This window comes from Vipera berus (assembly GCF_964194415.1).
Source record: "Vipera berus genome assembly, chromosome: W".
Taxonomy (NCBI): domain Eukaryota; kingdom Metazoa; phylum Chordata; class Lepidosauria; order Squamata; family Viperidae; genus Vipera; species Vipera berus.
In genome coordinates this window covers 60,512,396-60,584,484 of record NC_138210.1, presented here as the reverse complement: position 1 = coordinate 60,584,484, position 72,089 = coordinate 60,512,396, and the positions used below count along the sequence as shown (strand labels likewise).

The 72,089-nt window shown below is 40.7% G+C and overlaps 2 protein-coding genes across 4 annotated transcripts; one reads left to right on the top strand and one right to left on the bottom strand.

Annotated features, from left to right (window-relative positions):
- The first annotated feature begins 20,491 nt into the window (after window positions 1-20,491).
- Window positions 20,492-53,676, top strand: LOC308676520 (DNA ligase 1-like). 3 transcript variants are annotated; one of them, XM_081342359.1, is made up of 27 exons: window positions 20,492-20,543; window positions 33,062-33,152; window positions 34,609-34,695; window positions 34,932-35,076; window positions 35,385-35,496; window positions 36,883-36,987; window positions 37,517-37,672; window positions 39,107-39,227; window positions 43,252-43,350; window positions 43,984-44,040; window positions 44,128-44,300; window positions 44,568-44,734; window positions 45,180-45,256; window positions 45,553-45,644; window positions 46,550-46,649; window positions 47,458-47,543; window positions 47,900-48,015; window positions 48,099-48,194; window positions 48,375-48,485; window positions 48,796-48,867; window positions 49,047-49,191; window positions 49,514-49,596; window positions 49,937-50,089; window positions 50,793-50,846; window positions 51,041-51,184; window positions 52,863-52,955; window positions 53,418-53,676. In XM_081342359.1, the coding sequence occupies exons 2-27, from the start codon at window positions 33,136-33,138 to the stop codon at window positions 53,490-53,492; spliced, it is 2,736 nt and encodes a 911-aa protein (XP_081198485.1). In that variant the 5' UTR covers window positions 20,492-20,543; window positions 33,062-33,135; the 3' UTR covers window positions 53,493-53,676. The 3 variants fall into 3 exon arrangements, with proteins under 3 accessions (XP_081198485.1, XP_081198486.1, XP_081198487.1); XM_081342360.1 differs by lacking the exon at window positions 37,517-37,672; XM_081342361.1 differs by lacking the exons at window positions 49,937-50,089; window positions 50,793-50,846; window positions 51,041-51,184; window positions 52,863-52,955; window positions 53,418-53,676 and adding an exon at window positions 49,855-49,885.
- A 147-nt stretch (window positions 53,677-53,823) lies between these two features.
- On the bottom strand, window positions 53,824-57,514 carry LOC308676521 (cyclic AMP-dependent transcription factor ATF-5-like). Its single transcript, XM_081342362.1, has 3 exons — window positions 57,391-57,514; window positions 55,484-55,771; window positions 53,824-54,848 (listed from the first exon to the last, which is right to left on the bottom strand). Exons 2-3 carry the CDS (start codon window positions 55,659-55,661, stop codon window positions 54,193-54,195), a joined length of 834 nt encoding a protein of 277 aa, XP_081198488.1. The 5' UTR covers window positions 55,662-55,771; window positions 57,391-57,514; the 3' UTR covers window positions 53,824-54,192.
- Window positions 57,515-72,089: the final 14,575 nt, after the last annotated feature.

The following is a 72,089-nucleotide window of genomic DNA, read 5'->3' as shown; positions in this document are numbered from 1 at the left end:
TGCAATATCTTTATGGATAGGTGTCCCCAATTGACATATTAAAATAGGTAGTTCAATTGTAACTTGTTTTTTTTTTTAAAAAAAAACCTGTGTTCATATTCCTCTTTGTTGTATCATTGTCTCTCCCTCTAGCTTGAGACCCAAACCACTCAAGGAATTTCTCCACTTGATAGTGTCTCCAGCTGGCAGACCAGTTATTGGAAGCTTCAGCAGAAGCCTACATAAACTCCAAATCCAAAGAATGAGGAGGAAAATAGCAGCAAAGCGGAATATGGTAGCCCAGTACTTCCAGTGTCAGACACCATTCGAACAACGAATGCAACCATTGGTGAAAATGGAAAAAGAACCAGACCCAGCAGGCTCTGATTCATTAGGAATGTCAGAAGCCTCCGTAAGAACATATCGTATTGTACCGGTAGGAACAGGAGGAGGAGGAAGTCTCCGGCTAGTAACACCACAGCAAACCAGGAATGAACGACTAGAGGCACCCCAAAGCTGGGAAATCCAAGGGCAAGAATTGCCAACTCCAGAACTTACCCCAGTCCAATCACCTGCATGGCGGAATCTGCAAGTACCAGAACTCACCTTAACAGAAGACATTGAGACCTACTTGACTACTTTTGAGGATGTGGCTGAGGCCTGCAAATGGCCAAGGGAACAGTGGGTGACTCGGCTAGTGCCAGCCCTCAACGGAGCTGCTCTTCAGGCCTACAACAGCTTGGATCCCAGAGAAAGTGGGGATTATGGGAAAGTAAAAGCTGCAATCTTACGAGAAGATGCTGTCAGTCTGGAAAGACAGAGGCAGCATTTCAGGCATTTCCGTTACCAGGAGGCGGAAGGGCCCCGTGAAGTCTGTTCTCGTCTGCGGGGGCTCTGCCATCGTTGGTTGGAACCAGAGAGCCGCACCAAGGAACAGATTGTAGAGTTGTTGATCCTAGAACAATTTCTGACTGTCTTGCCTGAGGAAATGCAGGAATGGGTTCAGGAATATCGTCCAAAGACCTGCATTCAGGCAGTAACCTTGGCAGAACATTTTCTTCTGAAGCAGCAAGACAGTGAGAGATGGGATCAACAGGTGAGCACTTTCCAGGATGAAACCTGGGAGCTTATGTCCTAACATGCAATTAGAGTTTTAAATCACTTTTAACAGCACCAGCTTCTGCCTACACTCATGGTAGTATCCAGGAATGGGGGGGGGGGGAAACCTACCTACCTTTAGGGAGCTGGTTGTTGCTGAAGCTCTCTCTCTCTTTTTTTTTTTTAGTTTTTACTATTTTATTTAGTAGTGCCCAGTTCCCATGAGGAGAAACTTCCTCTTTTGGGTATTTTTTTAAAATAGTCTCTACAAGCAGCTCAAAGTGTGGGTCAGTTCTGATGTACATAATAGAAATGGTCACATTCCACAAAGGCCATTTGACCACCTATTTCACAGGCAAGTGTTTATTTGATAACATCTCTGTCAAAATAATGTCCTGTGCCAAAAGATTAATACTATGTTCATTTTAATTGCTTAAAAAGGTGCTTACCTTGTTTATATAGTATTCTTTAAAGTATAATGAAAGTGATTTCTGAAACCATCCATGAAAAGTCATTGCACTGAGCTGAAATTGAGTCCTTATTGCTTTTTAGATTTTCTGTTTGCTCACAAAGAGAAAACAACTTGAAAGTGAGGAAGCGACACCGGGGAGCATTTGTTCTTTTACATTGTTTAACCACACAAATGTTGACACCCCTCTCCTTCACCAAAAAAATTGTTTCCCATCTTTAGAGCAGAGCAGCATTCTGAGAGAACCTGAATGATTTCAATGAATATCAGCTGATGCAGGCAGCTGTATATACTATTAAAATTCACAGAAACAGTACCAGAAGACTCTTGGAGAGATCCAAGTTTATCTCAAGCAAGTGTGAATTTTGAACTACCAGAAATAAAAGATCTATACATTTTGCAAGGTGCAGCAGTTGGGAACATCCAGCATCTAGCCGAGAATTGACTTTGTCTGGTTAGGATTTAGTGAGTTCCAGATTAAAGTTAAAGACAACACATGTAAAGTGCTTTTTCCTGGATTGACAGCTATTACAGTCACATTTGAATCTATCTTACACCACTGGCTTCCCTAGACACTAAACATGATTGAAAATGTTTCTCATGTGTTGCTGTTTTCCTACTTGCATTCTATCTTTCCCTGACAATATTGTATCCCTCTGCTTGGTGTATTCCTTTGCCTTGAATGGTGTCTAACTGCTGTTTCAGGTGCTAGGGCCATATATGCTTGAGGAGTCTGTGAATTTGCCAGAAAGTGAGCAAGTTGTCTCAGATACCCGGCAGACGGTGCTTTGCAGAGAAAATAAGGACGAGCTGAATGAGAATGCCTCCTTAGCAGGTAAGGATTTTTGAGACTCCAAGTATCTTGGGTCAACTCTGATAATATAGTCATTTAGTTAGGGATTATGGGATTGAAACAGAGTATCTGAAGGGACCAAATTGGGCCAGAGAATCACTCTGAACTAACAAGATCCAAGTTCAAATAACTCTTCAGCCATAAACCTCTGGTCTTCTACTCCATTTTATCATATCTTATTTTGCAAAGTTGTTATGGAATTACAATGGCTGCCAATATATATATTGTAACTATATATACTGTAACTAAATAATGTGTTTGTCTTCTTGCAAAAGTGAAGATTATGAAACTGTAATGTATAGTTACATAAATAGTAATAACTTTTTTCTTTTTTAATCTAGCAGGTGATGAAATGCAGACTAAAAATGAGGGAGAGTATCTGTTACAGGAAAGTTCAAAAAGACAGAGAAATCGCCTTGCTCCCAATTTGCAAGCAACTCCCTTTGCTCACCAGACACCCAACAGTCAGCTAGCTTTGAAAAAACAGCCCTTGCACAAACAAGAAGCGCTTTTCCCTTGCCCCGAATGTGGGAAGAACTTCTCACGTAAATCCACCCTCACCAGACACCGGAGAGTACACACAGGAGTCAAGCCCCATCAGTGCACCGAATGTGGGAAAAGATTCTTGCACAAATTCAACCTGGTGAACCACATGAGGACCCATGTGCGAGAAGAATCAAGCCGTTGTTCACTTTGTGGGAAAAATACAAAGCGGAATTCAGTGCAAGGGAGCCAAGAGCGAAAAGCTGGGTGTTGTGAATGCACAGGCAGTTTGGAAGTACAGTACAGTGTGGAGCAGACAGTGCAGGACACGGGTGAATCCTTTAATTGACTTGAATCCTAGGGAGAAACAGTATAGCTGACTTGAACGTGCAAAGAAGTTTTTAGGAAATAACTCTAAATCAGGGAAATGTTCTGTGCCCGGGAGTATTCTAGAAGCCAGAACCATTTTCTGAGGACAGGCCAGTTACCCTGAATATTGGTCAAAGCGAAAATGCCTTCGGTAGCTCAGTTCACATATTGAATGTTTTGTTATTTGTTAATTTCTAAAATCATCCAGGGGAAGGGAAGAGGGAAAAGCAACAAAGTTCTAACCTTCTAATGATAATGGAAATATTTTCTTCTTGACACAACAGTCAGAAAGAGAAAGCTAGACAATCACACAGCCAAAGCTAGTGGAAATTCACCCCTACCCCCTCCCCAGAAATCAAAATGTGATTGACCATAGAAATGTGCAAAATGCTTCCAGGTCAGTACACTTTGATATCTGAATATACTGAAAGCTGTCTGATCTTTCAATGAGTTTCAAGAGTGGGCCATCCCTTGTATTCTCAGAAGAGATGTTCTCATATCAGAATGGAACATTTCAAGGATGGAATGGTTTAATTTCAAAATGTTTTGCACACTCAGTTAAAGAGCTTCTATTTAATTAAACTGCTCAGATACTGAAATTGGATACAGAATTTATTTCATAAATATCAATTTCGCAAATGTCCCAAACAATAAAAATCTTGCTTTCAAGTTGATCAGTCATGTTCTTAAGTGCAAAAATGTCTTTATTTGCTCATGCATAAAAATCATATGGACAGATGCTTATCCAGTCATATACTAACTAATTAATTATGTATCAGATTTTTACAAATTTGGGTAAACTTCTAGATAATGTATAATGGAATGTCACCTTGAAGGCCTTCAATCCTGTGCCTCTTTCATGGAGATCTTGAAAATCCTGTATTTGAAACTGTGATAGAGATGTGGACTGTTCTGTTGATTTGTCAATTTTTTCTGTGTTCCCTTTTTTTAACAGTGCCTCAATGAGGGATGGTAAAATTCACAATAATATTTGGGTTCATTGGAACTTTTCTATTAGGACTTTTTCTCCTAGAATTTTTGTTTTCCTAAACGTAAAATTGTTTTCCCAAAATAATTACAGAGTCAAGATAAAAGCTAAAGAATTACCTGGTTTAGCAGACATCCTGGTCAGAGTTACAAGGGATTTGATTTAACTCATCTGAATTACATCTCTTGGAGAAGCTGGCCACATTTCCAGGGAAATTTGCAGTTTGTGTTTGTCAGACTATAGTTCTCAGTAGCACATGGCAAACTTTTGAAATGGTGACTTTAAAAAGTGATTTGGGTAAGAACTGAGGAATCTTGTGTTTTTCAAGATGGGACAAAAATCCAATTGAGTGTGTTGTAAGTAGAGGTTTTCTAATTTCATCATCTGGCTGTTTGTAAATTCCTCTCAAGCACATCATAAGTATTTCAGGGTCTTCTAACACTACCAATTTTAATCCCTCTAACACTGTTGATATACCAAAACTGCATGTTTGGAATTTTGCAATGGTTATAGCTGCACATGTAAATGTTAGGTTTTTTTAAGAGAAAAAACGTTTTTGTAATTTTTTATTAAAGCTTTATTTTTTTCTAGTTTGCACATTAAAAGGAGTTTAATGTTGTAATCAGAATTTATAGTTCTTCATTTCTCACTTAGCTGGGAGTTGATAATTTTATTAATTTGTAGTATAGCTATAAACCCATAGTTTTGATTTTTAAAATGTGCTTCAGAGCAAGCGAGTCTATGAATATATTAGCCATATGAAATACTTTGGGCACTGAATCACCTGCAAGCTCTGGCTTGTAACCCAAATGAAGCCACTGGCAGTGGATCTAAACATTTCATAAGACACTTCACCATTCCCAAAATGACTTGCAAAATTTGTCATATACACAATGAACCTTATACGTACCTAGGAATCAATCTAAATATAATAGGGTTTATCTTTTAGTAATACATAGAATACAGATGCACCAATTATTTTAAACCTTTTTCATTTTAAAAATCCCATTAAAGTGAAATTTACTATATATCTTTAAGATATTGTATGTCCCAAAGTCCAGATGTATGAGACTGCCATGCTGATTAGAAATTAGAGAATGGTAATTCCAACACATCTGATTAGAAAAGAGATGGATTTTTGCTAGTTTTTTTTTTTAAAAAAATGGTTCTTCGTTGGTATATTCTTGGAGTAGAAAAGACCGCTTGCATCCAATCTGGTGCCAGAAATCAGCAGACCACATTCATAATGCCCCCTGACAATCCAAATTCCATATTGAGACCACTGCCCTCATAATTCTATCATTGCCTCTTAAACTAAATAAACAATTGCAGTTATGTTACTCTCCGGGGAAGACAATGCAAATTCGTACAACAAAAAATGCATGCTTTAACATTCTCAGAACTGAAAAGCACATTCTACAAAATTCAAAATCCATACATTCTTTTGTAAAACTTTGGTTGTTTATAAAAGTGATCTTACTCAGTTCTGTATTCTGACTCTTTATCATAGATCTGAGGATCACATATGATTCCCTGAATATGCAAGAAGTTCTATAATAACATTAATGTGGTATATATATTTTCTTCCAATCAGTTATGTCCATTTCTTGGAGACTGCCTAGACAAGTCACTGTAGTTGGCAAGGTTTTTCAGAAGTGGTTTACCATTGGTTCCTTCATAGAATTCACGATCTTCTAGTTTCTAGAAGAGTCTAGTAAATAAAACATTAAGTATAACATCATTTAATCTAAAAACATTATAGCCAGAATGGTATGATATTTGGGGTCTTGGATTGAGTCAAAGAAGACCCAGGTTTAAATTCCTACTGAGGTTTGCAAGAAGCTGTGTAACATCATGTCAATCCATAGCAGTTCTCGTAAATACTGCATGTTGCCATGGTTTGCTTCATGATAATTCATTAAATTATCAAAACTAAACAAAATAAGTTAGCTTATTCTATGAACCCAGCCATTACTTTGCAACAAGACACAGCAGTTAATATACCAAATCCAGACTGCAAACATCTGGATGATTAATAGCAAAAAAAAATTAACTTTTGCTGCATCTGGATTTTTGCTCCAGACCTGGTAGTCCTAATTTAGGTTAAAATTATTAGAATCTCTTGGCCTCCATTAGGCAATAGGGAATGGCTAAGAAAGAAAAAAATATGAAAGCTGCTTGCCATGTATTGGCATGCTCTCTAATTCTTATCAGGCTGATGGCTATTATTGCATCCAGTTAAATGACAGTAATATTGTTAAAGATAAAATGTATGTTAAAACTTTTCAATAAAAAAAAATGACAGTAATATTTTTCTCCACTACAAGATTCAGCTTAATTAGATTGCACGATATTCACTGTCAAAGGTCACCAGACAAAAATGATGTAATGACCAATTAAGTATTTAAATAGATAGGTCTACCACCATTTCCTCCCTGAATTTGGAACTTAAAATATTTTCTCTACCCTAGGCACTTTTTCAATTTTCCAAATAATCCTTGACAAGTTGGTCATGAATGATAATACCACAATCTTCTTTTGTCCTTAAAAGCTCTATTGGCTTGTTAAGGATTCTCCAAAGAAGATACTTGCTAACGAGATAAGCCTAAAGTAACAGCACCAAGCACTTTTTTAACATGTTATGTATTCTTCCCCTTTTTAAAAAAGAATAGATTTAAGATTCTAAACTATTTGAACATGCCCTAGAGGTTAGTACTACTTAAGAGCAGCCAAAGGGGGGAAATTCCATGCAGAGATCTGTGAATGAGACAGCCAGAACTCAAAATCACAACTATCATAATTCAGTTATTTAAGAATGCCACAATTTAATTTCCTAATTAACTGTCAGGGAATTTCATCTTCTTTCTAAACACAAACATTTCTAGAACCTTTGTAGATTCAAAGTATGTAGGAAACTACTGATAAAATGTTGGACACCAGAGACTTTGCTAGGTAAACATTTCAGTGGTCCAAAGCAGAGCTACAGTGCTCTTCACCAAGAATAAGCTAAACTAAGTAAAGCAAAATAAAATAATTTGTGCAGGTATGCTTATCTGTATAATTTATACAGCTTTCTGCTTTATTCCTTGCAGAATAAAATGCAATTCTCATCATAGCAGTTTGATTTGATAGAGGTAATAATACTAATACTGTAGCTTTCTTCCATTTCTTCTTGTACTAATTGATTTTCAGTTTTGCCCAGAAACACAAAATAGCCTGTCCCTATAGGTTCCATTGGTTTAATTTAGCAGAATATATTCCTTTTTGTTACAATTTGTAAACAGAGTTTTCTCCTTAGTGCTACACAAATCAGTTTTGTCCTTGCATGCTTCCTTCACTTTATCTTTCCATTTTTTAGCTAAAAATGGCACGCCAATGCTTTGCAAACCACAATCTTAATGTTTCATCCCAGTTTCCAAACCTGTTTTGTGAGGTTTATGCAAGACCTAGTCTGGGTCTATGATGGGGCTATTCACAGCTCAAAAGTTTGGGGGAAGGAGCTTCCTAACTTAGATGTGCTTCCCAGGCCTTGGCTTTTGAGTTGCCTATCATGGAACTATTCTTTCTATTCTTATCACATGTTTCTGAATGATATTCCCCTAGCTATCTCTGCATTTCCTCTGGCAAGACAGTCAAGAGCTGCTCCTTAATTAGAAATTCCAAGATATCTTCCTTGGTATGGTACTGATTTCAATTAGAACGACTAAGTTCCTCAGTTTTATGGTAGTAATGGAATTGCCAAGTGTCAACTGTGCCCCCTCTCAAGATGGCTTTATTTTTTATTCATATTAGCTTTTGTATCTAGGCTCATTATGAGCCTACTTGGCATGTTTGCCAAACAATGGCACAGCTGAGTCACCTACTTCACTTGTGGGCTATCTGCAAATTGTGATCATTTACTAAAAGATAGACAGGAAGATATCAATGTTGGCCTCAAGTCCTCACAAGTGTTTTCTACTCAAGAATTTAGAATGAAAAATCTTCAGCTCTTTCAAATATGTCCTGAGGGGTAATGTTGATATAAAGATCATACCACTAAAGATGTGATTTGGATGGGTAATAAAACATCTACCACTGATAAACCAAGTTAAGAGATCTCAACAATCCAACACTTCAGTCCTGAGTTATGTAAATTCTCTGCAGTTACCTTTATATCCTGAAGACATTGAATTGCCTAATTTAATTTCTTTTTCATTATAGTCCAGGTACATGTTGGAACTGTAATGTATTGGGCCTTTTACTTGAACTGTTTCCACATGTCTTGAATGCTGCTTAAGACTGCTTAATTAGGGTATCTGTGTAATGGTCGCTGATTGTCCAGACATGCAATCTTCAGGACGATCATTAGTTGGCTCTGGGGCAGGAATAGGTTCCTTTAAACCTATTGGCTGCCACCTAGTGGCCAACTGTATAAGTAGCTGTGCAGAAGCCTCTGATTCAGTTCTGTTCCTGTTACTTCAATAAAGCAATGTTCCTGCTTGAACCCTCTTGTCTCGCCTCCTGCTTCCAAAGAACCCACTACACAACACTGGCGAGGAAGGTGGGATCCTGCTTCTTCGGAAGACCTGAAAGTCATTAGAGGGTGAGGCCAGCAAAGCTCCTGGCAGAGAACGCGTTCCCCCCCAGTCGGCCTAGCAAGCCACACTAGTGACCACCCCGCTCTGTGGACCAGTCCCAGGGCCTACAGAAGGAGCAGGACAAGACAACGAGAGACCCAAGCCGCAAAGACTTCCTGAAGATAGCAAAAGTCGGAAAGCTTGAGAAGTTTGATGTTACTCACCCAGAGAGATGGGCATCCTACATCTCGAGGGTTGAAAACTACCTCCGTACCAACCAAGTCGCCGAAGACAGCCTGAAGGCCGCAACACTCCTCTGTGTCTGCGGGCCTGCAACCTTCAATATTGTGGAGAACTTGGTCGCACTGGCGCAGCTGGAGTCAGTTACTTACGTGGACCTGAAGAAATGGCTTGGCAACCATTTCCAGCCCAAATTGTTGGTGATAGCATGGAGGCACGCCTTTGAACAACGAGTTCAACAACCCGGAGAGACGGCAACGGAATTCATCACAGCATTGAGACAAGCTTCGCGCCTTTGCCAATTTTCGGACTTAGAAGAAAGGCTTTGAGACCGACTGGTCTGTGGACTTCGGAGCAGAGAGCTACAACAGAAACTTTTTGCAAAAGAGACTCTCTCACTCCAGGAAGCCTTAAAAGAAATCATGGCGGACAAAGCCGCTGCTGGAGCTGTGAAAGCCATGCGGCCCACCAAAAGCACTCAGTATAAGGAAGCCATCCACCATAAGGACGCCAAACTTCCAGAAGACATCGATTTCAACCATGAAGTTGACAAGATCCAATGGCACCATGACAAAGAACCGAAGACTCCTTACAAGGCAGTTCCTTTCCCTCGGTGTCTGGGCTGCGGTGGCCACCACCAACGAGCAGACTGCAGGTTCCGGACAGCCACATCTTGGGCCTGCAGGAAGACCGGTGTTAAGGAAAGTTGAAAAGTTGCCTTCATGTAGTTTAAATGGGTCAGCATATCTCCATTCTTCTGCAGACGAGCCCTAAACAGCTTACCTGTAAGGTGTATATGTGCACCCACACTGTCTCGAACATAAAGCCTTCGCAAAATGTGCCAACACCTAGCAGCAGACTCCTCACCACGAATATGGACAAGCTGCTGATCATTCAGTGTTAGTCCAATAATGCAAAGTGCTTTCTCATTGCTATGTTTAAAGTCGTCTATCTTCTTTGTATCCTCTTTGTTATTTGCATCCCAAGCAGTAATATCTGGTGAGTTATTTACAACAGTCCATACTCCTTCCTTGTGCAAAAGCAAGCAGCATTTCGTGGACCAGGAAACATAGTTTGTCCCATCCAACCGGGTTATCCAAGAGATGCCTGACAACAGTTCTTGTGCCATTTTACACCAAATAGCTAACACAAACTCAGCTAGGAATACTGTGTGTACTTACTCTCAGTACAGGCCTGGGCCCATAACCAGTGTTAAGGAATTTGTTGTGCAGAGGTCTCCTTGTGCTACCAAAGAGTTGCACAGACAAGGAAGGGTACTGAGAGCAGCAAGAGTCACACAGTAAACACAAGAGTACACTGAGTTGTAAAAGCAAAAAGTAGTTTACTTTTGAGGTGGTGTAAAAACAAAAATGCACAGTCAAAAATAAATAGTCCAAGTAGCAATCCAAAATACAAAGTCTTCTTACCGGTCCAGAGGTCAATACACAGTTCAGGTAACAGAGCAAAAACAGTAACAGTAGAAAGCAGTGAATTCAGAGAGAGAAAGAAGCTACGTTCCTAGCTTCCTCTTATGGCCATGAGAACACTTACACACCCATTGGCCAATTAACATCTTAAAGACATAACATCTTGGTTAATATATTTTCAACCCAACATTGTAGGCTAACACCATATGCCTAACAACCGGCACATCACATCTGCAGAGGTCACCAGAAGGACTGCCATTTGGACGTTCCAATCAGGATAGGTACCGGAGCCCCGGCACAGCTTAGTATAGGGTTTTGCTCCAGCCATCGGAGCATTTGCCACACGGGAGCTTGCCATCCCCTTAAGCCCAAACTGCGACTTCAGGTCGCATATGGTGTTAGCCTACAATGTTGGGTTGAAAATATATTAACCAAGATGTTATGTCTTTAAGATGTTAATTGGCCAATGGGTGTGTAAGTGTTCTCATGGCCATAAGTGGAAGCTAGGAACGTAGCTTCTTTCTCTCTCTGAATTCATTGCTTTCTACTGTTACTGTTTTTGCTCTGTTACCTGAACTGTGTATTGACCTCTGGACCGGTAAGAAGACTTTGTATTTTGGATTGCTACTTGGACTATTTATTTTTGACTGTGCATTTTTGTTTTTACACCACCTCAAAAGTAAACTACTTTTTGCTTTTACAACTCAGTATACTCTTGTGTTTACTGTGTGACTCTTGCGTTCCTTGCAGGATGGAACTGGACACTGGCTCAGCTGTGTCCATCATTTCCCTGGAGACCTTCTGTTTCATCTGCAACTGCAGCAAGAGATGGGCCAAGCTTAGGCCATCCAACATCATCCTGACTGACTTCCAAAACTCCTGAGTTGCCGTCAAAGGCGAGGCCACCTTGGCCGTCAAGTTCAAGGGGTTTTCAGGGGCCCTGGATGTGATTGTGGTGGAGGGCCAGAGAACGAGCTTAATAGGGCTTGATTGTTTGACGCTCTGGGCATCCAAGTCACCGGAATCCACCGGACACAAGCAGTGAACTTGGCGTCAGTATGCGAGGAGTTCGCGGACATTTTTGATACAAGCCTGGGAGTGTACAAGGGCCGTCTGATAGCCTTTAAACTTTATCCTGCCGTAATGCCTATTAGGATCAAACTTAATAGAGTGCCATTTGCGCTTAAACATAAAATTGATGCAGAGCTAGACAAGCTAGTGAGTCGGGATACTACAGCCCGTAGATGGAGGTGAATGGGAAACCCCAATTGTCACGCCACTTAAGGCCAATGGGGAGGTCAGGATTTGCACTGATTACAAGTGCACCATAAATAGGGCATTTAAGCAGCACGCGTCCCTGGTGCCAGTCGTTAGCTACATTTTGGCATCGCTGCAAGGGGGGACCATGTTCACTAAATTAGATTTGGCACATGCCTATCAGCAGTTACCTGTCGAGGAGGCCACAGCGGCTGCACAAACCATTGTAACACACAGGGAGGCTTTTAAAGTCAAACGCCTCCAACTCGGGGTTAGCATAGCTCCTGGGATTTTTCAAGGAATTATGGAGCGTACGCTCAAGGGCATTCCAGGGGTTTGCCCCTATTTCGACGATGTACTCATCGCCGGGGAGTCCACTGAGGTGCTTGCAAGGAGGCTCAAAGCCGTCCTCCAACAGTTCCACGAAGCAGGCCTTAAACTAAAAAGAAATAAATGTAACATTGGGGTTCCTTCTACTGAGGTCCTGGGATTCCATATTGATGCTGAAGGCATCCATCCTTCCAATTCCAAGCTGAAGGCCATTCAGCTGGTGCCTAGCCCCAGGTCCAAAGGAGAGCTTCAGGCATTCCTTAATTTTTACCATGTGTTCCTTCCTAACAAGGCCGCAGTGGCAGAGCCATTACACCGGCTCTTAGACAAAAACACCCCATGGAAGTGGACCAAGGTTCACGAAAACAGTTTTAAGGCAGTAAAATTACTTTGTTGTTGTTGTTAGTTGCGAAGTCGTGTCCGACCCATCGCGACCCTATGGACAATGTTCCTCCAGGCTTTCCTGTCCTCTACCAACTTCTGGAGTCCATTTAAGCTCACGCCTACTGCTTCAGTGACTCCATCCAGCCACCTCATTCTCTGTCGTCCCCTTCTTCTCTTGCCCTCAATCTTTCCCATCATTAGGCTCTTCTCCAGTGAGTCCTTCCTTCTCATAAGGTGGCCAAAGTATTTGAGTTTTAGCTTCAGGATCTGGCCTTCTAAAGAGCAGTCAGGGTTGATCTCCTCTAGCACTGACCGGTTTGATCGCCTTGCAGTCCAAGGGACTCGCAGAAGTCTTCTCCAACACCATAGTTCAAAGGCCTCAATTCTTTGGCGCTCAGCCTTTTTTATGGTCCAACTTTCACTGCCATACATTGCAACTGGGAAGACCATAGCCTTGACTATACGCACTTTTGTTGACAGGGTGATGTCTCTGCTTTTTAGTGTGCTGTCTAGATTTGCCATGGCTTTCCTCCTGAGGAGCAAGCGTCTTTTAATTTCTTGGCTACAGTCCCCATCTGCAGTGATCTTGGAGCCCAGGAAAATAAAATCTGTCACTACCTCCATTTCTTCCCCATCTATTTGCCAGGAATTGAGAGGGCCGGATGCCATGATCTTGGTTTTCTTAATGTTTAGTTTCAACCCAACTTTTGCACTCTCCTTCTTCACTCGCAACAAGAGACTCTTCAGTTCCTCTTCACTTTCTGCCATTAGAGTGGTATCATCTGCATATCTTAGGTTGTTGATATTTCTTCCAGCAATCTTTATTCCAACTTTTGATTCATCTAGCCCTGTCTTTCTCATGATGTGCTCTGCATATAAGTTAAATAGGCAAGGTGACAGTATACAGCCTTGCCAGACTCCTTTCCCAATTTTGAACCAATCAGTGGTTCCATGTCCAGTTCTCACTGTTGCTTCTTGGCCCGCATATAGGTTTCTCAAGAGACAAATAAGATGGTCTGGTACACCCATCTCTTTAAGGACTTGCCACAGTTTGTTATGATCCACACAATCAAAGGCTTTAGCATAGTCAATGAGGCAGAAGTAGATGTTTTTCTGGAACTCTCTAGCTTTCTCCATGATCCAGCGTATGTTGGCAATTTGATCTCTAGTTCCTCTGCCTCTTCGAAATCCTGCCTGTACTTCTGGTAGTTCTCGATCCACATACTGCTGAAGTCTAGCTTGTAGGATTTTAAGCATAACTTTACTAGCATGAGAAATGAGTGCAATGGTGCGATAGTTTGAACATTCTTTGGCACTGCCTTTCTTTGGAATTGGAATGTAAACTGATCTTTTCCAATACTGTGGCCACTGCTGAGTTTTCCAAATTTGCTGGCAAATTGAGTGTAGCACTTTTACCGCATCGTCTTTTAAGATTTTGAATAGCTCAGCTGGAATACTGTCACCTCCACTAGCTTTGTTGTTGCTCAGCTTTTCTAAGGCCCACTTCACTTCACATTCTAGGATGTCTGGCTCGAGGTCAGTGACCACCACCTCATTGTGATTATCAGGGACATTAAGCTCATTCTTGTATAGTTCTTCTGTGTAATTTTGCCATCTCTTCTTAATCTCTTCTGCCTCTGTTAGGTCCCTGCCATTTTGGTCCTTTATCATGCCCATTTTTGCATTGAACGTTCCCTTCATCTCTCCAATTTTCTTGAAAAGATCTCTGGTCCTCCCTATTCTATTGTTTTCTTCTATTTCTTTGCACTGTTCATTTAAGAAGGCATTCTTATCTCTTCTAGCTATTCTCTGGAATTCTGCATTCAATTGGGCGTATCTTTCTTTTTCTCCCTTGCCTTTCGCTTCCCTCCTTTCCTCAGCTATTTGCAAAGCTTCCTCAGACAGCCATTTTGCTTTCTTGCATTTCTTTTTCTTTGGGATGGTTTTGGTTGCTACCTCTTGTACAATGTTGCGAACCTCTGTCCATAGTTCTTCAGGCACCCTGTCTATCAGATCTAATTCCTTAAATCTATTTGTCACCTCTACTGTATATTCAACAGGGATATGATTTAATTCATACCTGACTGGCCTAGCGCTTTTCCCTACTTTCTTCAGTTTAAGCCTAAACTTTGCAACTAGAAGCTCATGGTCTGAGCCACAGTCAGCTCCTGGTCTTGTTTTTACTGACTGTATAGAGCTTCTCCATCTTTGGCTGCAGAGCATATAGTCAATCTGATTTCTGTGTTGACCGTCTGGTGATGTCCATGTGTAGAGACGTCTCTTGGGTTGTTGGAAAAGAGTGTTTGCTATGACCATCGTATTCTCTTGACAAAATTCTATCAGCCTGTGCCCTGCTTCATTTTGTACTCCAAGGCCAAACTTGCCTGTTATTCCGGTTATCTTTTGGCTTCCTACTTTAGCATTCCAATCCCCCATGATGATAAGGACATCGTTTTTGGTGTTAGTTATATAAGGTGCTGTAGGGCTTCATAGAACTGGTCAATTTCATCCTCTTCAGGTTGGGGCATAGACTTGGACTACTGTGATATTGAATGGTTTGCCTTGGATTCAAACTGAGATCATTCTGTCATTTTGAGGATTGTATCCCAGTATTGCTTTTCCTACTCTTTTATTGACTATGAAGGCTACTCCTATCAGGTATCAGACTCCTACCAAGTTCTAACAGAACTTATTGCAACCTGAATAATCTGAGTACATATTAGACTCAGTGAGGGATGGGGGTCGAAAGTGGCAACCATCTGCTTTTAAATATTTGTTCCCAGTTTGACACAAGATCAAACTACTGCTGCTGATCCCATGAAATGACTGGAAATGTCCCAGTCCTAGTAGATTTGGAGGTTTATTTTGGACCTGACAATAGGTGTGATTAGTATACAGAAGTATGCATAACTGCAGTAAAAGATAAGTTTTTCTTCACAACCCTACAAGATAGATTGGGCTGAGAGAACACAATTAACTCAAAGCTAGATTAAGGGGAACTAGCATCTGGGTTTCTTTGCTTATAGATCAATACCATAACTACTATAACATAATGGTTCTGGGTTTGGCTATCTTGAGCCTGTGAAGGTGACAGCATTGTTGAGCATGTGCAAACTGTAAAGACTTGCTCCATATTTGACACATGCTCACAGATGTGCTTGCATGTTGGCCTGCTTAGAACTACTATGTCCTTCAAGTATATTCCTAATTTTCAAAGCTTGCTTTGCACACAATAGTAACAAATTCTTATGCTGCAAGAGTGTAGATGCAGTTCCACTATACAGGGAATTGCATCTTTGTCTCACCAATACTCTGAGATGTCAAACTTCCTGATTCAGAGCCCTTTACACATGCCTAGAGATACTTTTTCACGTGTCACCTCTTAACACTGCAAAAACCTTCTGGATAACACCTTTCAGTTATCGTCTCCTTTCAGCATCCCTCAGATTAATTTTTCGACTTTGGCCGTGCGACGTCATTCTAAATCGATTGTTCTGAGGGAAGCTCCAGCAGGGGGGGGCGCGCGGCTCGCCTCTTCGCTCGGCCGGAATCAGCAAGAAAAGAGCCACACAGGTTTATTCCCCCGAGCTCGTGCCTGTTTTCAGCTGCAACTTTGATAGGCAAAGATCCAAGACACCTGGAAGGGGTTGGAGGACAGCCCGGCAACAGGAATACAGTCTTTGGATTAAAGACAGCGGAGGGCGCTCTGCAGCTGGAACGGCTGGGGCTGGGATCCAGGGTTCGGAGCTCTGATTGGTCGAGCTTAGAAAAACATGCCTGTCTGAATACATTTCCTTTCTAGTAGGTGCCTCACCCACGCCCCACCATAATTTGTGTAAATATTGATTTACTGCGTTATGTATTAAATGCACACGTTTGTATTTCAAAGTGGGTTTCATATGCAGAGACAGGTAAATAATATATAAAAATCATAGGTCTGAGAGAGAACCCAGATTTCTTCGGGCTAGTAGCATCCATGTAGAAGGAATTTGTTTTCAGTGTTGAGAGGTTCCTGGGCTGAATTTAAGGGAACCCAGGTGACAGGGACTTTTGTACTGAATTTCATGTTTGCAAATGTGCATACTTAACTGGAGATAGAACAATGTTATTCTTTCACATGAACATTTTCAAAAGTTAGACTTGACAGCTGTAGTGCATCTCCAGCATTAGATTTATATGAAAATTCCAGTAAACTGAAGCATAATTTTTGCTTCTAACAAACAAAGGGACTGTTCTTATTGATGGTTTTTAAATTTCCTTCATCTTTATATGCAGTACATATTAAAATATATCCATATTTATTATATTATTCTTTTTCTTTTTGGGGATTCCTTTTAGGATAAGCAAAGTATATTAGTTCATAGAAAGGCTTGCCTTCAGCAAGAATGGTATGTTGTCCCTGAATGATTGCTAGTAGATACTAATTTTGTAATGCTGAGGCATCATTTCCAAATGTATTTGATATACATTTTTTTCACCTTATATAAGAACCATCTGATTTCTAGCAACTAGTTAAAAATAACTTAAAAGCAAACTGGGGGGGGATCACTTTGCAAGAAATGTAAAAATGTACAACTTATGAAAAGGAACTCAGATGTCTCATTTAATCTCCCCTCTTTAAATCTGTAATATATTGCTATATTTAATTCTGAACATATAACACACAAGCTATGATGTTGTAGGGCAGGGGTGTCAATCTGCTGGCCCACGGGCCAGATGCATCATAGTGAAACCACGCCCACCCCTTTGCCAGCAATGTTGTGACACATGTGACGTTGGGAGTTTGACACCCCTATAATGTAGGGCATAACTCAGAAGAATGAAGAAGAGAAGAATCCAAACCAGCAGGGGTAGCTTATACCAAATGGATGGAAATCAAGAAAATTTGTAAGTGCAAAAAACTGAAAAACTTCCCTCTCCTTAAGATTATTAGATGCATTATCTAAAATGACTTAATACATTGTACAAAATCATCCTTAATTGAATTTACAGATTTGGTACTTAATGATAAAATATCATAATGAGGTAAAACAAGAAATGTTTATTTTCTTCAAACATAGCTGTTTATGTCATAATCAGAAGTAGTATACAGTTGCAAGAAAAAGTATGTGAACCCTTTGGGATTACGTGGAGTTTTGCATGAATTGGCCATAAAATACGCTCTAAACATCCTGTAAGTCACAACAATAGAAAAACACAGTCTGCTTAAAATAATACTACACAAACATTAGCTGTTGTCATGTTTTAATTGAACATAGGATGGAAACATTCACAGTGCAGGATGGAAAAAGTATGTGAACCCCTAGCCTAATGACTTCTCCAAGAGCTAATTGGAGCCAGGAGTGAGCCAACCTTGACTCCAACCAGTGTGATGATATTGGATGTGTTGCTGACAGCTGTCCTGCCCTTTAAAAATGCACACCTGTTTTGGGTTTACTGGTCTCAAGAAGCACTGTCTGATGTGAACCATGCCTCGCAGAAAAGAGCTCTCAGAAGACCTACGATCAAGAATTGTTGACTTGCATGAAGCTGGAAAGGGTTACAAAAGTATCTCCAAAAGCCTTGATGTTCATGTGTCCACGGTAAGACAGACTGTCTACAAATGGAGAAAGTTTAGCACTGTTGCTACTCTCCCTAGGCGTGGTCGTCCTGTAAAAATGACTGCAAGAGCACAGCGCATAATGCTTAATGAGGTAAAGAAGAATCCTAGAGTGTCAGCTAAAGACCTACAGAAATCTCTGGCATATGCTAACATTTTTGTTGACACATCTACAATAAGGAAAACATTAAACAAGAATGGAGTACATGGGAGGACACCACGGAGGAAGCCATTGCTGTCCAAAAAAAATATTGCAGCACGTTTGAAGTTTGCAAAAGAGCAGTTGGATGTTCCACAGCACTACTGTCAAAATATACTGTGGACAGATGAAACCAAAATTGAGTTGTTTGGGAAAAACACACAACACTATGTGTGGAGAAAAAAAGGCACAGCACACCAACATCAAAACCTCATCCCCACTGTAAAACATGGCGGAGGGAGCATCATGGTTTGGGGCTGCTTTGCTGCCTTGGGGCCTGGACGGATTGTTGTCATTGATGGGAAAATGAATTCCAGATTTTATCAGGACATTTTGCAGGAAAACGTACAACCATCTGTCCGCCAACTGAAGCTCCGCAGAGGATGGGTGATGCAACAGGACAATGACCCAAAGCATACAAGTAATTCAACAAAACAATGGCTTCAACAGAACAGAGTACGCCTTCTGGAGTGGCCCAGTCAGAGTCCTGACCTCAACCCGATTGAAATGCTGTGGCATGACCTTAAGAGAGCGATTCACACCAGACATCCCAAGAATATTGCTACACTGAAACAGTTTTGTGAAGAGGAGTGGTCCAAAATTACTCCAGATCGTTGTGCAGGTCTGATCTGCAACTACAGGAAACGTTTGGTTGAGGTTATTGCTGCCAAAGGAGGGTCAACCAGTTATTAAGTCCAAAGGTTCACATACTTTTTCCACCCTGCACTGTGAATGTTTCCATCTTATGTTCAATTAAAACATGACAACAGCTAATGTTTGTGTAGTATTATTTTAAGCAGACTGTTTTTCTATTGTTGTGACTTACATGACATTTAGAGTGCATTTTATGGCCAATTCATGCAAAACTCCACGTAATCCCAAAGGGTTCACATACTTTTTCTTGCAACTGTACGTAAGATCTTTAAACTGGAAACAAACTCATGTGCTTACATTTATATTGAATGGGAAGAATGGGAGGATTTCCATACAGACTTTTCCATGTACACTTTCATTTACTACTGCTACAACTTCTTTAGATTAGATAACCTTTATTGTCATTTTTTTACTGTGGGCACAACGGCACATATTAAAAATGAAATTTAGTTGCTTGCTCTCAAAGTGTACACATACATAACACACATTAAGCATAGTATATACAACATATGTATAGACCTACGCCCTTACATATAAGTAACATAAATATTAATCACTGTCCATCTTGAATACATAATGGAAGGAGGAAATCACCCCAAACTTTCCCCCAAAAAACATAGCAAAACCTCTCTCTTCTTTCTGGCTCTTGGGGATCAGGTGCCAACCTCAGGGCCTTTCAGGTTGACTTTTGATTTAAAGGGCCAATTTCTCTCCTCTAGTAGATAAATGAGTACCACTTCAATAGGAAAAACCTAGCTGGCTTTGTGTGTGTGCAGAGCGGAAGCCGGCACTAGCCCTGGCCAGACACAAAGCAACACGAGGCGAGACCAGCGGAGGAGCCTGGAAGAGACAAGAACCCCAGCACCGCTAGTCATTTGTTGCAAGCTAGTTGGCTTCAGAGATGCACCAAGGATAGGCACACAAGTGCCTAACATACTGAAATAGCAATTTAGGCTGACAGGATTGCATTGTGTTTAGCATTTGTAGATTTCCCTGACATTGTGTGCCATTTGCTAAATAAACAAATCACCACTGTGCAGCAGTATTGAAATGAGATGAGAAAGGGCAAAGGTTTGTGAACTTCCAAGGCTGAGAGCCAAACACTTTTATTAGGTCATCCCACAGGTGCTTTTTCAGGAAGCAACTGGACTTTGTTTTTCTTTGGAGACGTTTCGTTTCTCATCCAATAAGCTTCTTCAGCTCCGAAGAAGCTTCTTGGATGAGAAGTGAAACGTCTTCAAAGTCCAGTTGCTCCTAAAAAAACTACCTTTGGGACAACCATAACCTGGATGAATGAGAATCTTTATAGATACTTCTATCAGGCTTTCCAACCCCAGTTCTTTCCCCTCTCTCGTCTTCCTCCCAAACATGACCTTCGTTTTCTGAATGCAATCTCAGTAATCTTCCAAGTTCTTTCTGGTAACAGAAATGAGCGAGACTTTTTCAAGCAGGACATCATTTCCCAGCAGGCTTGGGGAAGTTTACGAAAGAAAACGAGGGACATTTTATGGAGTTTATAAGGCGTCGAGGACCTATGACGTCAGGATCCGCTCGCTGGTGTATGTTTTTTTCCGCCGATAGATAGCTTGCTTTTTCGCGCGAAAAAGAAAATGGGCGGGATGTTGCTAGGTGAGGGAGAGACATTGAAGCTGAGACAGGTAATTCTTTTTCGCTTTGCGCGCGCGCGCGCTTACCCCCGCTGCGGGGCTGCCGAGGGAGCTTTCGTGCGACGGGGGGGGGGGATATTTTTGGCGGGAATAATTTGTGCGTCCAGGATAGAACGGGGTGTGAGAGATTCCTCTCTGTAAATCGCAGAGAAGGAAATGGTGGGAAAGCTCCCCTTATTAACTGTTCTTGTGGATAGCACTTCCTCCCTACGCACCAAAGATACACACCTACCTCTTTTTTTCCTCTAAATATAGGCGAGACTTTAGAATATTGTTATATGTATTGGCTCTTCTGTCCCTATAGTGGCTTCAGGACAGGTCAACGAGGGGAAAAACGGAGGCAAGCTAAATAACAGAGAGAGCTACCCATTCCTTTCAAAAAGAAATATTAGTCCCCAAGGATCTTTTTTCTAATGTTATTCTATTTGTACGCTCTTGTGTAAACTACTGTGGCAAATTTTATGGGAAGGATATGGAGTGTGATATTTTTAAAGCAAATTGATATAAAACAGCTGGTCTTATATTATGAAGATGAGTTAAAAGAGGAGAGAAGCAGCATTGCAAAACATCGAAAAGGTGTTTTCAGAGTTAGTTCCTTGCTGTATGATTTGTGGGATTTTATTTCTTCCCTTGTTTTTGCATATATATTTCCAAATGTGTGTTAAATGAAAGAAAATCTAGTGGCTCTTTATGCAATCATTTGTCTTGCAGATCTGCAGTTATAAAAAATGCTGTGTTAAGTGAGAGAAATGGAAGAAAAACTATGAATGTGTGAGATTTAAAAACCCAAAATTTGATACTCACAACTCAAAGACAAGTCTGGTTAACAAAAACAAAGATTTATTGAAAAGAAATTGAAAATAATAAAGAAAATAATAAAGAAAGAAAACGTTTGCAAACGTGGCCTCTTAGACCCTTCCCAAGTTGGATTGGGTTCGAAGAGCGCGCTGAGCAAGTTTCAAAGCAAGTATTTATACTTTCTTTTCTCGATACATGCCCCCCCTTTTAAGAAACTTAAGTCAGTCTTTGAAGTCAAAAAGATCTTCTTTGAACCTTTACTTCCAAAAGACTCATTGTAACAACTTCCTTACATCCATCACTATACTATCTTGTTTTACTCACCTTCTTGAGGTGAGTACCCTTTTTAACATTTCAAAAGAGCTTTGTTGATTACCATGTGTGAATTCTCTGTCTAAGCAGGAAATAGATGGCCCCCACATCTTAGTGTTACATTTGATACAATTCATTGGTGTTACATTTGGTACCATTTATAAAAGAATAACCTTTTTTTCCCTTTAATTCCACCCTTTTTCTCTTCTACCTGAATTATTCTTTTATACTTTTAGGAATTCATCATTTCCTAATTTGTGTGGAAGCAAGTTATTGTATTCTGAATCTTCTTTCCCCAGCCCTTGTTTTCCTACCTTCATTATTAACATTGTTTCTTTTTTCCCATTTTCAACTGAAGATGTTATTAAGGTCATACTTTTCATTGTTCGTCTTATTAGTATTTGTATGAGAGGAATCAAACATGGTAAAAACATAATAGCCAAGAATCCTAGTATTGCAAATTTTGCTAGTTCTTTCCAATTTGCAAACCACCCTCCAAACCAATTATTTACCCCATCTAAGGTCAACCCCTTCCAGGTTTGGACTGGGACATGAGCTAATTTTATCATTTTGTCTGTAATTTCCTTTACTACCATACCACTTTCATCTACTTCAATGCAGCAATTGCTCAGATTAAATTTTCCACACACACCTCCTTCTTGAGCTAATAAGTAGTCTAAGGCTAACCGATTCTGCATAATGTAAGTTCGAGACTTTACACTTTCCTTAGCTAAATGCGTTAGAGTACTTACAGTGTCATTTGTAATTATTTCAAGCACTGCTTGTAGCCTAATTACCCTATTTAGAATATAGATGGGCTCTCTGGCACCTAAAGTGCCATCTTCCGCCCATTTAGCTGGTCCATAATAGTTGATGATCTTCTCTGGAGTCCAATCATCATCTTTCCAGGTTCCAATTTTCATATTGCTTGGTTGTATGGCTCTTTTCTTTCGGACTTTATCTGATAAATCATCATATACAGTTAGTCCCAGCGATTGTTTTTGTTCGATGGGAAGGAGGAAAAAAACTTGGCTTTATTATTCCTAAGATACAAGATCCATACCACCCCTTGGGTAGATACCCATAGGCATATTTTCCACATATCCAATACATACCTTCCGGGGCTACCCAGTCCAGGGTGTCGTTTTCAGGATCTTTTAAATAAGCCATCTCAGTTATTTCACTTAATGTCTCTTTCTTTGATATTCCACTTCCTCCCCACCAACTGTCATTGTTCCATACAGCCAAGCAAATCATGTCTCCTACTGCGACTTTCCTATTCTTTCTTTGTCTCTCATAACATACTTTCCCTACTAAATTTGTGGTTAATGCCCATGTTCCCTCTTTTCCTTTTGTGAACTTGAGAGTTTTATTTTTCCACATTTCCACCACAATGTCATGTTTTAATTCTTGAGCCTCCCATGGCCATTGTTCTCCCATATTTGTTCCTCCACAAACAAAACAATTTCTTACTGTTAGAGTTTTAGCAATTTCTTCAGCCAATTGTACAAACATATTCACTGTTTTCTTAGGAAATTCAGGTAATTCTAATTTTTCGAATTCCTGATAATATGACCAAAAGATACTCTTGCGTATTGGTTTTATTTTAGTTGTTTCTATTTTTAATACTAGCCCCCCCCACGGGTCTTTTCCGGTTCCATCTATTCCTATTCCAAAGTCCTTATATTGAATTCCTTTTTCTAATGACTGATTTATATGTATACACATTGGGTTACATTTTCCTTGAGTGCAATCAGTCCTGGTACTTCCGATACTAATATTCACTTCCTTTGGACCTATACTTCTCTCATTTGGGACCGTAGTAGTATACCAATAATCATAGCTTGGAGTAAAGGCAACAGGTATTACACTTGATATGTGCACTTTGTGAAATAAATACTTCCTTTCTTTTATATAACTTCTTTCCCACTCTAAGTTTTCACATCTCACCCCAAATGAGTTATCAGATCCTTGTCCATTATTTATAGCTTGGCAAGCATCAAAGCACACCCCCACACTAGTTCCGCCTCTGGTTTCATTATGGGCTATGTAACCTCGTCTGATTTGACTTAATGAGAACATCTGAATTGCACCTACCCCTCCCTTATAAGCATACACCCACATTTTTGCAGTTACTGGTCCTATTGCTTTTGGGTCATAACATTCTACTCCTATGTTGGTGTGACAACGCTTATATTGTGTGTCGTTTTGAATGCAGTCTGTTAAGTTAGTTTGTAAACATTCAGGAATCATAGTATGGTATATCATTGTTTTCTCAATTTTCCCTTCCCTTTTTGTCATTTTTACACATTGCGTACATGGTTCTAGTGGTTGGACAGGTTTTAAGAGTATAATAAGAAGAACTCCCAAGTACCACCCAGTAACGTTCCAATACATCTTCTATGCTCTTAATATCACACTCTATCTTACACCCCGTACATAAAATGCAATCAATATAATAGGAGCAACAACAACATCCACAAAGGCACTTACAAAACCAGCACCTCCTGGAGATATGGAGATATTGGATTTTTCCCAATCTTGGCTTTTTTCTGGGAGTGGAAGCATAAAAAAAAATGCAATGTTTAGTCCTTATGTCTCTTCACCCCTCCTTCTGTCAAGAGTCCGTTAGGTCCTTCGAAGCTTTAACTTCAGTGGATCTCCTTGGTGAGATTCCACCTTCCACCTCTCTGGGGCTGGCACGGGCCCTTTCACTCGGGAGTAATGAGTCCAACCTCTTTCAGCTGTCCGGATGGCTGTTTCAGTAGTTAACAAGATGATGTAAGGTCCCTCCCAAGTTGGAGTTAGTTTTTCATCTTTCCAGGCTTTTATCAACACCCACTGCCCTGCTTTGTATCGGTGTACTGCAAAGTCCAAGGGTGGAGTTTGAGCAAGAATGCCTTTCTGTCGCAAGAGAGAAAAACATCTGGACAGTTCAAGTACATATTCTCTTATTATTTTATCTTTCAGTTCAACTCGTGGCAATCCCTCCTTCCCCATATAAGGTACTCCAAACATGAGTTCAAATGATGACAATCCAATATCTTTACGTGGTTGTGTTCATATCCTTAATAAGGCCAAGGGGAGGCATTTATTCCAGGGTAAATTTGTTTCCTCCATTAATTTAATCAAAGTTTGTTTTAATTTTTGATTAGCATGTTCAGAAATCCCAGAACTACTGGGGTGCCAAGCTGTGTGATAATCCCATTTAATTCCTACGGCCTCATTAATTAATTTTACTACCCTTGCCGTAAAATGCATCCCCTGGTCACTGTCTATTACTTCAGGAAGACCATACCTGGGTATTATGTTTTCTAACAATATTCTACCCGTGGTGCTAGCATTTGTATTCACACATGGAAAAGCTTCTACCCATCGAGTTAAATGATCCACTATGACAAGCAAAAACCTTATTTTTCCTGCTTTTGGTAATTCAGTATAGTCAATTTGAATTCTCTGAAAAGGTCGTATTGCCAACTCCCTTCCCTGTTCCAAACAAGGACAGAATTGCAATTCCCCCAATTGTCCCAGATATCACCTTCCATCAATGTGTCCTGCACACAGACACAAAAACATCAAAAAAAAACCTCCACAAAAAAATTAGAGTAATTTCTAAAACTCAAAGATTTCCAAAAAAAATTGTCCAACAATTACTGTATCCTCTTTCAAAAAAAAAATTTACAAGCTGAAACTGCAAGAGTGGGCATTACATTTCACACCCACCCCCCTTCCTCAGACCAGAATTCTAAGCAGAAAAAAAATGGTTAAAATGACCCGCCCCCCCTTCTCTCTCTTGTAACTGGGGAGGGGGGAAGAGAAAGAGACAGGAGTAAAAGAAATTTCACCACTAATTTTTTTTTTGTTGCTGTTCTTCACATGCATTTTCCATAAATTCTCTCACACATTGTCCATGAAACTTGTCTCATTGTTGTTTTTTCATTTACTTTTACAACAATAAAATCTGCAATTTACTATTCCTTTCACAGCCTGGGACTGGTGGGGGTGAGTGATGTTTGAAGGCTAACACATACATTTACATATCAGCAAATTAACTCATTCACTTCCATTCTGACTGCTTGCATAAACAATTTCACATACAAAAATTTCATTTCATACTTTCTCCAGACAAACCATACATTGTTAAATAAGGCCTTTTTGTTTGGTGTTATCAGAGAGGATTTTGACCCTCTTCCAAGTCTTGGAAATAACACAGAACAACACAGACAGACATATATACACAGATACTATTAAAACAACAATTGTTTAGACATATGGCTTGTCTTACAAGACGTGAGAAAAATCATGAGGTGATTCCAACCGAACATGGTTTCTATAGGGCCCTTTAACCATCTCCTATTTTTCTCACCATTCCAAGTCCAAGCTTAATGTTCCAAATGTCCAAATATATATATAACAAAACAAAACACACATATCAATTTGGGGTTTTAGGCCAAAACAGGTCTCCCCTTTTAATTAAAAAAAGGGAAAAAACATTTATGGTTACCTCCAATTTATCCCACCAACTTCAAAAGACAGTGGGGAAAGACTAAAAGGAATTTTGAACCTGGGGTCTTTTGCAAGTGTAAAGGGGGAGGGGAAAAGTAGCACCCTCCTCACCTCACCTTTGACAAAGGGAATTGAATAGTCCAAAGAGCTAGATTAAAAGAAAAAGATAGAAGAAAAACTTGCTTTTATTTCTTTGAATTTTCTTTTCTTTAGGTTTACAACAACAACTACAACAATTGCCCATCTTGTTTGAGAGTTTCCCTGATTATGGTTCCCTGAGGTTCTCGATCTTATGGCCACTCAAAATTTTCAACACCACTTTGCTTCCCTTCAGGCTGTCCTCTCCCCTCGCGGGTTAAGGAAATGCAACCTTTCAGGTCCGCACTCGCTTTGGACTTACCAGTGTTCCCAGAACACAGCCCATCACACTCACACAGCCATTATCGCAGAAACCTCCCACAATCGCTCTCCTGACCACCCAGGTACAATTGCGTGCTTCCCTCCTTCGGGGCAAAAGTTTCTTACCTGGGCCAGTGCACTGGGTTACCTGGTCCTGGGCCTCAGTTGTTGACTCTCTTCCTTTTTCCTATTCTTTGATTTTGTAGACCAGAATTGTTAATTTAGTTTGGCTCGGAGCCTGCAAAGGGAAGCTAGATCTCAGACAACTCCAGGCAGTTGAAATCAACAGGCGTGCCCCTGGACTTTACTGAGAACAGCTCGCCCCAAGAGGCTCTTTCAAGCCCCACGTTTGGTCGCCAAGATTGTGAGATGTAAAAACCCAAAATTTGATACTCACAACTCAAAGACAAGTCTGGTTAACAAAAACAAAGATTTATTGAAAAGAAATTGAAAATAATAAAGAAAATAATAAAGAAAGAAAACGTTTGCAAACGTGGCCTCTTAGACCCTTCCCAAGTTGGATTGGGTTCGAAGAGCGCGCTGAGCAAGTTTCAAAGCAAGTATTTATACTTTCTTTTCTCGATACATGCCCCCCCTTTTAAGAAACCAAAGTCAGTCTTTGAAGTCAAAAAGATCTTCTTTGAACCTTTACTTCCAAAAGACTCATTGTAACAACTTCCTTACATCCATCACTATACTATCTTGTTTTACTCACCTTCTTGAGGTGAGTACCCTTTTTAACATTTCAAAAGAGCTTTGTTGATTACCATGTGTGAATTCTCTGTCAAAGCAGGAAATAGATGGCCCCCACATCTTAGTGTTACATTTGATACAATTCATTGGTGTTACATTTGGTGTTACATTTGGTACCATTTATAAAAGAATAACCTTTTTTTCCTTTAAATGTGTATTTATTGCATATATAATGCTTTGTTGTTGTTGTTGTTAGCTGCGAAGTCGTGTCCGACCCATCGCGACCCTATGGACAACATTCCTCCAGGCCTTCCTGTCCTCTACCATCTTCTGGAGTCCATTTAAGCTCACGCCTACTGCTTCAGTGACTCCATCCAGCCACCTCATTCTCTGTCGTCCCCTTCTTCTATTGCCCTCGATCTTTCCCAGCATTAGGCTCTTCTCCAGTGAGTCCTTCCTTCTCATTAGGTGGCCAAAGTACTTGAGTTTTAGCTTCAGGATCTGGCCTTCTAAAGAGCAGTCAGGGTTGATCTCCTCTAGGACTGACCGGTTTGATCGCCTTGCAGTCCAAGGGACTCGCAGGAGTCTTCTCCAGCACCACAGTTCAAAGGCTTCAATTCTTTGGCGCTCAGCCTTTCTTATGGTCCAACTTTCACTGCCATACATTGCAACTGGGAAGACCATAGCCTTGACTATACACACTTTTGTTGACAGGGTGATGTCTCTGCTTTTTAGTGTGCTGTCTAGATTTGCCATGGCTTTCCTCCCCAGGAGCAAGCGTCTTTTAATTTCTTGGCTACAGTCCCCATCTGCAGTGATCTTGGAGCCCAGGAAAATAAAATCTGTCACTACCTCCATTTCTTCCCCATCTATTTGCCAGGAATTGAGAGGGCCAGATGCCATGATCTTGGTTTTCTTAATGTTAAGTTTCAACCCAAGTTTTGCACTCTCCTTCTTCACCCGCAACAAGAGGCTCTTTAGTTCTTCTTCACTTTCTGCCATTAGAGTGGTATCATCTGCGTATCTTAGGTTGTTGATATTTCTTCCGGCAATCTTAATTCCAACTTTTGATTCATCTAGCCCTGCCTTTCTCATGATGTGCTCTGCATATAAGTTAAATAGGCAGGGCGACAGTATACAGCCTTGCCGGACTCCTTTCCCAATTTTGAACCAATCAGTGGTTCCGTGTCCAGTTCTCACTGTTGCTTCTTGATCCGCATATAGGTTTCTCAAGAGACAAATAAGATGGTCTGGTACTCCCATCTCTTTAAGAACTTGCCACAGTTTGTTATGATCCACACAATCAAAGGCTTTAGCATAGTCAATGAAGCAGAAGTAGATGTTTTTCTGGAACTCCCTAGCTTTCTCCATGATCCAGCGTATGTTGGCAATTTGATCTCTAGTTCCTCTGCCTCTTCGAAATCCTGCCTGCACTTCTGGTAGTTCTCGATCCACATACTGCTGAAGTCTAGCTTGTAGGATTTTAAGCATGACTTTACTAGCATGAGAAATGAGTGCAATGGTGCGATAGTTTGAACATTCTTTGGCACTGCCTTTCTTTGGAATTGGAATGTAAACTGATCTTTTCCAATACTGTGGCCATTGTTGAGTTTTCCAAATTTGCTGGCAAATTGAGTGTAGCACTTTTACTGCATTGTCTTTTAAGATTTTGAATAGCTCAGCTGGAATACTGTCACTTCCACTAGCTTTGTTGTTGCTCAGCTTTTCTAAGGCCCACTTCACTTCACATTCTAGGATGTCTGGCTCGAGGTCAGTGACCACCTCATTGTGATTATCAGGGACGTTAAGCTCATTCTTGTATAGCTCTTCTGTGTAATTTTGCCACCTCTTCTTAATCTCTTCTGCCTCTTCTGCCTCTGTTAGGTCCCTGCCATTTTGGTCCTTTATCATGCCCATTTTTGCATTAAACGTTCCCTTCATTTCTCCAATTTTCTTGAAAAGATCTCTGGTCCTCCCTATTCTATTATTTTCTTCTATTTCTTTGCACTGTTCATTTAAGAAGGCATTCTTATCTCTTCTAGCTATTCTCTGGAATTCTGCATTCAATTGGGTGTATCTTTCTTTTTCTCCCTTGCCTTTCGCTTCCCTCCTTTCCTCAGCTATTTGCAAAGCTTCCTCAGACAGCCATTTTGCTTTCTTGCATTTCTTTTTCTTTGGGATGGTTTTGGTTGCTACCTGTTGTACAATGTCGCGAACCTCTGTCCATAGTTCTTCAGGCACTCTGTCTATCAGATCTAATTCCTTAAATCTATTTGTCACCTCTACTGTATATTCAACAGGGATATGATTTAATTCATACCTGAGTGGCCTAGTGCTTTTCCCTACTTTCTTCAGTTTAAGCCTAAACTTTGCAAGGAGAAGCTCATGGTCTGAGCCACAGTCAGCTCCTGGTCTTGTTTTTACTGACTGTATAGAGCTTCTCCATCTTTGGCTGCAGAGCATATAGTCAATCTGATTTCTGTGTTGACCGTCTGGTGATGTCCATGTGTAAAGCCGTCTCTTGGGTTGTTGGAAAAGAGTGTTTGCTATGACCATCGTATTCTCTTGACAGAATTCTATCAGCCTGTGCCCTGCTTCATTTTGCACTCCAAGGCCAAACTTGCCTGTTATTCCAGTTATCTTTTGGCTTCCTACTTTAGCATTCCAATCCCCCATGATGATAAGAACATCATTTTTTGGTGTTAGTTCTATAAGGTGCTGTAGTGCTTCATAGAACTGGTCAATTTCATCCTCTTCAGCACTGGTGGTTGGGGCATAGACCTGGACTACTGTGATATTGAATGGTTTGCCTTGGATTCGAACTGAGATCATTCTGTCATTTTGAGGATTGTATCCCAGTATTGCTTTTCCTACTCTTTTATTGACTATGAAGGCTACTCCATTTCTTCTGAAGGATTCTTGCCCACAGTAGTATACCTGATGGTCATCTGAATTAAATTCACCCATTCCTGTCCATTTTAGTTCGCTGATACCTAAGATGTCAATGTTCAGTCTTGTCATCTCTTGTTTGACCACGTCCAGTTTTCCTTGATTCATGGATCTTACATTCCAGGTTCCTATGGAGAAAAAATCTTTACAGCATCGGACTTTCCTTTCACCACCAGACATATCCACAGCTGAGCGTCCTTTCGGCTTTGGCCCAGTCGCTTCATTCTTTCTGGCGCTACTAGTACTAGCCCTCTGCTCTTCCCCAGTAGCATATTGGACGCCTTCCGACCTGAGGGGCTCATCTTCCAGCGTCATATCGTTTTGCCTTTTGGTACTGTCCATAGGGTTTTCATGGCAAAGATACTGGAGTGGTTTGCCATTTCCTTCTCCAGTGGATCACGTTTTGTCAGAACTCTCTGCTATGACCTGTCCGTCTTGGGTGGCCCTGCACGGCATAGCTCATAGCTTCATTGAATTACGCAAGCCCCTTCGCCACGACAAGGCAGTAATCCATGAAGGGGTATATAATGCTAGACAATAGTAATTTCTTTCACATGCTTGCTATGTAAATATTGTGTAAATATTAACGTGGAATAGAAGAATGGTTTAGAAAGCCCCTTAAACTTTTATCTGCTGGTATGGCAAATATTTTAAATAGTTTGATGCAGAAGAAAAGCCTTTACATTTTAATAGTTCAGAGATTTTAGACATTTACTACATTCACTAAATTCCAACAGCATTAGTGCCAATAATCATAGCAGTTTTTAGTCTACAGTAGAATACAAATGCAACCTAGCTCTCAGCAGTGCTGTTCTAGCGGAGGAAATTAGGAGGAAGTATAATAACTGCTTGGGTTCTTGGAGGAAGGAATCTAATAATGTCATACTATGCAATAGGCTAGTGCCGATATTACTGGTATCATAGACTAGAACTTAGCAACAATCCAGGTAAAGGATGTCTTTAATTAATTTCCCAGGGTACTGGCACAAAGCTTCTGAATCAAACTATTTGCTACTGGAGGCCATCTTAAATATCATAACCACCCTCATAACCAATATTCCATCAGATTTGAATGACCCATCCCCCAAACCTCTTTCATCTGAATGCCTATTATTCCTTTTTACAACTGATCTTTTAGAACACTATGTTTTAAACTTTTCTCTCTCACCCTTTCCCACTTTGAATAGTTATAGAGGATGCTAAAATAGGTTTCGTTTGTATGGGTTATATACTGCTCAAAAAAATAAAGGGAACACAAGATAAGACATCCTACTATTAAATACAGTACATTGTGTTGTTTAAGTGTTCCCTTTATTTTTTGTTGTTTAAGTGTTGCCTTTATTTGAGCAGTATATTTATTTATTTATTATTTATTTATTACATTTATATACCGCCCTTTCCCTGAGGACTCAGGGCGGTTTACAGGGAATTAAAAACCAAAAATACAAAAGTTAAAACCAGTTTAAAAAAGATTAAATTTAACCCTGTGCAACTAAAACCCCAATTAAAATAAATTAATCCTCAGCCTGGGCCATGTTAAATATTAAAATTGATGCATTCACTGCCACTATTACTTTTCACAATTATTTGATGACATTTAACATTGTTATTTTTTTAACATAGGCTGGCAAATAATTTTCATTTTGCAGACCCCTAACAGGACTTGGGGGACTTAGAATTATACTTTGAGAAACACTGTCTTAGAATATAACTAATGCTCCAAATAAAATGACACCTCCAATTTAATCGAAATAGAGCAGCATGTTGACATCGTACACAAAGCATATGGAAGGAATCAAGTTACCTGGTTCTAGCTTACCTATCTCCACATTTTTGTTGTTTCAGTTTTGATGAAAGAATGTAGAAAACTGTGGACATGCATGTCAAATTGTAATACTATGGTTTAAAATTTAAATTGAATTAAAATTTATGACTTTAAAGAGAGTTGAGCACTTCTCTGTTCTACAACTCAAGCAATCCTGCAAAAGATGCTATTTTAGCATCTTCATTGCGGTTTTGTTTCACAAATGTTTAAAAACTGCTCCCTAGAAAGTTACTTGCTCCCCATTGTCAAGGGCTGTAAAATTATCCATTTTATGGATGAGATCTGCAACAGCTCACACTTGACCTGTCCAATGAGAAATAATATTGAAAAGATTTTGCAGGCAGCTTCCACAAAATAAAAATAAAACTGTAGATATATAATTTTGTGTTTCCAGTCATTAAATATTTTTATGTATAATAACAGGAATAATAATTAAGGGAGATTAAAGAAGCTGAGAAAAGGTACCTGAGAGGAAGATTGATAGCATTCTTCAAAATCTGAAAGGCAGGACATAGAACAATAAATTAGAGAAAAGTAAATTCTTCAAATGTTAGAAGTGGAACCAACCAGAAGTAGAGAAATAGCAGTTTCTGCTCCATTACATGCATTCAAGCAGATGCTAAATAGCTATCTTTATAAGTATGCCTGTGTTGAGCAGGGGGTGGGTTTGATGAGCTTAAAATCAACCTGCTATGCTTCTAAAAGAACCAAAGAGCAGGCCTCCTGAATCAAGCTAAGATCCACCTTACACGATTATTTTTTTCTTCACATTAACCAACAAGGGACTTCTGAGGTAGAGAAAGAGATGAGCTGTTCTTTTTCTTTTGAAAGTGGTATATAGAGGCATCATATCCCAAAGCCAAAAGAAACATTAGGTCTTCCAAAAACTTGATACACACCTTTCATGAATTTATTCAGTCTTCTTTTAAAGCCATCCAAGTTTGCCATCGCTACATCTTGTTGGAATTCCAAAGGTCACATTTTTACACAGCTCAAATTCAATCTGCCATCTCTTATTTTCTTTCAGCTGTATCATATGAGAAAATAGGATATAACTATTTTGTGGAACTGGTGAGCTAAGGAAAAATCCAGATCTCTACAATGCAAAGCAACATAAGGTATGTGACAGCATGCCATCTTTAAGCAAATAAAGTTTGCTTTATTGAAAATTGGAAATTTTCATTTCTGGTGTGCAAGACAGACATTTAAAACTGCGGGGTGAAGTGTTTGAGTATGAAATGATTTTTCTGGACTGAACAGCATTACCATTTTAAGAACAAATACTAACAATTTCTTGAAATATGTAAAAGGAACATATCAGCAATTAAAATACTTAACAAATAAGTTTTCAAGCAACACTTGTTTATTGATTTGTTTATATTTATGTGGCCATAAACTCAAGCAGTGCCACCCAGTGGCTTACAAGAAAGAACCCCAAATAAGACAAACAGTTTTCAGGCATAGGAAAGTGTATCATCTTTTGAAAAATATATAGATGTAGTATTCTTTTTTTGGCTTTCTTGAAGACCAGAACTTCCTTTGGGAGAAATTAGTTGAGCTGTGTGCTCACTATGAGCAGGAACAATGCCAAAGTATTGGCACCCTGTCTTCTTCATTAGTAGTTGGGCAAAGACAGACATATTAATGTTTCCAAAGGGTTTCTTTTTAATTAAAGAGTGATTTTAAAAAAATATTATGGCTGGTCACACACAGTCAGATTTTTAGACTGGATTTGGTATTTTTATCCACCTATTAAATACTTCCCAAGGACCTAGGATAGGCAGATCTTGTCTGATTATTATTACAGAATGTAAGATGTTCCATGTAAAACAATGTTTTGCAATTGGTTTTGTAAGAGTTGATGGTGTTCAAGTGGTGCTCCAATTCTTTTGGGATTAAACCCAAGTTGCCTCTTAATATTGTTTCGATCTATCCATTTTATCTGTTTTCTTTTGCCACAATTGTTCTACATCTATTTGCTGGTCTTTGTATTTTGGGATTTTCTCCAGTTTGATCTCTTCTCTTCTGTACTACAGCATCCACTATCCAGGCTTTTTTGTCTTTCTTATTAACAGTTAAGTCTGGGCTGTTATGTGGCAGGTGTTAGTTTGTTTCAGTTCTAAAGTCCAAGAGCACTTTAGTTTCCTCATTTTCTTTTACTTTGCCTATTTTGTGGTCCTACCAGTTCTTGCTTGCAGGCAAATGGTGTTTCCTGCAGATATTCCAATACACAATTGTTACCATTTTGTCATGCCATTGTTTCTAGTTAGTTTGTGCAATCTTACAGCTGCTGGGTGGATTCACCATTTCTTCAACTTCTTTGCAGAGGCAGCATTTGCTACTGCTATTATATATATACTTATCCTGCCCTTTTATTTAGGTACGCTTTTTCATTCTCTATCTTAAGCTATCTACCGGTATGTATTTGCTTTATTATGGAAACTTCTGGCGTTTTGAACTGGAAAGCTGCCAGAAACTAAGATATCATTCTGTCTCTTGTAAAAATTATTATGCACTCTGCAGCCCTGAGAATGAGGAAGAATATGTAAACCATGTTTATTTATGTCTGAGCAGATCATTCTTCCAGCCTCTGGCACGAATAAAGTCTGAAAAAGAAAAAGCAGAAGACAGCCACATGGAAGATGTGCTTATTTCACAAAAGTGAGTTACTTTGAGATATGTACTCATACACCAAGCTGCAAAGTCTATTCATCATCTTAGGCAATCTTGAAATGATTCTTGTACCAAATCTTCAAAGAATACTGATTTTGAATACACAGTCCTTGCAACTGAAAAATCTGTATTTTTCTACAACTGACTTTTAACCAATATATACAATAAATAATAAATAGGATATTTAGTAGTTCAGTAATTAATGCTAAATACTTTGTTCTCAGGAAATTAATAAATGGTTCAGAACTGTCTGAAGACTTCCCAGTGAATTCTGCATCAAAAAAAGTTGCTAAGGTCCTTAAGAGTGATGATGAAGAAGATTCTGTGGAATTAGATGGAAAGGATGCACAAGCAGATGACAACAAGTTGGTAAGTCAGGTCCTATAACATCCTAATATTTGACTCATGAAGAACTCTTTGACCTCTTAATGCAGATTTTCTGATTTTATTTTTAAAATGTATTTTTATTTGTGATTGCCCAGAGTTGTTGGGAGTTGGGTTTCTCATTTAACTTCAGTTGTAGCACATACATAGATTGCTCTTATCAGAATAGCATAAAAGTTATAATAAATACTGATTTGTTCCTCTTTTATTGTAATGTTCAATCCAAGATGTATGATTGTCTGTGGTTATTTTTTCTGTCAATACTTTGTCAGTTAGTAATTATCTCTTTTTAGAGCCCTGACTGTGTTTCTGAGCAAAAGACCTCTGAAGAGAGCATCTCTCCAAGTACCAGCCCAACTACCACCAATTCAACCACATCTTTCAGTATCCCAAGGCGCAAAACTGGTAAGTTCACCCTCTTGATCATCCAACTCAGAAAAGTTTGTGTACAAGAAACCATTTCAATATCTTTGCTCTATAGGTACTTTAATTCTAACATTGTTATTTAAAAGACTATTATGCAGCCCTAATAGAATTAGGAAGTCTTGAACTTATAGTTCTGGTTTTACAGTAGACAGCTTTCTACAACTTTTCATGTTTTTGAGGAATCTTAGGTCCATCCAAGTTGCAGAAAGCTGGATGAGAATGGAACCTTAATGACTGACCCCATCAAATCAGTTAGGCTCAATTTGATTTTGATAGAGGGTTATTTTTAATGCCTGACATTTATTATAGACCCCTCATTTCATCAAGCGTGGTGTATTAGAAATGTCAACAAGCAGTGCTACGCAGCCTCACCAGCTTCATTGTGATAGCTCTGGCATAAGAAAGCAGATTGAAGTCTTAGCTTTCTTGAAACTATTCTAACACGTAGTCTACAACGGAGGTTGCCTATGAAAATATAACTCACTCTCAGAAAATCATAATTATATTGATTCATAGAAACTTCCAAAATCCCAGTCCTCAATCAGCAATTAATCTATTAAGTATAATGGAGAAATGTTCTTTGAATTTTTAGAAATGTGGAAAGTTGTCCTTATCATTTGAATGTTAATTGTACCCTGCACTGATAAAATCTACTATTTAGTAATATCTGCTAGTACTTCTTCTGTAGTCCCCAGAAACTACTAGCAGAGACATTAGGCATCATTTCCTTCCTTAAGTACCCCAAATAACCTTTGAATAATATAGGATAACATTGCCTTGCTCACTTTTTAAATTAAGCTCTCAACATTTTTACACAAAGCCCAATCCAGAATTGAGGCCTACTTCCCTGCTTCTTCCAACTTCCTGTTTTTGCTACTTAGAAACATGTGCATTGAGTTCTAGAAAGCAAAACTTTGAGGAAGATCAGAAAAGCAGAAGAAATTCACACTGTCCATCTAGAACAGGCATGTCAAACTTGCGACATCACATGATGTCACGCAACATATCAGTGACCTTTTCCCCATTGCCGACAGTGGGGTGGGGGTGGTTTCAGTATGATGCATCCAGCCCGTGGGCCAGCATTTTGACATGCCTGATCTAGAATAACGAGGTTTTGTGTGGTAGATATCCTTTATCATTTAACTACTTTCTTGATCTGTATCTTACCACTTTTGTAAATCTTTTCTGCTCAAGTTAAGACATCCTTTTGATCAAGAAATTACATAGGCAGGACTTTTGATATTAATTAAATACAGCATATCAAGTCTATGATCTCTTATTTGCTTTAAGTGAAGTAAAAGTTTCCTAATCGTTGGGAAAAGTAGTGCCAGTTTAACTGCAAATAAAATTTACTTTTACCTTTAGCCCGCAAGCAACTCTCTAAACGTAAACCACAGGAAGATGACAACAGTTATAATTTCCATGAAAGCCGCAGTACCAAACGATGGAAGGAAGACCTTGATAGAGATGGTGAGCCCCTTATTGTCTGTTTATTAGAACACAATGGTTAATATGAGGGAATCAAAAGGGGACTGGAATAACTCAATGACTTGCTATTGAGTCTTCTGGAATGAAAGTGGCTATCAGACAAGACAGTAGGAAAATGGTCTAAAATACTGGATATAACTTTGTTGTTGTTTTTTAGAAGTAAAATTTTTCTGAATTACTTCTGTGTTAATATAGTTTACCCAGTTAGAGATTAAGCTTAATTTTTAATTTTTCGTTTGCAATATATTTTTTGACAAAAAAATAATATAGTGTAGAGTCCAGTCATGTTTGTCAATGCTTATATGAATTTGCCCTGTCTTCCGATGTTCTGTAGGCTTTTCAAGTTCAAAATATTGTTCTCTAAATGTTTTTTTCACAGAAGTTGTCTGCAGCTATCTTGGGTATCAAAAAGCAAGTCAAAGCAAATTTGAGTTGAAATGGGTTAGGCTTTAAAACATAGTTACGTTTTCTACAGATGATGTTCAACATTTGGTTTCTGCTTTATATATAGATTCTAAAGATAAAACTAATGAGAAACCCATTGATGTGGAAGAAGCGAAAAGTGAAAATGCAAAATTGGTGCAGCATAAAACAGACAGAAATGCAAAGGAAAAAGAAATCTCAGATTCCTCTAAGCCATCCAGCAAGTCCATTTCTAGTTTTTTTGGTATGTTTTAGATGTACCACCGTTTCTGCATTGGAGTAAGAGCAGTGAAATAACCAAGATTATCATTAGGGGTTTGTATATCTAAGCTGGCATCTTGTTCTTTTATGTTACATCTTATTTTGTCACATGCTGAAAGAATGGTTTCATGTATTGCTTTCAACATGGAAAGGATCTTTTCCTGGTCTTCATCCATATTCTCTTAATAGTGTATTAAGTTGAAGATTTTAAAATCAGACATTAAAAATGATTTTATAACGAGGTATGGGACCTCTACTTCACGTATTATAGGTGGTCTTTGTAGTAGAAGTTGTTTGTCAAGTAAGATTTTATACTCCAAGGTATTCCATCATCTCATGTAATAACAAATGTTTCTCATATAAAGAAATAGGAAAGCAATTCCCCACGTATAGCTCTGAAAGTCAGTAAATGTTTACATTCATAGTTCAAACAGGCCAATTATGCCACTCAGAAATTCTCTTTACAACTGAATTTCTCAAAGGTGGTATCTATCAAGGTCGAAAGAGTTTTATCTGAGGTCTGGGCTTCAAGCCAAGTCTCTTTTAGGCAATAACAAGTTGTAATAATACAGTTGTAATACTTCGCCACAAGATGTCACCAATGCCGTTTAAAGCTTTTTAAGTCCAAAATTTTTATAATCCTTTTTCCAGTTTTATTTCTTTTTTGTAGATAAAAACAAAAGTGTTCAGTAAAAATAAGAAAACTTTTGGTCCCAAATTTCAGAAACATATAAATCCAATTAGATTAAATTTTTTCTTATAGTGCTTTAACTTCCCTGGGTAGTCAGTTGCCGCTGTTCTTAGAGGGTGGGGTAGAAATTCCCTTCCCTCTCTCCTCACAGGGGAAAAAATACTTTGGGCAGCTTTTACAGGAAAAGAAAATACTTAAAGAGAAGATCAGATCTTGCCCAGTTTCATCTGCATTGCTTTAGAAGTGCCAGATGGTAAGTTTGACTTCGGCTGTCAGCAGCTTAGTGACGAACCATATTTCTATGGCCGGTCTTTCTTCTGCCGGTTTGGAGGGCTGCCCTGGATCAAGCAGGGGTCCCCTCCTTGCTCGTCACCCCTACAGAGCAACTTTCAATGCGGAAGACAGGGCTCACCTTCCAGCGTCCATAGCCACGATGGCAAACCGGAAGTCTTGATATGACCTTTCTTGTTGCATTCATTAAGCAATATATCACATGACTGTAGTTTGCAGCCTTCCCAGCCGGTTTCCCCATTGTCTGCTTGCTGAAAGCTGGCTGGGAAAGTTGCAGATAGCAATTACATTATAACAGGATACTGCAAAAATTGTAAATGTGAGGATTGATCACAAGTCACTTTTAAACATCGTGATAGTTTCAAATAGTTGGTAAAATAATGGTCTTAAGTCAAGAATTACTGGAGTGCCTTTGTGTTGTATTTTTACTTTCAGCTCCCAAGAAAAGTTCTGTGAAAATAGAAAAGAAGCAAACAACTGTAGTATCAGAAAACATGGCAGTACCAAAGTGTCTTAATAATGTTAATAATGATGAGTCCAACAGCATCACTGACAAGTAAGTGATTCAAAGAAGGCTCTGTTTCATATTTATCTTGGGACTACATTAGTATTCCAAAGGATAAGGTAAGTAAGCAGAAGATCACAGTACTTCATGCCTTTTGTCCAGAAAGGATTTAACAATTCTTACCAAATCAGAAAATTATTTCAAGGAAAACCAATGTGAGTGATAATGTTACAAAGAGGGAACAAAGTATAAAATGTTTTATCCATAAATAAGTACTATGAAAATGATAAATATTTATTATTTATGAATATAATTACAGTAATCTAAAGACATTTTCGACTGTGTTTTTATTGCTTAGAGCTGGTAGCTCTAAACATAAACAAAACTGATCAAAAAATATGAAAATAAAACTTGTGAAGTTTTTGCTCCAAGCATTCTCATATAACCTGATTATTTGTGCATTGTTTAGATTCCCAGTAATGCTCTAGCTTCATTGGATTCTGTATTCAGCTAAAGATAGAGCACTGAGTCATTCTAATTATACTACATTTATCTGAAAGGATGACAATCCTTATTGTTCAGAAACCTGTGAATAGGATATGTGGGAATTATATTACTTTACATTTCTTAAGAATACAGTAATAGATGCAGATGCTCTTGAATATTGAGTGGTGCAAAGTGACAGAGGAAGGAAAGTTGGAGAAGTTTTTAACTCTTCAAAGCAGATAGGGAAGAGCACACTTGCCTTTGGTTGACATCCTCCATGTGTAGAATATCTATAGTGGAGAAACGTCTGTATCTAAATAGTCAGATAAAGAGATTTTATATTGCAGAAACTCAATTTCTAGTGTAGAAGATGATAAAATGAAAATAAGACTATAACTGAATCGAGTGTAACTTCCTACAAAATAAGAGTGCGTAGATTTTTGGCTTCCAGTTTTGCGCAGTAGCACAAGTAGCCGAGGGATTGCGGGGCTCCTCACTCTATGGCCGATTCTTTTCTGTTGGGGACCCTAAAGTCGCCCCGGACAGGCAACAAGGGAGGGAAGCCCTGCCGACTGCAGAGAGACTAGTCGATCTGGTTGTTCAGGGAAAGCCCTCCAGAAACCAGCAGAAGAAAGGCTAGCTTCACTCCAGAGTCTAGCCCAAGCTACAAGCAGCCAAAGCCAAAAAGAACTAAATTAAGCTTGATCATAAACAGCATGTTTGGAACTGGGTAAGAATACCAATTCTCTTTCTTCTACTTGATATTTGATTTCCTGGGGAAAAAAACCCAAGAAGCAACAATCCTCCAAAAGTGAGAAGGAGGGGGACTCTTGCCCCACCCTCCCACAGAAGGAAGGAATTAAACTTTTATGGGGGACAGAAATATATTGAAATGAAATGAATATAAGACTTAAATCTGGATAAGTTTGAAATTGGTGGAATTTGTTAAGATTTTCCTTTCAAAAGATTATTGATGAAAACAGAAGAAAGTAAATGTTTGTTTTGAAAACTGAAAAAACGAACTGGGGCTGACATCTAGTGGTGGATGAAAATATACAACTGTAGTTGCTCTAATACAGACATGTCAAACACAAGGCCTGGGGGCCAGATCCGGCCTGCGAAGTGGTTTCATGTGGCCCGCGAAGCCATCCTGGAAACAGTGAGGGAACGGCCCCTGCTGCCTTGGCTCTGGCCCAGGCCGGCCAGGAGCCAATTTTGTGGTGGTCATCTATGCTGAAATACATTCAGTCTTAGCTCCACAAGGCCATCTGGAAACTGAGGGACTGGCCCCTGCCGCATCGGCCCCGCCCCCTGGGTGCACGCTAGGGAGATATCGCCCTTTGTGAGGAATGAAGAAATGCACCATCGCCTGGAAGTGGCCAGCACATGGCCCTGCCTACTTCGGGCAGGCTAGGGGCTGGGCAGCGTTGTGCTTCTCTTCAGATTTGTGCCACCCGGCTCAGCCTCTCGGCACTGTGAGGAGAGGGTCATGTGCTGGCCACTTCCAGGCGATGGTACATTTCTTCATTCCTCATGAAGGATGACACTTCCCCAGCTGCATTTCTTGCCTGTTTTTCTCCCTCCCTCATCTCAAATCTTTTCCCATCACTCTGTTCTTAGGAAGGAAGGAGAGGGAGGGTCTGAGGGAAGTCCTGCTTTAGTCCTTCCCTGCTGCCCTTTCACCATCCCCTTGCCCCTTCCTCCTGGCGTAACCTGGGTGGTCTCCCATCCTATTGCTAAGGAAGCTTTGGAAACAAAGCCAGGTCTCCTCACATGGAGAGGAAGTGGGCCTTCTCTTGACGTTGCCCTCATACCCATCATGAGCAACCTGGCTAAGGAGAGCAAGCACAGCAGCTGGACACCCCCTTGGGGAAGTGGGGGTGGGCTTAGTGCTGCGGGTGCTTGAGGGCTAGGCTGGGCATTTGACCTCCGCATCACTGTCCAGCCTCTCCCCCTCCCCGCATGGCCTGAGAGGAACAGTGAGGCTCCTCCAGTGGACCATGCCTCGGCACTTGCCCCAGTCCCATCTCCTTCTGCCAGAGACCCTCAGATTTGTCCCACTCCTGCCCAGGCCCCCATAGGCACCATTGACACGAATGTAGAGCTGGCCATGCCCACCCAGTAGGTCACACACACTCCAGCCATGCCCAACCATTAGGCCACGCCCACCCTGGCCACACCCACCCGGCCCCTCAAGGGTAACCGCAATGCTGATGCAGCCCTCAATGAAATTGAGTTTGACACCACTGCTCTAATACAAGAATTGACAGAAAGCCCAGTAAAAGATAACTTGTTTTTGTGATCTTCAATATCTTAACTAAACAGAGAACAGCTGCAACAAAAGGAAAATATTTTGGGCTATTTATAAGGCAAGAACTATAAACCTTAGGGGAAAAAATTGACCTTCCTGGATTATAAATAATTCTAGAATTGTGACTCTAAAGCTATTTGCAGTGAAAGGAAAATTTTGATTTTTGGCTATCATGGAACATCAGATACCTGCAGAAAGAACATATCAAGAAAAAACAAATATCTTCCAGGAGGAAATGTATGCTATGTTGCAACTAATTCAAACGACAATGATTTCAAACCACGAGGAAATTAAAAACAACTTTGAAAATATAAATAAACACATCTTCAATTTAACCTTTCCACAAAACAACTCTCAGAAAATAAAAAATAGAGAGAGATCAGATAAAGCAGACAAGTGAATATAAACCAGAGGAAAGAGATTTAAAGATGGAACTCAACAATGGAAGGAATTATGACTTAACCCAGGCGGAGAAAAACTTGCAGGAAATATTGGACATGGAAAAGATAACCTATACGTCAAGATTGCAAAATAAGTCTGAGGACAAGAAAAAAGATTTGACAAAATGGATTATAGAGCTGTCAGAACTATGAGAATTTGAGAGACAAAAAATAATAAAGAGAAATTAAGAGAGAAAGAAAAAAGATTTCCAATGAATACAAACAGGCCAAACCTTCCCACAAAAACATTTTACTGGATTTATCTCTTGTACCTACAAGACTACAGGAAGACTTTTTGGTCCAGCAGGGCATACTGATTTGGCAAAAAAGGGGCTAAAGTTAGAATTAAGAAATTGGATGATGGGACTTGTCAGATGGAATATTTAAAGATTAAACATTTGTTTGAATGTGTATTTAAAATATTTTTTCTGCCTGATTTTACTGGTGTGGGGATGATTGTCTTACTGTAATCATCTTCTTTTCATGTCAGTGGCTAGCAGGTTTACTGATTTGATTTTATAAAATGTATTTCATTTGAAAACATTTGGCTCCTACTTAGATTAGCCTTAATACCAATTTGTAAAAAATGTTGCAATGAATCTCCAGGCCTTAAGAAAGTATGAAAATTTATCAGTCTGGATTCTCGTTTTACCAATTTCCGAAGGCTGAATCAACCCTGAGCCAGTCAAGATCAAACTCCTGGCTATGGGCAGAGGTAGCCTGCAATACTGCATTCTAACCACTGCGCCACTATGGCTCCTAAATCTTAAAAAATGTCAATTGGTCATTTTGTGTAGGATAACTACATACTGTGTATTTTCTGCCCCTGCTTTTACAGTTTACTCAAGCCATCAGTTACACTTGAGCCTGCAGAATACAATCCTACAAAGAGCACTTATCATCCTGTTCGTGATGCTTGCTGGGGCCCTGGCCAAAAGTGAGTGCCATTGCTTCTTTTAAAAATTTATCTCCTATTATTCAAGTACCAATGGACATTTCCTATCTGTTTTCATGTTAGTCAGTCTTGTTGTAAGCTTCATTATAGAATCATGTTAAATTACTGTATTAACTATCTCATGTCCTAAACCAAGATTGTTATTTAAGACCTGTGAACAGTGTATCTCGTCTTCCAGCCATAGTTATCATCTCACAGTTATTTAATATAAACTGGCTTTTGTTTAGAATAAAATTATTATAATCAAGCTACTATTTTTTCTAAATCACAAGAGTTTATTGATCAGCATTATTAGTTGTTATGGCTTAGCATTATATATGTGAGCCCACCAAATCATGCCTTATTTAACAGTCATAATATTTTTTAAAAATCATAGCTTATCACAATATGCAAGTCCAATTGAACAAAATAGATAGAATTTAGTACTGATTTTTGAGACAGAGGAGGTCCTTTTTAAGATTTTGGCATTCTTTTTCACTTACTGCTATTTTTTAGCAAATTCAGGAGATATAATATATGCAAAGAGAAGAAAGTTCACTTTGTTCTACTACTTCTGGATGATGCATTTCAGTTTCACAGTTTTAAATGTCGCTGTTATGCTAATTCTTTTGATAGGATACCATACATGGCTGTGGCTCGTACTTTTGAATTTATTGAGGAAGAATCTGCCCGGTAAGATGCCTTGCTACATATTACAGAATAAGGATAGTTGTAGCATTCAGTCTTGTCTTCAAAAATCATACATCTCTTTCTTTCTAGGTTGAAAATTATAGAGACCCTAAGCAATCTCTTTCGTTCTGCAATTGTCCTATCTCCACAAGACCTGCTTCCCTGTGTCTACCTCTGTCTCAATCGGTTAGGTCCAGCATATGAGGGCCTAGAATTAGGCATTGGCAAAACCATCCTCATGAAAGCTCTGGCCCAGGCCACAGGTGAGTCTGTCCATTTATAATCTTCCTAGGAGAAGTAACATTAGGCAATAGCTGCCAATAGAACAAACACTAGTACGCTCTTGTAATAAAGTTGAACATTTTGAATCTTATCTGAAAAGATGAAGGTACTAAGAAACGAATAGCACGCATGTGCAGGGGAACTTTTACCTTTACCTTTTTACTAAGAATTAATAATAAATTAGTCTCAGGGTTTTTTTTATTTTTATTTTAAAAAAACATGATTATATGGTCTCGTCTTCTCTCTAGGTCGCCAATTGGACCAAATCAAGGCAGAGGCAGCAGAGAAGGGAGATTTAGGTTTAGTTGCTGAAAACAGTCGCACAACACAAGGAACTGTGTTTGCTCCACCCAAACTTGGTGCTGCTGCTGTCTTTGGCAAACTCCAAGCAATTGGTCATATGGCAGGAAGCTCTGTAAGTAATGAGTGAAAGGAGATTAACAGTTCTGGAACAGAGCTGACTGTATTGATTTATTAGGTGATATAGCAAGGGTTCAATTGATTAAATGTCATATATTATATTAACTTTAATGTTTATCTGGCACAAATATTTGATGTTATAATTTCTGAAAACAGTCTAATAGAATACTAGCTTGGAGGAAGATAGAGTTTCTGAAAGCATCATCCAGAAAAATTTATTTTCAACCCTTATGCTTATCTGCCAAAAAAGTAGGTTGGTTGTAAAACTATTTTCTGAAATGCCCTGTCTCTTCCTGTATGTATGGGAAGAGCCTTTTTTGTGAGGTTGCTCTCATTATATGGAATGCAATTTTCTAAAAGTTACTATCCCTAGTTATCCTTCCTCCTTTTCTATACCCCCTATACATTTGAAAATTTATTTCTGTTTCTTTTTTCCTCAGTCTATGAACAAGAAAATTGACATTATCAAATCTTTGTTTGTTGCATGTCGCCATTCAGAGGCTCGTTATGTGGCTCGGTAAGTGCAGTTATCCTTGTAGCACAATTGTTCTCCTTGTCCCACTTCAATATACCCACATTATATTCCTAAAATGATGTGTCTTGATATTTAGTTTGCATTATCTCCATTGATTTCCTAAACTCTATTACAATCATTATTTCTTCTACATTACTTTTGTTTAGTGGCAAACTCTTAGTATTCTATTTCTCAGTGTTCTTGCTTCCATCAAACACAAAGTGACACATATATAAAGTCTCCTTCAGCCATCAATATAACTTCTTCAGTATTGTAATAAAGTTTTTTGTGCATTGCAGGTCCCTAGAAGGAAAGTTACGGATTGGGCTAGCGGAGCAGTCTGTCCTCTCGGCTCTTGCCCAGGCAGCATCACTCACTCCCCCAGGACAAAGTGAGTTTGGTTTGCAAATGGGAAATAGCACTAATGCTGACTGAAGGGAAATTTAAGGAGTTCTGTCCAATACATAGGAATACCCGATTGGCATTTTAGTGCAAAAGAGTTGAATATATTTAGAACCATCTAGGAAGCTGGTGTCATCCATAGGACAGGAAGTTTGTATTCTCTATTGAATCAGAGTTAATTAAAAGGTATAAGCTATTTTTATTATTGTTAAATAATTCAGAATTTGAAGATTTCAGTCAGAGAACAAAAAATACAATTAGTCATTAACAAATGTAGCAGTACCTTGCAACATGATTTTAGGGGCATGGGGAGCATATTCAGTCTCTCTTTTAAAAAAAATCAAATAGTACTCTTATTTCTAAAAATCCATGGCATTTAGTATATAAGTAATCCTCACTTACCAACCACTCATTCACTGGCCATTTGAATTAATGAAAGTGCTATAAATAAAAACCTGTGATTGGTCCTCAGTCATATGATTACAATTCAGGTGCTTGGGAACCGGCGGACATTACAATTGTCACAGCATCCTTCAGTGAAGTGATGGTTGTTGTAACTTTCACAGCTAACTTCTGACAAGCAAAGTCAGTGGGGAAATAGGCAGCAAGTCAGAGTGACATGACATTCTGCTTAATGACCTGTGGTGATTCACTTAAAGACTTCAAATGGAATTGACATCATAAGTCAGCATAGTCATGTGACATTGTGCGTAACAACCACTCCACATAGCAACAGAGTTCCCAGTCACTATTGCATTATTTCTTTGAATTAATGGTCAGTCCCAGTGAAGTATTCTGTACTTTCACAGTAAGCATACAAAATGTGCACATCTTAACTAAAGGAATCCAATCGTTAATATGTAAGTTAGTATGCATATATTCTTCCCCTTCTAGAATTTCCGCCAGATGTTTTGGATGCTGCAAAGGGCAAATCTGCAGATGCACGCAAAGCTTGGCTGGATGAAAGGGCCTTGATAGTTAAGCAGGCCTTCTGGTGAATATTATTTGTATTAATAAATTAGTCATAATGTCTTTCCATTGCCCCTATCAGTTTTCATAAACTGCAATAGGTAAAGTCCCAGACAGTACTAAATGCTACTGTGTATCTGGCTTCAATCATGTCATTCTTGTTTTTTAACTAGTAAAGAAAAATTTGTGAATAGATAAAAAAGGAAAGCTGAGCAATTATGTTTTCACTTTCTCTCACTTATTCACACGTGCTCTTCCTAAGTAGTTTTCTGTCTAATTCAGTCAATACATACTTATGTATAAATTTTCCTTTTGTCTTTTTGTTTTGATTGTATAATTGCTGGGAAACACCCAGCCAGGTAATAGGAGAGATCAAGTGGAGAACTAGCCTTATGTCCTTATGCAGCCGCAAGTGACTTAAGTTTAACCCTTCCTAGGTTCCATGGAACCTTATCTGTTTGTTCCCAAGGGAAGGCAAGCAGTCTGGGAGATTAAGTAGCACACAATAAAGTAGTCAACATGAACTTTTCATGTCTGGATCCAGTTGCTGTACCTGACATAGCTGGAATGCTGTCAGATTTTTCCCCCCTGTAATGATTTACGTTCTCACTGAGCTGTCTAGAACTTTTTAAAAAAGGCAGGAAAGTGCCAAAAAAAAGCCCCAATGGAGCCTTATAGAATATTAAAGGAATAGTATTAGCTTGAATCATTTGTGAATTAATAGCCTAGGACTGTGAACAATCAAAAACCACTACAAACATTAGATTATTTATATTTTTAGCTAGCCAAAATCTAGTCACAGATCTCTGCAATTTTAATTTATTTGTTTTCAGTGAACTACCAAATTATGACATCATTGTACCTGTCCTTTTGGAGCATGGTGTGGAGAGCTTGCCTCAGTATTGCAAGATCACTCCAGGTATTTTTAAATTATTTTAGTGGGAGAGGGGCACTTGATAAATCAGGAATCTATTCCTTAAACAGAACTAGCACTTCTCCAAAAGCGTTTGCTATAGCTTTTCAAAAACTATGCATTTTCATCTTAAAAAGAAAACAGATTCTATTCCTTTCGGTGGTTTGCACTTTAAAGTACAGATTGTCAATAAAATGATTTAATAAAAAGTCAGTATTCTACAACATACTTATAATTACTTTCTTCTCCTTAATCATTTCATGTTTGCTACCTTTCTCTTATCTGTCCTCTTAGATTTTACTGTGCAATGAGTCAGACATTCAGTTACTGCAAATCCCAGCTTTGTGTATTTTCTCCAACAGGGATTCCCCTGAAGCCCATGCTGGCTCACCCAACCAAAGGAATTGGGGAGGTATTAAAGCGTTTTGAAGAAGCAGCTTTCACTTGTGAATACAAATATGATGGGGAGCGGGCACAGGTAACAATGTTTGGTGTGAACAAAGAAGAGAAACTTCTATTCTCCTTTCCATTTGTTGTTCAGTGTTAACTCTTTCCATACAGATCCACATTCTAGAGAATGGAGAAGTACATATTTATAGCCGAAACCAAGAGAACAACACAACAAAGTACCCTGATATTGTCACCCGTGTTCCCAAGGTGCGATTGCTTTTAGAAATGTAACAAGAAGAGAGCAACATGGAGATGATTTTGCTGGTACAAGAGCAATTTCAGTAGTCAGTGGGTCTCCTGCAGGAGGAATGCTTTAAAGAATGGTACAGGATCGAGAATTTACAGCATGCAGAAATTCAGTTGTATTAAACTTATATTCTTGTGCAGGTGAAAAACAGCACTGTGAAATCATGCATTTTGGATGCAGAGGCAGTGGCCTGGGACCCTGTTGCAAAACAGATCCTTCCATTCCAAGTATTGACCACTCGCAAGCGCAAGGTAAAACATCACTGGATGGTTCTAGAATGTGTTAATCAACACAATCTATAATCCTTTCTTTAGGGCATATCATAACTAGAGTGAAACGTATTACTTTTTAGATAATGGGGGGAGGAGAGATGAAAGATACCATATATTGGGAAGTCTAATTTTTGAAAATAAAATACTATAGAGAAGAAATATTTTTCTTCTAACAGCTATTAAAATGTAAAAATCATGCAAATAAAATTAGACCAGAAATGTTTTAATTAGTATTCTGTGGTATAAATATCTATCCTTCCTTTTCCCTTATGGTGGCATTGTTCTTTAGGATGTGGATGCTGCAGAAATCCGAGTGCAAGTTTGTATATATGCATTCGACATGCTCTACCTTAATGGAACGGTAAGTATAACAAATGTTTTTCTCTAGAAATGAATGGTTGATGCTTTATAGTAAACTTGCCTCTTATTCTGTCTTTCTGCATCATCAATTCTTTTTGTAATTACCTCTGTATTTTCCTTACTCTCTTGAAGTCCCTGCTTGGTACCTTCTTTTTAAATATATAATTATCTGCATTTTAGTCTTTAGTCCAGAAACCTCTGTCTCAGCGCCGGACCTTACTGCATAATTCTTTCACTGAGGTTGAAGGCCAATTCCTTTTTGCCACTTCCATGGACACTAGTAATGTTGATGAGATAGCAGAATTCCTGGAACGCTCTATCAAAGGTATTGTGTAGCTGATACATATGTTTCTTTTAGTATTATTCTCATAAAACTCAACCTTCTGTTGAGCATCAAATGAAAATCAATATTGCAGAGTCTTTAACATTTAGAAGAATGATGTTTACCATCTTAACTTTGTACCTCTATGGATTTGTTTGTTTTTGATTTATTGCCCATCTCTTTCAGAAATGGACAAGCTAGGGTCAGTGCAGCTGTGAGAATAAAAAAGTGAATCATTTGTTTATTTCAACCCTAAGCTTTTTAGAATAGTAAAATTGGATAATAACATGCTACAGAAGATAATAAATTGTTTTGCCTTCCTCAGATTCATGTGAAGGGTTAATGGTGAAAACACTGGAAGTGGATGCCACATATGAAATTGCAAAGAGGTCACACAATTGGCTGAAGGTAAGAACTGAATGCTTACTTAGCCTTAAATACTATGTGATACAATTGCTTAACTGTGCTGATTTGTGGCAGGATTGGAGTTTGTGACCCCTTCCCCAAATTGCCCATGTTCTTGTTCAAGGATGGGTGGTATTTTATTTGCCATTTTACTTGTTTCTCAGTTTGAATAAAAGAGCCCAGAATGGTCAGGAATAAGGAATGCAAATAATAAAAGTTTTATTCCAAATTATTTTCCCCTACTTAACATTTGCCTTCCAGTACTAGAAAAACCTGTCTAGATGTTGGTTCTGTCCCTGTTCAGCAGTTGACTTACTCCATTAATACCTGTTTCCCATACCAGCTTAAAAAAGATTATCTGGAAGGTGTTGGTGACACCCTTGACCTGGTGGTGATTGGTGCCTACTTGGGCAAGGGCAAACGTGCAGGCACGTATGGAGGTTTCCTTCTAGCATGTTATGATGAGGAAAGTGAAGAGTTCCAGAGCATCTGCAAAGTAAGAATTTTAGACTAGCACTTTTAGGAGATTTTGATTATTGATTTACAGGTTATAAACTTTTGGTACTGAATAGCATCAGTTGCCCTGACCTTAATTGTGGAAGAGGATTGTGTGTACCTTTGAGTCAGTCTTGACTCAATGACAAGTCTTTGCAGTTTTCTTGGCAACATTTAGTGCTCAGTCACTGGAGATTTTCAGGGGGAAAAAAAGAACAGCCATTTGTCCAGGGTGGTCTGAAAATTCCTGCATTGGGTGTGGGGAGGGAGGGGGCTGTAATGGAAGATTTCCAAGATCCTTCCAAACCTACAATATTGTTTTTGAAAAGTGATTTGCTGTTGCCTTTTTTCCTAGGGCTGAGCAAGAGTGTCAAAATTACTCAGCTGGTTTTGTGGCTAAGGCAGGATTAGAATGCATGGTGTCCTAGTTTTTAGCCTAGTGTTTTTTACCACTAGACCAAAATGGCCCTGCCCATTCTAATTAGAATCTATAAAATGAGATTGCTGTAATGACAGTTTATCTTACTGGGATAAAGAAGGGGAAAACTACCAGTACTACAAAGGAAACACACAGTAAATAATAACTGAAGTATAAAATTGGTAGCTTTTATATTTTCCATACTATGTTTCCTTGTCCCTCAAGACAAATGATAGACATTTAGTTATTTGTATCTAATTGCCACTTACCCTTTATCCCTTCTCAGATTGGCACTGGATTCTCGGATGAGGACTTAGAGAAACTCCATAGCTCACTCAAGGTAGGACTGCAAAACAAAAAGCTCAATACTGGGTTTGAAATAGCCCATTTTGAACTGGAAATGGCCTATCATACAAGATGTTCAGAGGATTTGGGCTGTATTTCAGGTTCTGTGTCAAAAAGTATGCTATATGTGAGGTAGAATGTTTCAAGAGGGTCACATATTCTTACTACTCACCATAGTCTGCATTACAGGACTACGTGATTCCACAGCCACGACCATACTATCGTTGGGGTGGAACAGCTGAACCTGATCACTGGTTGGAAGCCCAGCATGTTTGGGAAGTGAAGTGTGCTGATTTATCCATTTCTCCCATCCACAGAGCAGCATCAGGTTTGGTGAGTGATGGGTGACATTGGAAGGCATCTATGTATTTATAGCAAGGACTTAATTTGTACTTACTGTAAATACTGTATAAACTGTTAATTGGCTATCATTACTAGGAAATATTTTGAGATCACAGTTCTCTGGCAGTATTAGTTCAGTATTCTGTAGCAATTTCAACACATTTTCAGCATTTTCTAAGGAAAATTTCTAACATCTTCAGCTGTTGAAATGACATTTTAAAATTAGAAATGTCTGTTACTGTTATAATTTGTATAGGCCCTAATTACTGGAACAATTTAGTTTACTTTTATATAAAAGGTACAAATGTTTAACTTGTAATGCATATATTTAAATATAAGTAACAACTGTTCACTAATCTATACTGGAAGGAAATGAAGGAGAACTGTATTGTGGGTGATCAGGCTGTAATCTCAAAGTTTAAATTTTATTTGATGGTTTGAATGTGTAAAATTACCATAATTATGTATGTTTTTGATACTCAATTTGAAATACTACATTTCCAAATGCTGTAGGGTAGAAAATGACTGGGTAGAAAAAAAATAAAACACTAAATAACGGTTTACAATGGGAATTGAGATTGGGCACTAAGTGGTGCAGTCATAAAACGCGACATCATGTGATGTCACTTAGCAATGTCCATTCCAGCACTTCCTGGTTGCCATCATTAAGCAAATCCCCCCCCCCCCAATTAAGCAAAGATATATATTTTCAACCTCCTGCCAGCTTCCCTATTGATTTTGCTTGTAGGAAGCCTGCAAAGGCCACAAATGATGATCATGAGACTGTAGCACACTGCAACGTCATAATCGCAAGTCGGCACCAAGCATGCAGGTTGCAATCACATGACTGAAGATGCTGCAATGGCCAGTACTTCAGTGACAAGTCATAAGTGCCGCTTGTTCAGCTCTATCACAACTTTGGTCACTGAATGATCATTAATTAAGGACCACCTGTAATGGGGAAATAACTTTAGAATTTGCTCTTAACCTAATGTAACTTTATTAATGCTAGAAGCATGTTCAAGGATTTGGTAAGATCTGGTGGATTTGAAGCCCTTTGCACAACTCATAAACTCAAAGCCTTTCCAAGAGACTTCAGATCTCATTGTTTCAGAAACTAGTGAAGTCATTTTGGTAGTGCTGGTTTTTCTCCTCTAACAAATCATATAGTGCGTGCCTCGAAAATGATCAATGAGTGTTTCTGATCTCATATAAGCATCTCACCTCTGCTGTTACACATGCCAAAGTATGTAAATTTACAGGCTATGTATTACATTATAATATTTCAGTCTGTGCCATAGATAAATAAGGTTTTGCAAAGTTGAAACAATAAATACTATTATCGCCAATGCCTTAATAAATTTTTATATTTGAATATGGTTGCTTCAGTATAGTGTGTGTGTGTGTGTGTGTGTGAGAGAGAGAGAGAGAGAGAGAGAGAGAGAGAGAGAGAGAGAGAGAGAGAGAGAGAGAGACCAAAGTTGCCCCCAGAAGTTATAGCCTTGTGAATGGATTAAATAGTAATTGGATTTTTAAAGATCTATCTTTGCTAACAAAAGAAATTACAGGGAAGGGACATAGTAATTAACCATTTCTCTTCACTGCCCAAAAAACACCCTTTTGAAGGAGGCTTTATGAAACTTCAAGGATAATTTATTATTCCATGCAGGTGGATGAAGAAAAGGGCATCTCCTTACGTTTTCCCAGATTCCAGCGCACCCGAGATGATAAGAAACCAGAGGAAGCCACTAGCAGTTCTCAGGTAAAGATGGCAAGATATCTATATATAAATTCAATTAGTATAAATGAATCAGCCAAGAATTGTTTTCAGTATATGCAAAGTTGGATTCATGTCCTTTTGTATTATTACCTGTAATCATGAGAAGACAGACTAAGTAATTTTTGAAGTCTAGGGCTGTTTTTTTGTGTTTTTTAATAGTGTTTTGCTGAAAGTGCTAAAAGAGGCAAATGTGGGCATGGACAACATTCCCATCCTTTTGGATTGAGCTTCAGATTACCCACATTGTTCAATTCTCTAAATGAAAAAATTGGCATGGGGTGGGGTTCATGGTAAAATAGAAGTGTGTGTGTGTGTGAGAGAGAGAGAGAGAGAGAGAGAGAGAGAGAGAGAGAAATAAGCAGGTAAGCAAACTACAACTTTAGGACAAGAGACCATCCTACAATTTTTATGTACAAATATTCAGCCACCTTTCTCTTAATACAGGTAGCTGAACTTTATCGGATGCAGCAGCAGATCCAAAATCAACTGTTACTGGAAAAATATGATGATTTCTACTAATAATAAAGTTTTTCTAATTGAAGTTTTTGGGCATGAGGTCATGGTACTGAACATAACTGATGTGTGTTAAGTTTGGGATAGAGAGTAAAATGGCAACTGTTGTTTCCCAGCTGAATGAATTTCTTTGATCAGGTATGAAACTTAAGTTGGTGATAGTGTATAAATAAACCTTGATATTTTTAAATTCCTGTTTATGTGGTTTGAGACATCTTCCTGGGACATCTGTAAATTTGACTCAGATCAAGTGTTTAAAATAAGTGTTTATTAGTGCATAGTTAGGTACAGGTAGCTTAAATTCTATAAAGTCTACATAAAAAAGCTATTACACAGCTTCAGGACTGTTGTCTAGGTTGGGGGGGGGGGAGGGGGGGAAGGACACCATCCCAATACAGCTTTCCCTGATAATCCTGGTAGTCGCCACAAACAGGCTAATCTTAGTTCTTTCCTACAACAGCAGTACCAATTTCTTTCAAACTAGATTCACTCTCTCCTTCCTACATCATTCCTTTTCTCTACATCTCTGCATCCGTCTTGCATTACACACTATCTCCTACCCCAAAGGGTAATGCAGGCTACTAAAGTGCCAACATTTCCCAAACATAATTTCTAACATGCTTGTTCTGTTCTATATACACTGTTCCATCGCTCTCCCCCACATGAATTTTTCATTTCACGAGGGTAGAGGGAGGACTCCTTGCCACTAGGGGGTGGTACGCAAGCGCTGACTGCGTGCCTTGTATACTTCAATGAGCAGGTCCTTGACGTACTGGATCTCTCTCTCAATAGATTCTGCTTTCTCTCGCAGATCACGATTGCGTGCCTCCAAGGCCTGGCACTCGTCCCCCAATGCTTCGTGTTCGGCTCGTTTACGCTGACGGTACCGCAGGGCTGCTGTCTTGTTCTGATCTCTCTTCTTTTGGCGTCGATCCCCTTTAGGCGTTATCACAAGTGATTGCTGTACTGAGGCACATAATTCATTGCCCTGCAGGGGGAGCTCAGCAGGCGTTTCCCCACCATAGAGCTCCAACAATTCTAAGCAACTTGAATCCAAGGTTTGCAAGGGTGCAGGTGTACTGTGGTGGTGGTGGTGGTGGTCCAGTGAATGGAAGCCATCACCAAAAGGAAAGTGAAAATTCCCATCAGAGGGAGGGGTGCTGGGTGCTACCTGATCAGGTGAGAGAGTTTCCTCCAAGAAATAATCCTCCATCTGCTCCAACTCTTTTTTGAGCAGTGAGGCCATGGCCTCCAGGTCCGGAGCAGGAGGAGAGGGCAGTGAGAGTGGCGAGGACTCCCCTGACACACTCAGGAGCGTGGCCAGGTCTGTGCGTTCCGTCATCCAGTCTGAGAAGCCATCGCCTAGGGAGTAGCAAAGCAAAACCAGATAAAACCACAACTTAAAACAAGAAAGTAAACTTGGATGTTCATGTGCATTTTCAGAAACATACCAGAAAAACAGCTTGTTACAGTATGTATGGAATATTTCAGAGAAATGTGTTATCTGAATTAGTATAGGAACAATGAAATTATAATATGGGGTAAACAGAAGCCAAAGTAGTGGTGATGGGGAAAGAAGCTAAGGAATATTGAAAAACTATTAAAAGCCCTATTTTTTTCCCTTGCTTAACTGTCAAATTCGGGCTGCAAAAATTTATACATCTCCTAGATAAGAGCAAAAAAATTCAAGATGCCTACTCTTTCCTGCCGTCTCCTAATCATCTGAATTTGTATCCTTACCCTTGGTTCCAGATTGAAAAAAAGCTATCAATTGACCATGCATTAGGCCTCAGATAACTAAATGGATTCATCTTTAAGTCTTTACTATCATCCCAACACTATGAGGGACCTTTCACAATGTTAGCACTCAACTATATTAAAATAGCCTAGCAAACTAGTATTAATCTTCTGTCCCTAAAGAGAATATTCCTTGCCTTTTATACATGTAAATTTTCTCAAATTCCAGGATTTATTCTATTCTCACTCCAACTGGTCACCTGTTAGCACTGGGCGCTCCATGCCGAGGACAAAGCCCTGATCCACAGGTCCGGGTAGCAGCTCACTGTGACCGGCATGGGGCAGCCGGTGCTTGAGCAGCTCTGGCCTACAGGACATGGTGCTAGCTGGGATCATGGTCAGGTCCAGGTCCAGGGTCAGTGCTGCCAGCAGAGACATTGTATTGGTGATCACTCAGGTTTAGTGCAGGATTTGTACGTAGCAGGCAAGACGTGGCTCTGCTCCTGCAGGCAAGGATAGTGGTGGTGGTGGTGGTGGTAAAAGGAGACCTGGAAAGCGATAGAAATATTTTCTCAATCAAATCACTAGCCGAGATTTATTTTTATTTGCAGAACAGATCAGACAGGATTTTTTTAAAAAATCCCATTTATATCCCGCCCTTCTCCGAAGACTCAGGGCGGCTTACAATCTAAAGCACAAATCAATGTGCTTAGCAATGGCCTTCATTCTATGTATATGCCTGCTTATTAGGGCTTTTGCCCCCCCCCAGCGGCATTATTACAAAGTCAGCTTATTGCCCCCAAGAATCTGGGTCCTCATTTTACCTACCTCGGAAGGATGGAAGGCTGAGTCAACCTTGAGCCTGGTGGGACTCGAACCTGCACTAATTGCAGGCAGCTGGTGTTACTTAAGGAGGCATTAGCCCACTGCTCCACCAAGGCTCTGTTTTACCTGTAGCAAAAATCTTAGCACTTTGTTCTGTGCTGCAATCAACTTGTGTGAAAAGATCTGTAGAACAGGCCTCTGTTGACAGGCCAATTACAGATACATAACTAGGCTGAGACAATACCCTCTGCAGGTAGTCCTTGATTTATGACCACAATTAGGCCCAAACTTTCTGTTGCAGTTGTTAAGAGAGTCACACCCCATGTTATGATTTTTACCACAGTTAAGTGAAACAGTGCAGCTGAGTGAATCACGTGGCTATTAAGCAAATCTGGCTTTCCCCATTGACGTCTGTTGTCAGCTGGGAAGGTCATAGATGGCAATCACATGACCCCAGGACACTGCAACCATCTTAAATATATGTCAGTTGCTGGAAGTTTGATCATATGACCATGGGGATGCTGCAGCGGTGATAAGTGTGAGAATCAGTCATAAGTAACTTTTTTCAGTGTCATTGTAACTTTGAACGGTCACTAAATGAAGTCATAAGTCAAGGACTGCATGTTGTAATAGGTATCTAATTACAACTAGGCCCAGCAAAACGTTAGCCAAATTAAGGGCGTCGGACTCTTCAAAATACCAGGGAAAGCATGCAACAGGGACAATGAGCTTTGCTCCCTGCATCAGTACTGCAAGCACCACACTTCTAACAATTGGAACCCTCCCACCCACGTGTTGGATTTCAACTCCCATAATACTCAGCCAGCATAACCTTTATGGAAGTTTGGTCCAAGACCTCTGAAGATGCGAGGGCGTAGTGGCAGGTGTAGACACGCATGTTTGCGGGAAGAGGCAGTGACAGCCCTGCGGTCACACAAAGGCTCCGCTGGCGGCCCGGCTTCTCTCAGTGGGGTTACGCAAGCCGCATCTGCTTCCTTCCCCAGAGAGCAGAATGTCTTACTGTACTCCCCGATGGAAAGAGGGGCGGGCAGACAAACAGGTTTTAGCATGCTAGGAAACGGAGGAGGAGCGGGGGGGGGCTTAGGGAGGAGAGGAAACATAGCGTTGCTACTCCGCATCTGTACAGAGATCTGGAAAATCTCACCATCCTGAACGTGTCGCCTCCGCTTCGTTACTTTTCCTTCGGTTATCCCCATCCCCACCCACCCCCGCAGGGTTGCAAGAGTCTTTCTGCCATCCTAAGCGACCCCCACCCCTTTTTTCCGAGAGTGGGCCGGGAAAAGGTGAATGGAAAGAGACAGCATCCCAACATTTTACTTACTCCATCTTGCTTGTTCTGTTGCAGCGTGCAATACACGCTAGTTTTCCTTCGGGATCCACGCCGCCCTAGAAAGCCATGTCCTCGATCTCGCGTGCCTCACCGGCGCTCTAAAACTCAAATCCTAAATTTGTGACAGGAGCAGAATGAGTCACAACGGGGTGGAGCCTCCGTATATATCCCTCTGCCTCAGCGCAGAGTCTTCGCGTATCCTTCCGCCTGCACACTTTCCTGATGGATACTGCTTTCACTAATGCGCATGCTTCGGAGGCGGCGGGGAAAGGAAGCCCTTTTAGTATTTTTTTTCCAATGCCGTTAAGGCGGCAATTGTGTTTTTTTTAAAAAAAATGCCGGGAATCAACATTTAGCTGATACTTTCAAGAGTCATTAAAAAGTTAGGCTGCCCTTAACTGGTACCTTGTGTCTTTGATACGAACTGATTTCCAAACTATTTTCTTATAGAATTCCTAGTATGCTAGAAAGATCGTCCTCTTGTCCACCACTACCCAAAGCCTGTAGTATTTATTTGGACAGGACCTTCTGTATATTTTAAAATATAAGCAGAGGCAGGCCCGTTGGTCCAGTAAGTCTTAAGACTAACTGTAGACTCCTGAGTTTGTGTTTCCATGGGGACTAAATGAAGCCACCAAAATTTTATGAGCCAGCAATGTGCAGCAGCCGCCAAAAGAGCTAATACAATACTTGGTTGTATAAATAGAGGCATAGAATCAAAATCGTGTGAAGTATTTGTACCTCTTTATAAAGCCTTAGTAAGGCCATACCTGGAATAGTGCATCCAGTTTTGATCACATTACAAAAAAGATGTTGAGACTTTGGAAAAAGTGCAAAGAAGAGCAACCATGATGATTAAAGGTTGGAAGACTGAAACATATGAAGAATAGTTACAGGATTTGGATTTGGCTAGTCTAGAGGAAAGAAGGACTAGGGCGCGACATGATAGCAGTATTCCAGTATTTGAGAGGTTGCCACAAACAGGAGGGGTCAAATTATTTTCCAAAGTACCAGAGGGCAGGACAAGAAATAATGGAGAGAAACTAATCAAGGAGTGAAGCAACCTGGAATTAAGGAGAAATTTTCTAACGATGAGGACAATTAACCAGTGGAACAACTTGCCCTCAAAAATTGTGGGTACTTCATCACTGGAGCTTTTTAAGAAGAGACTGGACAGTTACTTGTCTGAAATGGTATAGGATCTCCTGCTTGAACAGGGGTTTGGACACTAGAAGACCTCCGAGGTCCCTTCCAGCTCTGTTCTGATTGGATTGGATTCAGTTTGATTCTTTAATATCAAAGAAGAATTAGAGAAATAGAAGGAGACGTCAAAAAGCTCTGTTGCTATATGAAACTTATTTTGTTAATTATAAAATATAACATGATTTTGGATTGTCCTTACTCCCCAACAACCTGAGCATCAAGGTTTTATTATTTCCATTTATTATTGCATAGATGTATAAATCAAGTTACTTCAGATTGGATACTGTGTGTGTATTATAACCCAGTAATTTGCTGGGGGTGTGTGATTAACTCAGACTCATGCCACACATGTAGCTTAAAATGACACCTTTCATTTACATTTGTAGTGCTTTAATCAGAAAAACAGGAAACTATCATGCTGCAAGCATACTGTTGTCATCCCCACCCCTGAGTGCTCGTATTTCCAGAAATGCGTTTAGGCCCCAGATTGTCCTCATAAATGTGACAGGCAGCTGTTGCTTAATGCTGGGGAGAGTGGGGAGGCTGGCCTAGAAAAAAAAACAAAAGTAAGCAAGGATAGTAGGAAAGTATTTTCTGCTAAATGTGAGCATTATATACAGTCATATATTATAACCAGCCATTTTGTAAATGAGGAATCGTTGCAGCATCAGTTTTGCCAAACATGTCCTCAGCCTGCTCACAGTATTGTTTCTTTTGTAAGGTTTTCCACTTAGCCTCACAATTATCCCAGCATTACTCAGGAATTTAAAAGAGCCAAAGAAACTCCTGAGCCGAGGTTTCAGCAAGCAAACAACTTTTATTTTGATCAAAAGAGTTGGGTAACCCCATCTCTCTTTGTGGCTGGTAGACAGATGAAGACAACAACCAGGAAAGATGTCTTCCACCTTTTATACCTTTCCAGAACAAAAAGATCAGGTCTTTGTACCAGGCATAAGATAGCACCAAAAAATAATTCCAAGATGATGACTCGTATACAACAACCCAGGCTCCATCTGTAACTCCTTTTCCCCCTCCCCTTACCGTGGTCTTTTCATGTAAGCAATCACCTGTACCTATAGCATGAAACATTTGCTTTCATATAACTAATTTCCCAATATGAATCACCTACAAAGAAAGCTGTTTGCATATACAGTATATATATATAAAATCTCAGAAGGGTATGGCTAACTGATGAGAACAAATGAGTTTGAAATGGCCATATTAGTCTCCCTTTAATTCTTTGTTAGCAACCCAAAAAATTTACACAAATATGAGCTGTCACTGTTGTGACTACAGCCTGTGGATGGCCTTGGGTTAGGCTGAAACAGGAAATAAGATTTGTCCCGTGTTTGGGGCCTAGCAAGGTATTCTAAAATACTTAACAAACACTTAACGTGTATATATATATACATACACACACACACACACCTTGCTAGACCCCAAACATGGGGCAAATCTTATTTCCTGTTTCAGCCTAACCCAAGGCCATCCACAGGCTGTAGTCAGCCTCCCTTTAATTCTTTGTTAGCAATCCAAACAATTTACACACACACACACACATATATGTATATATGTATATATATAAAATCAGAACAAGAAATTTTTAGTTTGAGTGTGTGTTTCTAATGATTACAAAGTATCACTACTATCAATATTACTAATATCAAGCGTAAGCATAATAAAATCCCTTCACTTTGGAATCCCCAAATTTTTACCCTGAGAGAATACCTGAATCCAGCCTCAAAAAAGAAAAAAAGTTATTTCAGGCTGAACATTTTATTTTTCCTAACAGGAAGATTTATTTGCCACAGTGATAAGACTTGCCTCAGCCCAAACATCACACAGCGACCTTTATTTCCGTAAGTCTTCAAATATTGTTCCTTTTATTTGGCATGTTTTTCTGGCAACCCTTATCAGGGGAAAACGTGTATTCTGCACAGTTAAATAAACAAGAGGCTGCCAGAGATCCTCCAGTACAAACAAAACGGTAAGTCTGGAGTCCGCCCCCCCAACTCTTTACCTTCCTAATTATTCCTGTTATAGTTATTCCTTTCCCGTTTCAGCTGTTAATTGTTAGCCTTTGATCTGTATCTTGATGATCTTTCAAAGAAAGTTAAATAATGCTAACAAAAGCTACATACCACTGGGCAAAATCTTATATAACACATCAAATAACTGATAAGTTTTAAACGCCCACTGTGAATTTTCTATGGCTCACAGTGTTACACTCCTCTTTCCTGATCCCCATAAATGTAGCAATTAACCATACATTAAACATATCGCTTTTTCTGATTGCTACTACACAGTGGAAATCCCCGATTGTGTCTCACGCTCTTTCACCAGAGTCAGAGAGTCTAACAATCCAACCCGGCTGAGATCATAACCTCAGCTTTGCGATTCATTTCTGTGCCGCCCACGCGGACTAGACATCTGTAGAGACAAAATGAGATTTGAGGACTATTTTATCAACGCAGACAGCGGAACACGCTCAGCCAGGCGGAGATGCGATGAATTGCACCAGAGTTGCATCAGCTGTGGGCGTACCGTACTTGGTGAACTCTCTGAGCTTCGTTGCCTCTGATTGGCTAAAAGGTCGGAGAGTGCAAGCCCAAGACTGGTGTCAGGAAACGTCAATCTGAACAGCGACAGGTCGTTCAATCTTTCCACCGGTAAATTCCAAGAACTCTCCCCACCTCACCCCTAATTTGCCCTGACAGTCATTACGCCCAATACAGGGCAATTCTTCCAGATCAAACAAACTTACTATTTGTTGTCCTCAGTGCTAATCAGGGTAAGATTGACAAAAACTAAGGTTTCCACAAGTGCTTTCAAGGAAGCAAAATGTTTACAACCTGTCCTATGGTGAAATGAGGCTAGCTCCGCAGATTTGTGCCATCTCCATATTGTCAACTGACATTTAAAATGCCTCCAGAGATTCTTCAAAGAATCTTTGGGAAGCTGCATCAGAATCTAGGTTTCTGAATATTGAATCTGTGTGAGAGTAAATTGCAGATTAAAACATCCCTGATTTGGTTTGTTTTGGGTGAGAAAAAAGGACAAGTGTGGGTGAATGCTGAAATCTTGATGGCAAAATCCCATCATTGCAGGAGGAGAAAGTCTTAGTGCAGAATTCTTAAATTCACTGGATTGATTACTGTTACATGTTAAGCATGTTTCTCATTCATGGCTTTTCTACCTTTGCCTATTATTTATTTCCCTCTGGCTTTATCTTAATTCTGCTAAAGACTGGAAAAAGACTTCAGGCCAACCTGGACACAGAAGAGACAGAGAAAGTTGCTGTCAAAGTGTTGAAAATAATTTTTGAAGAACTCAATTTTCTTTTCCTAAGCAAATATTAGTAATTTTGAACTACAGTTTCTGAAAAACTGAAACATTTCTATTCTTTTCTCTTACTTCAAACAAACTTTCTTAATTTTAATTGCTTTAGTATACTCCTGCCCATCATATAGTTGTTTTTTCCTACCATTTCAAAATATAGACTTGTGCTGACTTAAGTTACTCCTTTTTTAATATAAAGCTTGCATTTGTCTATATAATTGCATTTACTATTGTGTATATCAAGGATTGTATACATAATGAGTGCATACATTCCAGAAATTTCTATATTGCAGTAATTGGTAATTTATCTACTTCTGCAGGAAGTCCTAGATTAAGAGAGACACAGTTGGAGGCGAAGAGACAAATGCAGCCCCCAGAACTTGGATGCAATTCCTATGCTGTCCAAAATACTGTGTAATTTTTATTAATGCAACAAAAATAATTATTAAATGGACATACTATCTTAATGAATGGAATTTCATCTTTTAGTTAAATTTAACATTTGTTTTTGGTTTGATCCCATTTACTTTTTACGCTGATCCCACTAATTGTTTGCAGTGAATTCCCAGTATAGTAGCCAAAGACTAAAAATAACCTTGTCCTTAATTGTCCTTCTCTAAAAGGAAAAGGCACCTTGAAATTAGTAAATTAATTTTGCTAGATTGTAATTTGATTTAAACAACTTCAAGAATTCCAAAAAGCTTTTGTGGAAGTACTAGAATCACTAAAATCACAACCTGGATATCTTCCTCTCCCTCTACATTACTGAAATTTTCAGATTACGGTATGTTTTCATCAATGACAGGATCCTGGAATGATAATTCTGGCAGTACACTTAATGCAACAAACAAACTCTTAATACAACTCCCAAATCCATTGATTTGTAGTATATATAATATTTATAGATTCAAATTCAAAGGAGTATAAAAATCATCATAATGGCCTCTTGTGAAAAACTGATTTTCAGCGGTTCTGAATTGTTTGCTTCACCTTTGGTATCAAAGACTGGGCTACAGGTCAACCCTTATTGCCTTTTGTTCTGTTGCACCAAAGAGATGATCCTTGCCCTGCTCCACGTCCATTCCTAGGAGTCAATAGCCCTGGTAGGGCAGAGGTTGCCACATGTCACCAACATGGCAGGTACAAAGCCTCTGATACTCAGTTTGTGATTCCTTTCTGTTCCCTTGCCAGATATGAAGAAAGCACGTGGGGATTGCAAACTCTTGCCTAGTTTACCAGCCTAGAAGAGGTAGGGCCTGTGGACTTTCCTTTTCCATGAATTTTGTTAATGGGGTTTTAGCATTATCTTCACTGCATGCAAGAGCAATAAAAAAATATGTCTGAAGTATCTCCAATCTAAAATTTGGAACATAAGTGATGCATTGGCTTGGGGAGTAGGCAGAGAAGGAAGCCAAGATGAGCAGAGCAACCATCTAGCTCTTCTTTTTTTAGAAGAAAAAAATTAAGATATGCATCCCTTATTTAAATGTACAATAAATTGGGGAAACAAGAATTTAGATTGTTTCTGGAGTGATGAAAACTGAAGAAGTATGCCAAAGGCTTCTAGAAAACAAGGTTTACTGGGTGACTTTATCTCTTAACATAGCCTACATGACAAGACTGTTTTGGGAAGAACTAAAGGGCTGGTCTATATGGTATCTGTTGGAAAGGTAGGATGTAAATCAAACATATCTTAATATCCAGAGAAATCATCTCTCTTCTGGATTATTTACTTTACAGTAACCTTCTTCAATGAAGGGATTCAATAAATTCATGCAGGACATGTTAATCAAGGGCTACTATTGTTGAAGAATCAATGTCTTGAAGAGTAAGTTCAAACACCAATTGCAGAAAAAGACAGAGACAATGATGTGTCTCTTATCTCCTGTTTTGATGTGTCTCAGAGGCATCTAGCTGGCCATTGTGAAAAATAACAAGTTGGAATAAAATGAGGCTTAGCCTGATTTGATGCAGTTCATATTGGAATTAGTTGAAAACTAATCAAGGAGAGAAGCAACCTGGAACTAAGAAGAAAATTCCTGATAATTAGATCAATTAATCAGTGGAACAACTTGCCTCCAGAAGTTGTGAGTGCTCCAACACTGGCGGTTTTTAAGAAGAGATTGGTCAACGATTTGTCTGAAATGGTATAGGGTTTCCTGCCTGAGCAGGGGGTTGGACTAAAAGACCTCCAAGGTCCCTTCTGACTGTTATTCTATTCTATATGCTCAGCAGGTTATGAGCTGTTGATGGCAGAGAAGGAAATGGTTATCTCTGTCCTGTATTGTCCATCATTTAAGCAATAATTGATCTTTGTCTGATGTTTGGATTAAATGATCCGACATTGCCTTTCCAATTATTTCTTACTGTATATCAGTATTCTCAACCATGACAATTTTAAAGATGTGTGGACTTCAACTCCCAGATTTCCCCAGCCAGCATGGCTAGCCAGGGAATTCTGGGAAGTGTTGTGACTCAGGGTCAGCCTGTGGGTCCGACAGCCGGCTCCGATGTATCGGAGGACTCAGATGTGGGGGAGGAGGGAAACGAACCGGCTGATGATGATTTGGAGACTTTGCAGAGTCCTCAGCCGGGAACCTCTGCTCAGCTGTGTGAGCCCGAGAGTGCGGAGGATGATGACCCACAGCTGGCCCTGTTCAAGGACGCCCGACGCAGGAGGCAGTCGAGCAGGGACAAACAAAGGAAGGCTATGGGACTCCTCGGGAGGAGGCACAGGGAGACCACGCCCTGAGCTCTCTATAAAAGGAGTGTTTGGGGAGGGGCTGGTTGCTGAAAGCAACTCTTTTGCTTGAAGATAAGCTCTTGTGTGTTTACTATTAAATCTTGGCAGAAGCCTTTTAGCCTTGGACGCTTTCCAGTCTCTTCTTTTGATTAGGGGTGCGAGAAGAGGGCTGGTTCAGAACAGTTTGCTTTCAGCCACCCACCCCTTAATACTACGATGGAGCAGCTTCTTGCCGAGAATGCCCAGCTCAACCAGCAACTCACCTTGCTGGCCACTCAGGTGGCACAACTGCAGGCTCAGGTACATGCTGCCCCCCCACCCAGGAGGAAATGTCAGATAGCTATGCCGGATAAATTTGCTGGTAAACCAGAACTGTTTCCTGCCTTCCTGGGACAATGCCAGCTTTATATCAGCGTGAGAGCAGCTGATTTCCCCACTGACCGAGATAAGGTGGGATTCGTGTTGAGCCTTCTGTCGGGAGATGCAGCTCGTTGGGGCACGCCTCTGTTGGCACAGCCTAGCCCTTTGTTGGATAACTTTGGGGGGTTTTGTGACCATATGCGCCTCATGTACGAGGACCCGATTAAGGCGCAGACCGCCACCCGACGCCTGAAAGCTTTGAGGCAGGGTCAGCGCCCCCTACAGGCCTATATCAGCGATTTCCGGCTGCTTAGCCAGGATTCCGCCTGGAATGAGGCTGCGCTCGTGGATGCCTTTCAGGATGGCTTGTCAGAGGAGATGTTGGATGAGCTGGCCCGCGTGGACATTCCCTCAGACCTGAATGGGCTGATCCATCTTTGTCTGCGGATCGATGCCCGGCTGCAGCAGCGTAAGAGTCGCCGTGCCACCCCACAGACCCCTGCCGCCCCTGTTGTGCGTGAGCCCCCAGTCCAGAGGGAGGAGCCAATGGAGCTGGGTGCCGCCAGGTCCCGTCTATCGGTGACGGAAATGGACAGACGACGATCGGAGGGGTTGTGTTTTTACTGTGGGGACCCTGGACATTTGGCTGCTTCTTGCCCGAAGAAGCGTCAGCGGGCGTCAGTGACCAAGCCTGCCCCGAGAAAGTCCCCTGCTTGGCTATCGGGAAACGGCCCGAGCCCGATCTAGACGGTGTGAAAGATCGGGCGACCCACAACGATCACGCCGAGCGACGCCGTTCCGACGGTGCCTGTGAACCTCCACGGCATTTGATTTTGGAGGCACGACTGATCCTTCCTGGCAAGCCAGAGGGGATTCCGGTCCATGCCTTAATTGACTCTGGGGCTACCACTAACTTTATGGATTCGGCCTTTGTGGCCAAATGGGCTGTTCCCCAGTGTCCGGTGGATCCGCCCATGCTTGTGGAGACCATCGATGGTCGAGTGCTCCTGTCCGGGCCTATCACGGCCGCCACGCAACCCGTGTGTATGGCCATCAGTACCCATGTGGAGGCCATTCAGTTTTACGTCACTTCGGATCTGCACTTCCCCGTGGTCTTGGGACTGGCGTGGCTCCGGGCGCATGATCCACAGATCTATTGGTCTCAGAACTTGGTCACCTTCCCAAGTTTGCAGTGCGTGGACCACACCCGCCATATCTGTGCCGGCCAGGTGGAGGGTTCCTCAGGGGTTTCCTTGCCTCCCGAACTGTCCGACTTTGCTGACGTGTTCAGCGAGTCAGAGGCGGACCAATTACCCCCGCACAGGCCCTACGACTGCTCCATTGACCTAGTCCCTGATGCGCCTCTCCCAGTGGGGCGTTTGTACTCCATGTCGGAGCCCGAGTTGGCTGCATTGCGGGACTTCCTGACAAAGAACTTGGCTCGTGGATTCATCCGGCCCTCGTCCTCGCCAGTGTCTGCGCCCGTGCTCTTCGTCAAAAAGAAGTCGGGCGAGTTACGGCTTTGCTGTGACTACCGGAAACTCAATGCCATCACGGTGCGTAACCGCTACCCGCTGCCCCTCATCCCCGAGCTCTTGGACCGACTCCGGGAGGCTAAGATCTTCACGAAACTGGACCTGCGTGGAGCTTACAACCTCGTCAGGGTTCGGCCGGGTGATGAGTGGAAGACGGCGTTTGGTACTCGCTATGGACATTTCGAGTACACGGTGATGCCGTTTGGCCTGACCAACGCCCCCGCTGTGTTTCAGCATTTTATGAACGACATCTTTCGGGATCTGTTGGACCAGTTTGTTGTGATTTACCTGGACGACATCCTGATTTACTCCCCGTCGCGTGAAGCGCATCATCAGCATCTCCGTCAGGTCCTGCAGCGCCTCCGGAAACATCGGCTGTTTGCCAAGTTGGAGAAGTGCCAGTTCTACCAGGTGACCATTGATTTCTTGGGTCACCGCATTTCTCCTGAGGGCATCGCCATGGAACCGAGTAAAGTTGAGTCGTTGCAGAGTTGGCAACCCCCGCGTCGCGTGAAGGATGTTCAGCGACTTCTTGGATTTGCCAACTACTATCGGACATTCATCCCTGGCTTTGCTGCCTTGACAGCCCCCCTCACCCGGCTCCTGCAGAAGAAGACTCGGTTCCAGTGGAACGCCCCCGAACAACAGGCGTTCCAAGCTTTGAAGGACGCCTTCATGAAGGAGCCCATCTTGAAGCATCCTGACCCGCAACGGCCGTTTGTCGTGGAGGCGGACGCCTCCGACATTGCCATTGGGGCCGTGTTACTCCAGGCAGCGACGCCCAACGGTACCCTTTTCCCTTGCGCGTATCACTCACGGAAATTGAATCCCTCGGAGCGCAACTATACCATCTGGGAGAAGGAGCTGCTGGCCATCAAGGCAGCGTTCGAGGCTTGGAGGCATCATCTGGAGGGGGCGCGGCATCAGATCGAGGTCCGGACGGACCACAAGAATCTGGAAAGCCTGCAGACCGCTCGGAATTTGAACCAACGCCAGATCCGGTGGTCCCTCTTCTTTGCGAGGTTTGACTTCCGGGTGCGGTACATACCAAGCGGGCACAACCAGAGAGCGGATGCTCTGTCCAGGAAGCCCGAGTACACCCGAGTGGAAGACAAGCTTCCGCCCAGGACCGTGATCCCCGTCGAGTCTTTTGCTGCGGTGCGGGAGCCGGTGGATATACGGGCTCGGATCCGGGAGGCGCAGCAGCAGGAGGCGTGGGTGGCTCAGCGGAAGGAAGAGGTGGGGCCAGATTCGCCTTGGTCGGTCACGGATGGACTCCTGTATTATCGTGACCGGCTCTATGTTCCAGGAGGGCCACTCAGGGGACTCGTCCTCAGCCAATGTCATGATAACCCGGCTGCGGGGCATTTTGGCCTGTTCAAGACTCTGAACCTGGTCTCCCGTACGTTCTGGTGGCCCCGAGTCCGACACGATGTCCAGTCTTATGTCACCTCCTGCGTCCCATGCAGGCAGGCCAAGTCAGCGACAGGGGCCCCGCCTGGTTTACTGCAGCCTTTGCCAACGCCCAAGAGACCCTGGGGGGCTGTGTCCATGGACTTTCTGACGGATCTACCCCCATCCTCCGGCTTCACGACAGTGTTTGTGGTGGTGGACATGTTGACCAAGATGGCGCACTTCATCCCCTGTCGCGGCTTACCGTCAGCTCGCGCCACTAGTCGCATGTTCATCCAACAGGTGTTCCGGCTGCACGGCCTTCCCGATAGAGTCGTCTCCGATAGGGGGGCCCAGTTTACAGCCCGCTTCTGGCAGGAGTTGATGCGGGCGTTGGACATTAAGGTTTGCCTCTCGTCCGCGCATCATCCTCAGACCGACGGGGGTACCGAGAAGGTCATCGGCATCTTAGAGCAGTATCTGCGCTGCTACGTTAACCTGCAGCAGGACAATTGGGTGGACTATTTGGCCATAGCCGAGTTTGCCTTTAACAACTCGCAGCACACCTCCACGCAGATGACACCGTTCTTGGCCAACGTGGGTTATCACCCCCGGTTTTTCCCCCTTTCTCCCGTGGACTCACCGGAGCCGGCAGCGAACGAATTCATGGCGGAGTTACAGGCGATCCATCGGTTGGTGCGACGGCAGCTGGAGAAGGCCAAGGCCGACTACAAGAGGTTCGCCGATCGGTCGAGAAGGGATACGCCTCCACTATCGGTGGGGGATCGGGTCTGGCTGTCCACCAGGAACCTGCCATCCACTCGGCCGGCGAGGAAGCTGGACCACCGTTACCTTGGACCGTTCCCAGTCGAGGCCGTCATCAACCCGGTCGCCTATCGTTTAACTCTGCCACGTTCCCTGCGCGTGCACCCCGTCTACCATCGGTCCTTGCTGGTCCCCGAACGACCGGCCTGTCCACTTCGTCAGGCGGAACCTCCACCATCAGGAACTCGTGATGGAGACAGCACCCCCGAGTACGAGGTCGCCAGCATCAGGGATTCCCGCTGGCTGAAAGGTCGCTTCCAGTACCTGATCGAGTGGAAAGGGTACGGGCCGGAGGACTTCACATGGGAAGACGCGACCGCCGTTCATGCCCCTGCGTTGGTGACTGCGTTTCACGAACAGTTCCCATCCCGACCGCATCCGGATCGGCAGACCCGGGGGAAGGGCCCTGCGGTGCGGGATAGTGTTGTGACTCAGGGTCAGCCTGTGGGTCCGACAGCCGGCTCCGATGTATCGGAGGACTCAGATGTGGGGGAGGAGGGAAACGAACCGGCTGATGATGATTTGGAGACTTTGCAGAGTCCTCAGCCGGGAACCTCTGCTCAGCTGTGTGAGCCCGAGAGTGCGGAGGATGATGACCCACAGCTGGCCCTGTTCAAGGACGCCCGACGCAGGAGGCAGTCGAGCAGGGACAAACAAAGGAAGGCTATGGGACTCCTCGGGAGGAGGCACAGGGAGACCACGCCCTGAGCTCTCTATAAAAGGAGTGTTTGGGGAGGGGCTGGTTGCTGAAAGCAACTCTTTTGCTTGAAGATAAGCTCTTGTGTGTTTACTATTAAATCTTGGCAGAAGCCTTTTAGCCTTGGACGCTTTCCAGTCTCTTCTTTTGATTAGGGGTGCGAGAAGAGGGCTGGTTCAGAACAGGAACTGAAGTCCATGTACATCTTAAAAATTGCCAAGGTTCGGAAACACTGGCTTATGTTAATTAAGATGTACCTGGTACTGTATCCTAGATTTGCAATTATTCTTTTAGTGACCGTTTGAAATTACAACAGCACTTTTAAAAAAGGATTTATGACCGTTTTTCACATTTATGACCATTCCAGCTTCTCTGTGGTCATGTGATCAAAATTCAGACCCTTGACAGCTAGCATGTATTTATGAATGTTGCAGTGTCCTGGAGTCATGTGATCACCTTCTGCGATCTGACAAACAAAGTCAATGGGGAAGCCAGATTGACTTAACAACTTTGTTACTAACTTAACAATTACAGTGATTCACTTAATTATGGCAAGAAAGATTGCAAAATGGGGCAAAACTCACGTAACAACTGGCTAGGAACAGAAATTTTGGGTTCAATTTTTCTTCTACATTGCAGACTACCTGTACATTAAATCAAATCAGAATATACCTCAATGGATCACTTACGTTGATTGGTTCTTACCTTCCAACCTAGAGATAAAAGTTTGAAGGCTGATCCCTCTCCATCTTATTGAAACCACAATAACCTCTCTTTCCTTTTATTCCAGATGATGCTTTTGTTGCACTGCTACAATCTGCCCTCAGGAATTGCATACTCCTCAAATTTGTGTGGCCCCCCCAATGCTTTTCTGGTGGTCTGTAACACCTGGCTGGTTGCACTCTGCAGGTGTATTTTATTTAGTTTGTTTTGTCTAGACATTCATAGTTTCTTCTATCTACTGTTGTTTCTATTGTTTTGTTTATTTCTTTATAAGGGAAGCTATCCAGGGTCATTCTGAACCCAAGTGGTGTTAAATCTAATATAATAAATACTGTACATAAAATAAAACCAAATGTATTTCTTCTTGCAAATTCATAAAACCTTAACATGCATTTTCAATTAGGAAAGCTTTATTAAATCTGAGATGCTAAAGTGGGACAGATAAAGGATGAAGTAGGCAAGAGGTTTTTTTTGTTAAATCTGTATTCACTCCTGAAATGTGCCCCTTGACCTAAGAAGAGATTAATAGTGTTGCTCTTTTACATTTGGACTGACTCTTTTCCAATTTGAAAGGTGCCACTTGGCTGAAGCAAAAGAATTGTTCTCTTTTCTCATTTTTCACTGCTGAGCAGAGGTCTCCTTAGAGAATTGTATAAGTAAGCTTGTGCTTATCTCAAGCATCAAATCTCTATGGTTACTAGGACACGCCTCTCTCACTCTCTCTCTCTCTCTCTCTCTGGGGTATTATCATAGAGACCCCTTTAAGAATAGCAGGAGGTAAAGTGTTCCATCTACCCTTTGCTTAAGGCACAGGCATTGCCATGACGATGGGCCACTTAAATCCTGGGGGATATCAAGCAGCACCAGCCTCCTCATTGAGACTTTGGAGGAAAACATATTTGGGCTATGTTAAAATGAAGTAGCTAACCTCACATTGCCACTTAATCATTTAATGCAGCCAGAGTGGTTGGTCTCTATCATATGGTGCTCATTTTCAGATCAATCTGTTCCTGTTCTTACTTTTGAAAAAGCCTTATGGATATTTTTTTCCAAAGTGATGATCCTTTACAGACAGGCATTTTATTAGCATTTTCTCTTCTGCTGTGTAGCAAACAGGAACTGTGAACGTATGCAACTAATGATGCCTCTGTAAAAGGGTAGAAAAATATGGAGGGTGTATTAAATTTTATGGGGATAAGGAGGAAAAAAAAGTTGTGTGACACAATTTCTCTGCTTTATTTTTCCCCACATGATTTACTTGACACATTTGAGAATACATTTTTGGCAACAGTCACTCATCATACTAATCTTGAGTGGGATTTGTTTGGTTTTTGCTTAGCATGCTAAGTGAACAAGCCAACTGCTACATTCAATAAAACAGTAAATAATATATTGTCTAGGACAAGGTGTAAACCCAGCCATTCCCCTGTAGGCTGAAGATGCTTAGGCTGTAATTGGTTGCTGTCAGTCCCTGGAGCCTTCAGTAGCTCATTCTTTGTGTACAAAATGGCAAACCACACCAGTGTGCATTACTTGCTTGCTTTTCTTATTTAAGTTCATAACATTGAACACATGCACCTTTCAGATTACCATCCAATGGGAAAAAAAGGCTTGAAGCACCCAACCTAGGCGTGATTACTGGTGACCATATTCCATCAAACTCAAAATCAGAGCTGTGACAAGAAGGAACAGCTAAACCTGTACCCTTTCTTTGCCTATTCAAGCCTGATTTGCTGATCAGTAGCTTCTTGCAGGGAAAAAGGGAAAGCACAAACTTTAGCACTTTTTCAATATTTGTTCCTCCTTTGTCTGAGCAAGCACTCTTTCATAAGCTCCATACCTATACAAATCTGCTTTACTGCTGCTCAGGTGT

Excerpts from the sequence above, each read along its gene's own strand:
- LOC308676520 (XM_081342359.1), top strand. Across the intron at positions 35,077-35,384 it reads AAGCAGATGACAACAAGTTG|AGCCCTGACTGTGTTTCTGA; the intron begins GTAAGTCAGGTC and ends ATCTCTTTTTAG. Across the intron at positions 50,847-51,040 it reads AACTCCATAGCTCACTCAAG|GACTACGTGATTCCACAGCC; the intron begins GTAGGACTGCAA and ends TCTGCATTACAG.
- LOC308676521 (XM_081342362.1), bottom strand. The coding sequence starts at position 55,661 with ATGTCTCTGCTGGCAGCACTGACCCTGGACCTGGACCTGACCATGATC. Across the intron at positions 54,849-55,483 it reads GGAGCGCCCAGTGCTAACAG|GCGATGGCTTCTCAGACTGG; the intron begins GTGACCAGTTGG and ends GCTACTCCCTAG.